This window comes from Musca vetustissima, unplaced genomic scaffold (genome assembly GCF_032173495.1).
Source record: "Musca vetustissima isolate MV318-11 ecotype Yass unplaced genomic scaffold, APGP_CSIRO_Mvet_v1 utg52412, whole genome shotgun sequence".
Taxonomy (NCBI): Eukaryota; Metazoa; Arthropoda; class Insecta; order Diptera; family Muscidae; genus Musca; species Musca vetustissima.
Genome location: NW_026874930.1, coordinates 1 through 70,891, shown reverse-complemented (window position 1 = coordinate 70,891; position 70,891 = coordinate 1). Strand labels below are relative to the sequence as shown.

The 70,891-nt window shown below is 32.6% G+C and overlaps 12 protein-coding genes across 12 annotated transcripts; 6 read left to right on the top strand and 6 right to left on the bottom strand.

The window, feature by feature from the left end:
* The first annotated feature begins 26,960 nt into the window (after positions 1–26,960).
* On the top strand, positions 26,961–29,613 carry LOC133337421 (DNA replication licensing factor Mcm7). Its single transcript, XM_061545646.1, has 5 exons — positions 26,961–26,991; positions 27,057–27,426; positions 27,515–28,016; positions 28,248–29,305; positions 29,366–29,613. The coding sequence occupies exons 1-5, from the start codon at positions 26,961–26,963 to the stop codon at positions 29,565–29,567; spliced, it is 2,163 nt and encodes a 720-aa protein (XP_061401630.1). The 3' UTR covers positions 29,568–29,613.
* A 141-nt stretch (positions 29,614–29,754) lies between these two features.
* LOC133337427 (farnesol dehydrogenase) lies at positions 29,755–30,706 on the bottom strand. Its single transcript, XM_061545651.1, has 4 exons — positions 30,248–30,706; positions 30,060–30,185; positions 29,862–30,002; positions 29,755–29,803 (listed from the first exon to the last, which is right to left on the bottom strand). The coding sequence occupies exons 1-4, from the start codon at positions 30,698–30,700 to the stop codon at positions 29,762–29,764; spliced, it is 762 nt and encodes a 253-aa protein (XP_061401635.1). The 5' UTR covers positions 30,701–30,706; the 3' UTR covers positions 29,755–29,761.
* An 812-nt stretch (positions 30,707–31,518) lies between these two features.
* On the top strand, positions 31,519–33,978 carry LOC133337434 (pentatricopeptide repeat-containing protein 1, mitochondrial). The gene is made up of 5 exons (XM_061545657.1): positions 31,519–31,879; positions 31,936–32,491; positions 32,551–33,297; positions 33,369–33,543; positions 33,616–33,978. Exons 1-5 carry the CDS (start codon positions 31,519–31,521, stop codon positions 33,976–33,978), a joined length of 2,202 nt encoding a protein of 733 aa, XP_061401641.1.
* A 69-nt stretch (positions 33,979–34,047) lies between these two features.
* LOC133337426 (EKC/KEOPS complex subunit TP53RK) lies at positions 34,048–34,737 on the bottom strand. Its single transcript, XM_061545650.1, has one exon. It carries the CDS (start codon positions 34,735–34,737, stop codon positions 34,054–34,056), a length of 684 nt encoding a protein of 227 aa, XP_061401634.1. The 3' UTR covers positions 34,048–34,053.
* A 1,398-nt stretch (positions 34,738–36,135) lies between these two features.
* Positions 36,136–36,783, top strand: LOC133337423 (charged multivesicular body protein 2b-B). Its single transcript, XM_061545648.1, has one exon. It carries the CDS (start codon positions 36,136–36,138, stop codon positions 36,775–36,777), a length of 642 nt encoding a protein of 213 aa, XP_061401632.1. The 3' UTR covers positions 36,778–36,783.
* A 139-nt stretch (positions 36,784–36,922) lies between these two features.
* On the bottom strand, positions 36,923–38,924 carry LOC133337432 (dehydrogenase/reductase SDR family member 4). The gene is made up of 4 exons (XM_061545656.1): positions 38,662–38,924; positions 38,195–38,597; positions 37,190–37,324; positions 36,923–37,124 (listed from the first exon to the last, which is right to left on the bottom strand). Exons 1-4 carry the CDS (start codon positions 38,922–38,924, stop codon positions 36,954–36,956), a joined length of 972 nt encoding a protein of 323 aa, XP_061401640.1. The 3' UTR covers positions 36,923–36,953.
* Positions 38,925–41,494: 2,570 nt separating this feature from the next.
* On the top strand, positions 41,495–43,949 carry LOC133337431 (ganglioside-induced differentiation-associated protein 1-like 1). Its single transcript, XM_061545655.1, has 4 exons — positions 41,495–41,629; positions 42,951–43,143; positions 43,214–43,396; positions 43,459–43,949. Exons 1-4 carry the CDS (start codon positions 41,495–41,497, stop codon positions 43,947–43,949), a joined length of 1,002 nt encoding a protein of 333 aa, XP_061401639.1.
* A 463-nt stretch (positions 43,950–44,412) lies between these two features.
* LOC133337430 (acyl-coenzyme A diphosphatase FITM2) lies at positions 44,413–46,850 on the bottom strand. Its single transcript, XM_061545654.1, has 2 exons — positions 46,342–46,850; positions 44,413–45,095 (listed from the first exon to the last, which is right to left on the bottom strand). Exons 1-2 carry the CDS (start codon positions 46,835–46,837, stop codon positions 44,413–44,415), a joined length of 1,179 nt encoding a protein of 392 aa, XP_061401638.1. The 5' UTR covers positions 46,838–46,850.
* A 1,445-nt stretch (positions 46,851–48,295) lies between these two features.
* Positions 48,296–48,958, top strand: LOC133337424 (transmembrane protein 70 homolog, mitochondrial). Its single transcript, XM_061545649.1, has 2 exons — positions 48,296–48,682; positions 48,746–48,958. Exons 1-2 carry the CDS (start codon positions 48,296–48,298, stop codon positions 48,956–48,958), a joined length of 600 nt encoding a protein of 199 aa, XP_061401633.1.
* Positions 48,959–49,345: 387 nt separating this feature from the next.
* Positions 49,346–50,546, top strand: LOC133337429 (ubiquitin-related modifier 1 homolog). Its single transcript, XM_061545653.1, has 5 exons — positions 49,346–49,380; positions 49,439–49,506; positions 49,560–49,641; positions 50,358–50,406; positions 50,466–50,546. The coding sequence occupies exons 1-5, from the start codon at positions 49,346–49,348 to the stop codon at positions 50,532–50,534; spliced, it is 303 nt and encodes a 100-aa protein (XP_061401637.1). The 3' UTR covers positions 50,535–50,546.
* Positions 50,547–53,953: 3,407 nt separating this feature from the next.
* On the bottom strand, positions 53,954–60,043 carry LOC133337428 (protein still life, isoforms C/SIF type 2). Its single transcript, XM_061545652.1, has 11 exons — positions 59,879–60,043; positions 59,522–59,804; positions 59,179–59,470; positions 58,962–59,117; positions 58,469–58,808; positions 58,038–58,160; positions 57,704–57,973; positions 57,426–57,639; positions 57,246–57,362; positions 56,125–56,508; positions 53,954–54,204 (listed from the first exon to the last, which is right to left on the bottom strand). Exons 1-11 carry the CDS (start codon positions 60,041–60,043, stop codon positions 53,954–53,956), a joined length of 2,595 nt encoding a protein of 864 aa, XP_061401636.1.
* Positions 60,044–66,135: 6,092 nt separating this feature from the next.
* Positions 66,136–68,154, bottom strand: LOC133337422 (DNA ligase 1). Its single transcript, XM_061545647.1, has one exon. It carries the CDS (start codon positions 68,113–68,115, stop codon positions 66,142–66,144), a length of 1,974 nt encoding a protein of 657 aa, XP_061401631.1. The 5' UTR covers positions 68,116–68,154; the 3' UTR covers positions 66,136–66,141.
* Positions 68,155–70,891: the final 2,737 nt, after the last annotated feature.

Sequence of the window (70,891 nt, the reverse complement as noted above, 5' to 3'; positions counted from 1 at the left end):
CCCCGTCCAACTTTAAATACCGAGAAATGGTACGTATTGTAACATATAGCTGAAAATTTTCTTTAAAGTTGTTGCTGGAACATCGATTTTTAGCTGGTTATGTATATACTATGTATGATGATATCTATCTATATATATAAAAATGAATTACTGTTCGTTAGTCTCGCTAAAACTCAAGAATAGCTGAACGGATTTATCTGATCTTAGTCTTGAAATGTTCGTGAAGGTCTAGGGAAGGTTTAAAAAAATAATATTATAAAGCATATTTGAATTTCCACGAATTTAGTATCGAACTATTTTGATTGCATCACGTCGTAGTTGTTATTTTGAGATATTTTGGGCGGATCATTTCTTTAAGCCTTCATTTGTCAATTATTGAAAATTATAAAAATTTATTATTGTTTCAAATAGATTGACATTGCCTTGAAACTTTTTTGGGAGAATACAAAAAATATTTGAGAAATGTATGATTGTACACGCGATCATTGCATGTGCACGTTTTTCATAAAATGCATGTAAATTTGGGTACAATTGCAAGGATAAAATTCAGAAGACATTCGGAATAGAGTTCTGATTCTAAAAGTAAAAAAAATGCCATAGGGAATTTTTTTTCTTAAAGTACCTAAAATGTTGTTATGCAATGGGAAATTTCATTTCAGATGGTACCATAATATCGTGGTCAATGTCTTTGAACTTATAAACACCACACTTCGAATATATCCGATGCCAAAAATGTGTATCACAGAGAAAACTAATATACAATGGTGTTTTTCTGTGCAAAGGTCTATCAGTATGGAAAGAGAAGAACTATCAAACAAACTGAACATGCGACTATAAAATTACAAATACCTTAATATGTCAACTACCGACATATTAAATTAGGACATCTAAAATCATGTAAAAATGTTGTTAAGATCGAACTTTTCATACATTATAATATTTAGGTCCCTTAAATCGGTCAGGACATTTATATGGGGACAATGTTATAATATTACGTTCAAAATTACAGCAACTCAGGTTGGAATGGCGCCTTATTCTATGAGAAAATTCTGTCAAAGTCTTTACAATTCCGAAAATGGGGTGGAACCTGTATGTAGGGGCAAGTAAACTTGGCCCTAAATAGGAAACCATTATATGGAGGCCACCCGGAAATTTGAGCCAATATTGGAAAAAAATTACAGCCACTTTGGTTGAAACATTGGACCAAATTTTCCAAAATACCGAATATTGGGAGCTACCTCAATGAATGGACCAATATAGATAATTTCAATAGGGCGAATATAAAATTACAGCCAAACACCGAATATTAAGGGATAGCGTTATATGGGTGTTATTTGAATACTATCACTAATATAAAATTAGAAGCAATTCTTTTGAATATTAGGGGAGCCGTTATATACCAAATATCTTATGAGTACTAGAAATGTATGCGCAAATTACAAAGTTCTATCATAAATAGTGGAGGGTACAAAAACCTGACTTAATATTGCGCTACCGTTTTATGGAATTCTTATAAATATAGAGTAACTTCGGGTAATGTGGACCACCATTTCCTTTTTTTGACATTGAGAGCGTAACAACGGTAAAAAATAAAAACAAATTGTTTTCACAATATAGTAGATTTGTTGGCTAAATATATTCCAGGTCAAATATTACTTATATTTGTCTATAAAAATGTTATTGCATTATATTTCAAAAAACTCTAAACTGCGAATAATAATAACTTGGCGGGTAATGTGGACCAGTATAGTGGGTAATGAGAAAGAGTAAGTTAAAGGTAGGTTGTGGATTGGTTGTGATAAATTTCAATTCATTGCACTCTTGGGTAAGAATGAATGCAAAAATATATGGGTTCATGTTTTGGAATAGCCCCCATTTAAGGGTACCGCCCTATTTTCGGTATTTTGAAGGTCCTTGCTTCATTATCCAACCGAAGTACCTGAAATTTCGCATATCGAGTTTTCAGAGGATAGAATACCACCTCGCATACTAAATGCGCCCATGTTTTGAACTCGTCCTCATGTAAAGTTCCCAATTTTTATAGTGGTCCACATTACCCGACATTGCATATTTTTATTTAAAAATAATTATCGGCTTCAAAAAAAATAAAAATTAAATATCACCGATTGTGATTACAGCTAAAACGTATATTTTTGTTAAAGAAAACAAGAAAACCACATAACTTCATTATATTCGAGAAAAACAAAGTGTTCGAATATTTTGCAAAAACGTTCGACTATTGTGCTTAAAAATTCTCAAATCACACTTTTACAATCAGAGCTACATTTTTTACTACTAAATTTTCAACATTGCTATTATTTATTAAAAACCAAGTTTGATGATTGCTAATTAGGAAAACATTTATCAAGGCGGCATTGACATATTTCAAGCATTTTCTTAGATATGGGGGGTGGTCCACATTAGACCCCTGGTCCACAATACCCGAAGTTACTCTATTGGGAAAATCTCCACCTTATGGTATAAGAACAAATCTAGAATGTCGAAAATTATACATCAACAATATTGCTGGGCAAGACAACGTTTGCCGGGCCTGCTAGTTCTTAATAAAATTAATTTGTAAAACGTATGTTTAAAATAAATAACAAAATGTTTTTTTTTCAATAATAGTACTTTGCATTTTCATTCCTTACAGACACGATTTTTAGAAATAATATCTTAGTAATATATATAAAAACTTCACAAATATGAACTATCCCAACATTAATTAGCTCACATTGTAAAGAGTTCACTGTATTTTCTTTGATTTGAAATATACACAAATATTACATAAAATATATTGAATGAATCGATAAGTCCCTATATATCAATTGAAAGCTATTGAACCTCAATACCCACTAAAATTTTACACTGTGTAATTTTTGTGGCAAATTGTATACATACTTTTTAATTCTCAGAATACTACCTTTTTCTCACAAAACAAACAAAAATATGTTGAGTTTGATTAAGAGATAGCCATAAGCAACGATGTCACAAAAGTGCCACCCAAGGTTAGATAATCTAATTTTTTGTTATCACTACCAATCCACTTTTGGAGTAGCCCCCATCTGTGTTTTATGCAATCAACAGCCATTTGCCCTCTTCTCAGCGGGTTTCTGTGTACCTGCCTATCAAACAGTGGCATACGATGATTACCGTCGTGTCAAAGATTGTAGATAATTTGACAACTATAATTATAATTAGTTTGGTTATCACTTAAATAGACATATTAATAAATACAACAGACAACAAATATACATGACAAAAACACAACAAAAAGGTCTTTCAAATTTTCGTAACATGTCCATCAATTGTCAGGCAAGTGTTTTTAAGTAAATAATTATAAGAATTAAAATAAGTCAATTATAATATAAGGAGTTATAAGTTTTGTAGTCACAAGTCAGCGAAAAGAAATTGAGGATGTAATTATGTTAGTACTTAAGTAGGTCATATATCGCTCATATGCTGCAGATCGTCCAAATTAAAAAAGAAAAATCTGATCTGAAAAGGAATGTTCTGGTATGATGACAAATGTCCGAACCTTGACACGGTTGAATTTAATTCGTAGATGCAATTTGGCAACAATGGTCGACATAAATACAACTTATCAAGTAAAGACATTTGTTAGCCACATTTCCCAATATGCCTGATGAGCCGCTTAACCAACGGCGAAACGCGTCGCATAGTGGTGGGTATGTAGTATCTCTCTAGATTTCCTTTTCATTGCAACTCCGATCATGTAGCTCATCTCGAAAGAAAAATTAATAATAATAAAAAACATTTACATGAATGATCCTTCGCCCTAAAAAGGCATAAAACAAAACTCAAAAATCGCCATGTTTCGTTTAAATATCTCTTTTATACTCGGTTTTAGAAGCTTTTGAAGTTCCTCTCTTCTTTATAGGGTGTTAGTACATTGGAAATTGTCTTAATTTATCTACATAAAATTACAACAAATGAGCGATATCGGTCCATTTATATTAGACACTGAACCCATTTATTCTACACTATAAAAATTCATAACATTGCAGTTTTCGAAATAAAGCAAATGATCTCTGAGTGGTTTACTTTATAACAATCTATAGCAGGGTGCGGAGAATGATTTAAATACGTTCTTTCTCACGAATGCTCACGGCGAGAATTCGAATGTTTTCAATGATAAATTGACAATGAATGAACAATCTCTTTTTATACTCGGGTTTAAAAGCTGTTGAAGTTCCTCTGTTTCTTATAGGGTGTGATTACCTTGGAAATTGTCTTAATTTATCGTAATAAAAATTACAGCAAATGAGCGATATGGGCCCATTTATATTATACACTGAACCCATTTATTCAACATTATAAAAGTTCATAACATTGCAGTTTTCGAAATACAGCAAATGATCTCTCAGTGGTTTACTTTATAACAATCTATAGCAGGGTGCGCAGAATGAGTAAAATACACTCTTTCTCACGAATGCTCACGGCAAGAATTCGAATGTTTTCAATTTATCGCGAATGATAAAATTACAATGAATGAACAAGCATTACCAATCACTCGAGAATATTCGCTTTGTACGTTATCGAATGCTCGCGAGCGCGCACGCACACACACTTTGAATGAATGTTAGTGTAGCAGAAAGTGTTGAGCATGTGTGGAATAATAAAACACATGCCCAACAACTATTGAGTTCACAAACGTTTGATGGTATTTTTGTTGTTGTTTTGAGCATTTGCGAAAATTCGCGAATGTTTATTTTCATTCATTAGCGAATGTCTGACAGAATTTCAACCACCAAACGAAAAGAACGATCGTTGTTGTGTGCTCTCACTCGTTTGTTATGTGCGTAAAAGAACATTCGTTTAGCGAATGCTCATTTGGTAAAGTATATATCGCGATAAATTCATTCGTAAAATGAGGACGTATTTTGAATCATTCGCGAGTGAATTCTGCACATCGTGATTCATAGCAGATAATATATTTCTGTGATCTCAGAGTCTATGTACTTAAAAATATAACTTTCTTACATCCACATGCTTTAGAATCACATATATGCAACAGTACAAGGGTCGACAATTTGCGAATGTTTATTTTCATTCATGAGCGAATGCCAAAAAGAATTTCAACCCGCAAACGAAAAGAATGATCGATGTTGTGTGCTCTCACTCGTTTGTTATGTGTGTAAGAACATTCGTTTAGCGAATGCTCATCTGGTAAAGAATTTATCGCGATAAATTCATTCGTAAAATGAGGACGTATTTTGAATCATTCGCGAGTGAATTCTGCACATCGTGATCTATAGCAGATAATATATTTCTGTGATCTCAGAGTCTATCTACTTAAAAATATAACTTTCTTACAGCCACATGCTTTAGAATCTCATATAGGTGCAACATTACAAGGGTCGAAAATTCGCGAATGTTTATTTTCATTCATGAGCGAATGTCGGAAAGAATTTCAACCACCAAATGAAAAGAACGATCGTTGTTGTATGCTCTCACTCGTTTGTTATGTACGTAAGAGAACATTCGTTTAGCGAATGCTCATTTGGTAAAGTATATATCGCGATAAATTCATTCGTAAAATGAGGACGTATTTTGAATCATTCGCGAATGAATTTTGCGCATCTTGATCTATAGCAGATAATCTATTTCTGTGATCTCTGAGTCTATCTACTTAAAAATATAACTTTCTTACAGCCACATGCTTCAGAATAACATATATGCAACATTACAAGGGTCGAAAATTCGCGAATGTTTATTTTCATTCATGAGCGAATGTCAAAAAGAATTTCAGCCACCAAACGAAAAGAACGATCGTTGTTGTGTGCTCTCACTCGTTTGTTATGTGCGTAAGAACATTCGTTTAGCGAATGCTCATTTGGTAAAGAATTTATCGCGATACATTCATTCGTAAAATGAGGACGTATTTTGAATCATTCGCGAGTGAATTTTTTTTATAATTACAAAAATCGTAGCGGATAAATTCAATAATACTATTTGCTTATATTTATTGATGTATTTATCTTATCTTATTTAATTTAATACCACCAATGGACAAAGATAGTGGTTCTAGTGAAAGTATTTTATTTTAAGTAGAAATAAAAAATAATTAACTTTCGATTGTTAACCACAGATAACGACACTTCATAATATAGAACAGATACGAGTATATATTAAATTTTATATCATATCTGACAGAGATAAATAATGCAACTAAACAATTCGTAGAACGGATAGGGCTAACTGCTTTTATTTGTCAAGCTCTCTTTAGTTCGAATATCTTCTTTCATTTGCGGTAAAGATATTTCTTAATAAATAGTTTTTGTTTACAAACGAATTACTTTTTATTAAATCAAAAATTTAATAATTCGGAAATAGAGAATGAGAATAGAGCTAATAACATTTGAAATAAAACTAGAGATAGATATTTACCAAGAGGCTTATCTTTGTAAAATTATGATTTTTATAGACTTTTATTACATGTAGTGTAACTTCGGGTAATGTGGACTATGCGTCTAATGCGAAATTACAGGTGCTTCGGTTGGATAATGAAGCAAGGACCTTCAAAATACCGCAAATGGGGCGGTACCCTTAAATTGGGTCTATTCCAAAACATAAACCCATATATTTTTGCATTCATTGTTACCCAAGAGTGTAATAAAGTTTAGAGTTTTTTGAAATATAATGCAATAACATTTTTATAGATAAATCTATATAATGTTTGACCTGGAATATATTTAGCCAAAAAATCTACTATGTTGTGAAAACAATTTGTTTTTATTTTTTACCGTTGTTACGCCCACAATATCGAAAAAAGAAAATTACCCGATGTTACTCTATATCCTACTTTTTATACCCTTCACCACACTGTGGTACAGGGTATTATGTCTTTGTACATATGTTTGTAACAGGCAAAAGGAAACGAGATAGGCAAAAGGAAACGATATGCATACAATCACTTTCTAAAAATATTTATGCATGTCCGTCCGTCCGTCTGTCCATGTTAAATTGCAAACAATGTACAGGTCGCATTTATGATCCGAATTGGATGAAATTTGGCACAGGCCACTTAATTGGCCCAAGGACGAACCCTATTCAAATTGGGAAAAATCGGTTCAGATTTAGATATAGCTCCCGTATATATTTTCGTCCGATTTAAGGTAAATGGTGCACCAAAGTCAATATATATCTTTCGATTTGCACGAAATTTGGCATGGCGTACGGAGTTAAGTCTAGAATGATTTGTGCTAAGTTTCGTGGAAATCGGTTCCGATTTAGATATAGCTCCTATATATTTTTTCTTTAGATTTTATGTAAATTGTGCACTAAAGACCCTATGTTTGTCTAGCTGCCACACAATTTTGTACAATGAAGTTAATATAAATTAATCTCTGGCAAGTCTCGTTGAAATCGGTTCAGATAGATATAGGATCAGATATATATATATATTTGACCAAATGAAAAATTTAGTATATGTTCCAGAATGACATGTTTATGGATCCAATTTTATTTTACTGTTAAAATTCATCTGTTGAATATACCCAAAGTGATGAAGGGTATTATATAGTCGGCACCGTCCGACTTTACTACTTTCCTTACTGGTTTTGTTTGTATTCGAATTGATACTTTCAGCTCTCAGTCGATCGATGCAATTCATAAATGAACAATGTTGACAAATTATTTACGTTTCCAACTTTTAATATCGCCTTCACAAAATGTTCCTCTGGTAATGATGTTTTTATCATCGAAGATATTGCTGATAGACTTATGAAACATGTATGGGAATGCATTGTGATGTTAAGTTTTCTTTCGGTATGATATCAGCGAACATGAACAAATTATTTTGATAGAAGATACTCTTTTATTTACATTGTAAATAGAAACTCGTACAATGATAATTAAGAAAACATGTAAGAGATGTGGCAAAATTTTTGAAACAATGAAGGTCTTGAAGTAAAACAAGCAACGGATCGAATTTTTTACATTTAGGTGAAAATATTGGTTTTATACCCATGTTTGTTTGGACCAAATCCGTTTCAGAACATTTTGAGTCAATTTACACATGTCCGCCTGTCTGTCTGGTGCTCACGATAACTCTCGAAGGGAATTCTCGATTTCACCCAAACGTTGCACATCTAATATTTCTTCCAAACTTGGTTTAAATTCGAAGATCGGGAAAATCGGTCCACCCATTCTGGTACCTCCCCCACTATGCACTTTGTACAATATATTATCTTTAGCAAGCCTGGTACCTTCCCCACAAAGGGTCAACATTTTTAATATTAATGAACCCAATATCGGGCGATTGGAATGTCCGATTTGAACCGAACTTTGCACAACTTTTTATCTTTACCAAGCCTAGATGAAGTTCGAAGATGGAATCTATTGGTCCACTCCTTCTGGTACCTCCTCCTCCTCCTTCCGACTTCAACCAAGCTTTGCACAACCTGTTATCTTTACCAAGTCTAGATCAAGTCCGAAGATAGGACCCATTGGTCAACTCCTTCTGGTACTTCCACACAAATGGTCAACATTTTTCAATATTTATAAATCCATAGGATGAGGGTATATATTTGTGGGCAACACCGACTGACACTTCTTTTACTTGTTGGTTGAAAGATTTGACACACAAAATATCCAACTTCGGCCCGGCCGAACTTAACTAATTAATGATGAAAAACGAGTCCAAAACCCTTCTAATACCGAATATGTGAGGGGTACCGTTATATATCGCATTTGCAATGCCAAAGATCCTAGGAGTACCAGTAATGTCTGTGAACATTTCAGAGCTCTACCTGTTTTCTATAGACAGGCTTGGCTAAATCGACATAGAATATTATTCAAGAATATATACATTGTGGGCTCTCCAGTGATTATTTCGAGGTGTAGCAAGTGAAATGACAAATTTAATATACACTTCACATTATAATGGTATAAAAATGGACAACATTTTTGCCTATATACCTGAATGAATGGGTCGTATTTAAACTTGACCTTAGTTTGGTCATAATAATTAGGATAAATTCGAATATTTGATTCGCTTCAATTTTTAACATTTTGAGCTGTATCACAAGAAGTAGGTTCAAGATTTGAGATTGAGGTTTGTTATTATGTTCGAAGTTTAGATCAAATCGAATCTTTCGTTCACTTCATATCAAATTAAATATTTGTGGAAAAATTTTATCAAACTCAAAACCCAATTGTTACTAAAATGAACAATAAAAATTATTCTTTACAAATTGAAGAATTTCTCTCAGGGTAACACTTTTCTGCACACATATTCAAATAATGTCATGAAAATAAAACTTAAACTATTTACACAGATGCATAAATGTCGTATTAAATGCTGTTACTTTCCACTTGTAGACATGAGACTCGCAAACTTGAACAATTCGTTATAATTAAATGCAGAAACGAATACAGCAAAGTGCAAAATACTAGCAATATCAGATATGTTAATATAAGTGACGACTTTTTATATTCCTCAACATATTTTCTACATACATACACAAAGAGAAAAACCCAACCAAATATTTTATACAAAACATTTTGTATAATTATTTAGATTTCTTATGATTAAAATTTATGATTAAATCACTGCTATAATTTTGCACGTTATACAGTTTAGAATTGTCCAGATTAAAATAAATTATAAAAAAAATTAAATGCAAAGAATGCTTAGAAAAAAAATGCCCACTCAACAATATTATCAAGATTTATTTTGCAAATTATTTAGTAGTGGTTGGATGCTTAGATTATGTTCATATTTCCTGTGAATAAACTTTTTTTGCTTTAAAACCACAAATTACATTGTTTTTCTACTTTCAAATAAACTAAGCTTGATGTCAAAAGAAATTACTACACTCAACACAAATTACATTGTGAAAAACACCTTGAAACCCGAAAACCAATTGGTCCATTTTCATGGTTAATGGTAGTCAGTGAAAATATAGCGTCGAATTGTTTTTGCATTTTAATCGTTGGTTAAATCCAGTACTAAAGTCGGTTTTATTATCTGAAAATCCGGATTATACGGGTATGTTCTGGAACACACGATGAGTTTTTTTACACATCCATGTTATGCTTCTCACGTGAATTGAAATTTTCGAACTTCTGCACAAAAAAAAATAATAAACGTCAACATGGTACTGTGCTGAAATAGTGTTGCCATACAATATAAATTGTATTCGTTTTTAACATTGTTTCTGTCATTTTTTAGTAATTTCGTTAATAGTAACGATAATTACATTATTATTTTTTAATATTTCATTATTCACAACATAAATTATATGTATGAAAGATTCGATAATATCATTATTATACCACTCACCACACTGTCGTACAGAGTATTATGTCTATGTGCATATGTTTGTAACAGGCAAAAGGAATCGAGATAGACCCATGCTTCCTTTTGAGAATATGCATAGAATCACTATCTGAGTCGATTTATGCATGTCCGTCTGTGCGCCCGTCCGTCTGTTGATGTTAAATTTTAAGCAAAGTACAGGTCGCATATTTGATCCGATTTGGATGAAATTTGGCAAAACTCACTTATTTGGCCCAAGGACGATCCCTATTGAAATTGGGAAAAATCGGTTCAGATTTAGATATAGCTAACATATATATTTTCGTCTGGTCTAAGGTAAATTATGGGACTTTGGTATCCCAATATATCTTTCGATTTGCACAAACTTTGGTACAGCCTACTGAATTAGGTCTAGAATGATGTGTGCTAGCTCCCATTTATAGTTTTGGCCGATTTTAGGTAAATTGTGCACCAAGGTCCCTGAAAATCATTGGATTTGCACGAATTTTTGCATAGTGTTTCGAATTAAATGGTGCATCAAAGTCCCTATATATCTTTGAATTAGGTCTAGAATGATGTGTGCTAAGTTTCGGGAAAATCGGTTCAGGTTTATATATATAGCTTCAGCTGTTTGTGTGAAGCGAGAGATTCATTCGGAAAAAATGCAACACAGACCTTAGTATCTGTTTAAAATTGGTTGATTAAAAAATATATGTTTTCATATAGAAAAAAATACACCCGACTCTCACTATGAAAATTTTAGAATTCACTTGAAAAATGTGTAGTGTCTTACAGAACAGCTCGACGTGTGTACGATACACTTCTACAGTTGAAGTGAATGCCAGAACATGCCCTATAAATATTTGGATTTCGATCTATCTCCCACGAATGTTATTTATTTGTTTGACATAATTCCGAAAATTTTTTTTATAATCTATAATTTATCCGAAATTTTGAACCAGGATGGGGTAATAGTGGAAAAGGACTATTTAGAGGTAAAAAATTGATCTTGCGTTTCAAGTTAAAGACGCACAAGGACTCCAGATAGAAATAGGACATGTTTTACAAAAATATTCCTCATTCGATTTAAGAAAAATATTCATTTCTTTCTTCGAAATTTTTATACCCTACACAACTATGTTGTCAGGGTATTATAGCTTTGTGCAGCCCCAAAAGTTTGTAACGCCGTGAAATATTGGTCCTAGACCCACCTTTAAGTACACCTAAGTCTGTTTTTACACGGTAGATTGGTTCCAGAAGAAGCCGTGTAAAAAAGACATTGATCTTATACATAAAGGGAATTCCCCTAAATTAGTGCTATTCATATTTGCTTTGACCAGTAAAAATTGTTTGTACACGCTAAAGGGGAATTCACTTAAATCTTTAAGCTAGTATTCGCAAACTATCGATGGTTTCAGACTTTTTTCTTTCATAAATATTTTTTGTGATATGAACATATTTCGCAAAAATTAAATTTGACAAAAAAATTTAAGTACATAAAATTTCAAATCGTGCTAAATGGAATAAAATCGTCTAAAAAAATTTAAAATATTCAATTTTCAAACCGTGTTATATCAAAACCGTGTACAAAAAGACCGTGTAAAAACAGACTTAGGTGTATACCGATCGTCATATCTCGACTAGCTGAGTTGAGTTGATCTAGACATGTGTGTCCATCCGTCCGTCTGTCCGCCACAGTTATGGACCAATCTTCAATTTTGCATGTAGGATGGGTTCTGGCCAATGAAGACTCCTATTGTTTTTGGTAAAGATAGGTTAATATTTAGGGGATGAAATGGACCAAATACTTAATTTTTATCGATTTTTCTGGTCACTCTAGAGGCCGCAATTATTGTCCGAACATTGCGAAATTTTACATGGAGAAGGGATCGGGCCAAAGATACAGGCCACAGTTATGGACCAATCTTCACGAAATTTTGCATGTAGGATCGGTTCTGGCCAATGAAGACCCCTATTGTTTTGGTAAAGATCGGTTAATATTTAGGGGATGAAATGGACCAAATACTTAATTTTTATCGATTTTTCTGGTCACTCTAGAGGCCGCAATTATTGTCCGAACATTGCGAAATTTTACATGGAGAAGTGAATCGGGGCAAAGATACAGGCCACAGTTATTGACCAATCTTCACGAAATTGTGCATGTAGGATGGGTTCTGGCCAATGAAGACCCCTATTGTTTCTGGTAAAGATCGGTTAATATTTAGGGGATGAAATGGACCAAACACCTAATTTTTGTCGGTTTTTTTGTTCGCTCCAGAGACCGCAATTATTGTCCGAACATTGCGAAATTTTACATGGAGAAGGGGATCGGGCCAAAGAATAAGCATGTCTGCATGGACTCTGACTTTTGTGTGAAAAATTACTAAATTTAAATTCTATGGCTTATATATTTACTCCTGAAGGATATAAACCCGATAAGTTGATAGTATATCCAAGAGGAGTGGTGGACCTTTAAATTGATACCAAATATATTGATGTATCTATTCGGATGTGGGAGTTAAATATTTACAGGTGATGATCATAATAAACTTTTGGGATGAAGTGGACCGAAAACTTAATTTCTTTTTGTGTTTTCTAGTCGAATATAAGCCGAACATCACATCTCAACCCTCGGTGAAGGGAATATGGACAAGTAAGTAGAAGGGCTGTACTGACTGTACTGTACTTAAACAGTTAACCTGGGGCGATTTTTGTCCTTCTATGTTTATAATACACTCACTACCAGGACATGCGTTTCATTTTGTCGCATAGTGTAGTTAAGAATTCAATACGTTTTTTTTTTTGTATATAGAAGATCTTCTATATACCTTCCATATGCCGAATATCATATATATTATATATTTTCTCTGTGTATGAAGGAAGTCTTTCAGATGATATGGAATCACACAAAAACATTCTGCAGATCTTCTAAAGACAGAAGAACATCAAATTGTATTCTATACAGAAAATTACCTCCCATTGTTCTTCTAAAAAAATAGTTTTAAAACTGTTTCAAAAAATCTCGAGAAAGAACACTTACTACATAGGACTTCCTTGGGAATATCTGCTGCTAGAATAATACCTTTATACAAACAGAAAACGTTCTGTAGATTTTCTATAGACAGAAAAATGTCTAATTGTATTATATACACAAAATTACATCCCATTGTTATTTTAAAGAAAAATCCTTCTATAAGTCTTCCAAACTTATTGGCCTTATATATGTTTATAGAAAGAACACGTTCTGTAGGTATTGGTTTAGAAGATCTTCTGTAAGCAGAAAACCTCTCGGACGCCCTCTTTTGACAGAAGACCTTCTGTAGATTTTTTATAGACAAAATAGGCATTCTATAAAGAAAATTACCCATTCTTCTTCTAAAGAAAAAAATCATTCTAAAACTCTTTCAAATATATACCTCTTATAGGACTTTTTGAGAAATAAGATCTTCTGTAAGCAGAAGACCTGTCAGGGACCCTCTATTATCAGAAGACTTTCAGTAGATTATTTGAAGGCATAATAACTTCTATTGGTGTTCTATGCAGAAAATTACCTTCCTTTGTTCATCTATAGAAAAAAAATCTTTATATAAGTCTTCCAAGGCTACATGTCTTATAGGATTTCTATTGAAAGAATACCTTCTATTGGAGTTCAGAAAAACTTAAAAAAACAAAGGACCTTTTTGAAAACCTTCTTCTATAAGTATTCCATAGCTATAGGTCTTACATGGCTTCTTTAGAAAATCCTTATCAGTAGATTTTTTATAACTCTTACATATACCTTCAACTGACCTTTTTTAGAAAGAATACGATTTGGTCTTCTATCGAATGGTTTATCATGTAATCGAAGCTATATTCGTCGTTTGCCCTCTAATTGGCTTTTCATCATTCATCATTCCAGTTCCATGCCGCACAATTAGTAGCCTTTTTTATTTTACGGAAGGATATGTAAAGAATATCCTTTAAACGTAGTTTGTTTTGGTACAGTAATTGTTGGCATGTTTGATGTTCTCTTCTTCTTTCTCCCATTTTTACTCTTCTCTTTTGTTGTTCATATACAAATTTGGCATTTGTTGTTTTCTTGTTAGCCTTTTCATTTGCATATTTTATTGTTTTTTTTTTTTTCAGTGTGGATTTTTACCATAAAAACATTTATAAAAAAGAAGACGAAGAAGAGTACATCTCAGTTATTATTCATTCCATTCCATTGTACGTGTTTGTATTTTTTGTGAGTTGTTGTTGCTTTTGTTTGGTGGGATCATTGTCCTGTTGACCCAAAACATGTTGCTGCTGCCGCCGTAGTCTCTAAAGTCCTAAACGTTTTTCCTCCTGTTCTCCTTGGACTCCATATCTTTCACCCTCTATCTCTCGGTCATTCTCCACTTCGGGATATTCATTGTTTGTCATTTTTAGTGCAACAACGACGACAACAAAAAAGGGAGAACAAAACCAAAAAACAAACTTAACAATGCGTCAAGGAACGTTAAACATTTGTGGCCTAGCCAACCAGCAAGCACATTTTAAAGCATTTCGTTTGGCATGTTCGTTCAAAAGCCTTCAAATGATTCATGTTCGAATAAGTGAAGTTTATTTTTGAACCCCTATTTGGTGTGGTGGTGTTGTGGGCTAAATTTCCTGGGTGTGGAGGGGAGTTATGCGGTTTTGCCATTGTTGTAATGGTTGGTTATTGTTGCAACCACAGTTATTGTTTAGCAAACTTCCTGCAATTTGTTCAATTCTCAAAACAATTCTGCCCACTGGAGAAATGTTTTCTTCGGCACAAGGGATTGTCTGTTTTGTGTATGGCCGCCAGCCAGGGAGAGACCGAGAACATACCTCAGCGAAACACTTTATGTCCATTGTGCCCTGGTTGCAATCTGGATGTTGGATAAGGGTGGTTATCCTGTTCTGTGCTGTGCTTTGCGAGCGATAAACAATTAACATTTGCCACAAAATGTTGAGCAAACATCTTGTTTAAGATTGCAGATAGGAAATTGTAGAAGTGAGAATTTTTATCTGTAATCTGCGTAAAATTAGTTTTAATTGTGGCAACGAAATTTGTATTTGTTATCAATGGCTTTATAAACGAAGAACTTTGGAAATGTCAATGCATCTGTCTGGTTTATTGGCAAGTAATGAAGTAACATTTTATCCAAATATCAAACTTATATGATAATTCGTTCCATTTCGTCTGGCACATATAAGGCGAATTTAGAATCCATGTTTTGTTTCCAAGATTGGACACATTAATATTTATCCTAAACATAGATTTAGCGGTATGCAGGTTTAAAAAAAATTTTAGAGATCTATTAGTAGTTCCATGTTTCGACACAGCCCCCAACGTTTTGGGCGCATATTCCCACAAAAGGAGATATAATTTGAAGTTTTGGTTTATTGGAGGATGAAACATATTTTTAATTTAAGGGGTCCCCCCCATTCTGGGTTTCAAGAAATTTAATATTGTGTCTTGATTTAGTTCGAACATACACTAATTCAAAAAAGTTCCTGTAAAATTTCAAGCGAAAACCTCAATAAATTTTGAAGATATGGCCGGTATATTGTGTCAGCACAAGCGACGGCTGAAGGGCTTCTCAAACTTTAAACACGTTTTTCTCCAAACTGTGTTTTTGCGAATGGGGGCCACGAAATCTCATAAGGTAGAATATCTCCCAACCAAGAATTATCAATATTGCCCCCAAGATTCCGGGTACATCCCCATTATTGGGTTTTTGCAGGGGTTGGGACAATATGAAACTGAAAATGATCATTACACAAGTACAAGTCTTAACATCGCCTTCATATAAGGATAACGTCCCATTGTCAGTATTTTGAAGGGTTTAGTCCCACTTTTTCATTATATTGGCTGGAACTAGGCATTCGGGGAATTTGGTCCATGTTTGAATCTATAATTATTATTAGTTTTTTCTCATCGAAGTGGCTATATTTGAATAAGAACCTCCTTTTATGCAGTACAGGTTGATATTTTACAAAAGCCAGCATAAAAATGTCCTGTTTAATTTTCGGTATATTGAAGTTCCTACCAATGTTTTCCAACCTGAGTTCTTTGTAATTTAGAACATAATATTTTTAGAGCCAGAACGTAGTGGGTTGTTCATGCTATAACATAAAAGTTCGGACAGATTTGAGAAATTTTAAATGTACGCCATGTTTTGGTGAGTATAAAAAATCTGGAGTGGTCGAATATAACGACGTTTTTTATTGTTTTAAAATATTTGTAGAGGTAAATTCGGAAAAAAAGATTTTATAAAAATAGTTTTAGTTGCCTAGTAGAACATGGATTATTTAAAAAAGTCTCATAGAACAAAAATTGTTTGAAATAATTTTTGCAGGGGTATTTCAAATAATTTTGCCTATCAGAGCATTAAAGCAAAAAAGCGTCCGTCGGTGTTTGCCGACAGGTTTTATTATTCACTTTATATAAGTTATAAGTTTTTTCAAAAAGGTTTCGGATTTAATAATAATCATATATATATCGGTTATTCAATTCTCCTCAAATTTAATTTACAAGTTTATAAATCAATGAGCGGTGAGAATATAGATCCACGAAAAACTAACTTTCTGTGGGTCTTTATACGAGCTTGTGCAATATTTCGCGATAATTGAACCATCTGGACCAACTAGAGGCCGACAATTATAACAAATGTTCAGTACAGCCCTTCTAATTACTTGTCCAGATTCCCTTCCCTTTGTGTTGTGATCTTCTTATTCCCATTGGACCCTATAGATCGACTCGAAAAAAAACCAAAAAAAAATAAGATTCCGGTCCACTTCATCACAATATAATTATCTGATCGTCACCGAAAATTGTAGGCGTTATCCTTGACCATAACTGGAACTTCATGGGACATTTTAAAGCGATCAGCGCTATATTTCCGCCCACTAGTGTGCTAAAGGGTTACCAAATAATATCTGAATACATAAGCACCTGTAAATATTTAAGTGTAACTCCCACATCTGAGTGCATACGACCATATAATTGGTATCAATTTAAAGGTTAACCACTGTCCTTGGATATACCAACAACTTTTTGGGTCTATGTCCTTCAAGGGTAAATCAATACGCTATAGAATACAAATTTTGTAATTTTTCACACAAAAGTCAGGGTGCATTTGACCCGCTTAATATTGACCGATCCTTATCAAAACAGGCATGCTTATTCTTTGGCCCGATCCCCTTCTCTATGTAAAAATTCGCGAAGTTTGGGTCATAATTGCGGCCTCTAAAGTGACCAGAAAAATCGATACAAATTAAGTATTTGGTCCATTTCATCCCCTAAACATTAAGCGATCTTTACCAAAAACAATAGGGGTTTTCATTGGCCAGAAACCATCCTACATGCAAAATTTCGTGGAGATTGGTCCATAACTGTGGCCTGTATCGTGTTTGCAAAATATAATGGACGGACGGACACACATACCTAGATCGACTCAGCTAGTCGATATATGACGATCGGTATACTTAAGGGTGGGTCTAGGATTAATATTTCGCGGCGTTACAAACTCGTGGGGCTGCACAAAGCTATAATACATCTTCGCACTCGATCTAGGCTTGGTATAAATAATAGGTTGTTTAAAGTTTGGTTCAATTCAAACATTCTATTCGTATGATATTGGATTTATAGACTTGATAAAGATAATAGATTATACAAAGTTTGGATCAAATCGAATATTCCATTCGCATGATATTAAAAAATTAATTTTTGCAAATGTTTCAACATTTTGTTGGAGAGGTAATCCATCTTTGAACTTTAATTAAGTTTGGAAGAAATATTAAGATGTGCAAAGTTCGGATAAACATGATTATTTCCATCGAGGGTTATTGTGCACACAAGTCGGACTAACGGATGCACATTTGTAAATCGACTCCAAATTGTCTAAAACGGGTTTCTTCCAAAAAAACATCGGATCTAAAGCCAATATTTCGATGAGACATTAGATTGGATTTATTATATATATTTATATTTTTAAGACTTTTGATGCGTTGATATTTAAAAATAGTTTTTGTTTTGAAGACTCTTAATGCGTTTATATTTACATTTACATGGTACTGGATTTAGTAAATCCAGTAGATATAAACTGGCAAATAAATCCTCATATCGGAGGTTAACTTTGCAAATGGTGATGGTGATCCATTTTAAAAATATAAAAAATGTACCAAACAATAATCATGAAAAAAACATCGTGACAAAGAAATACCATACTAAAAATATTTCATTACCAGAGTAAATGGAAATTCTTTTTGGTGTATAACCAATGTGGTAAATGTTTATAAATTCCCCGCCAATATCCATAATAATATTTTAAAAATATCCTGTACCAAATTTCCCCATATGTTGCACATCATTTATAGTTATTCTTATTGTAATTGTAAAAAAATTCTTTGAGCTCTCTCTTCGCTCTGGAAATAGGATAAACATGTTATTATCATATGTTCTTCGTTAAGGGGAAAACACTCACGGATGATATACATATATGTGTATTTGTTGTTTTAATTCACACAAACAACAAGGTCATTGAACAAAACAAATACCCATCGCAAGATCAATTTTCGAAAACACTTTCACAACGAACAGTCATTTGTAACAGTAGCCAATTAGCTAAAGAGAAAATGAAAATGTAACGGGAGAATGAGTTCAGAGTTTCATTCTCATCATTATCATGTGTCTGCGGGTGTGAGTGAGTGTGTGTGTGGTTTGTCAAGATCAAGTGTTTTGTTGTTGCAATTTCATTGCAGCCAATTGAACTTGAACTGCTTGCTGTTCGTTAAATGACGTTCCTTGGTTCGTTCGTTTGATCTGCATATTAATTGCTTGAAATTGAATTGATAAACAAATCTGCTGCAAATTTTTGTGTGGTCTTAATCAAAAATAAGAACAACAACAACAAATTTGACAACATTTAATGCAGTACAATGCCCCAACGTATTGATTGAAAATTTATGATTGGAAATTAATAAAAAAAAAACAATATCACGAAATGTCAATGAACTACTCTGAAATTAATTTTGGGAAGAAATATTGAACCTGCCTTTAAGAACCCAATTTAGGTTTCCAGGAAGAAAATAAGGATTTTAATTTGAGAAATTTTGGATTTTTCTCTATTTCAAAGCTCTGTGTTTAATATTCTGAACTGTATCTCTTATATATACTCTTTACAAATATCAAATAACTTTCTAATATATTTATTAATAAAAGTGTAATGCGGTTGCAACAAATCACTGTGTAAAATAAACACACAAAAAACATCACCTAAAGAATGTCAGAGATAAATGTGGAATTGTATTCTGAACAAAACAAAAAAATAATTTTTAGTCATTCACACACAGCTATTATTATTATTATTAGTTTTAACGTTCAAATTACTGATCGAAATAAATACAAATATATTTATGTATGTCTATTTTTGAAAGTTAGTAACTGTAGTTGTGTAAAACGTTGAGCGTTTTACCTTATTTCTAAACCTGACTTATTGTTAAGCAAAAAAAAATATAACTAAAAAAATTGGTAGAAAAAAATAAATGCCAAGAAGCAAAATCATTTAACAAGAAACAAATATAATAATATAGTATAAAAGTGTAATAAAAAATTAAAAAAAAAAACAACCAAACTAAGTAGACAAGAAAAATGATAGGTAACAGAAAAAAAAATTAAATAAACAATTCGCCACAAAAATGCCAATGAACTTTGGATTTGTACAGAGCGATCGACCCCCTTCGGGTATGAGCGTCTGTCTGATTTATACGTAATACATGCGAATTTTTGTTGTTGTCTTGATGGGAGAATTGAAATTTTTTTTGATTTTAAATATCGTTGTTGTTGTTGTTTGTATTTTATTAATCTGTGTGAAGAGATGATAACTTTTCTCAGAGTTCTTATTCTGTTTTTGATGATGTTAGAAAATTCCACCTTCAATAATTTGAAATGTGATGACACAAAATTGTTAACAGCACACAGTTTGTGTGTGTGTGAAAAATGTGCTATTAAACAGCAATATCGCAAAATGTTGTCTTTTCACTTTGTATTTTTTTCTTCCGCTGAAAAATAAAAAAACCGGTATGAAATTTTATTTTTATTTTTTTTGTTGCCAAAAAATACCCCACCGCAAAGTAAAGCATTGTTGTTGTTTGCCTTAGAGCTTCTAGTTTTTTGTTACGTTTCTTCGTTTCGCATTCAAATAATACTATTGTATGCGACATTTGATTAGACACTACTAAATAAATTTATATATTTATATAAGTATAAACGTGTGAGAATACGTCTGTGTATTATGCAAATAATGTTTTCTATAGAGATATTAGCTGTGTTTTTTTATAATTTACCATGTGAAAATAACATTGGGTTAAGGGGGCAGGTTTTATGTGTCATCCAATTTGTTATATTTCTTTAAAAAAGGAATACTTTTCTTTTTTGTGACTTTCCGGAAAGAGTATATCATCAGATGGTACATATAAGAAAAACACACCAAATAAATTACTGTATTAGCTGCGTGTATCCAAACCACACCATTTGATTGAAATTGTTTATTTCGGCAATCGTTTGCGAATGACAAGTAGTGCAATCTGGTTTTTTACTAAATAAAATAAACTGCACATTGTCTTAATCAGATTGCTGCTACTTGGATATAAATTTGTATTGTCTTGGTTGATGGTGGTACTAAATTTCAATGCCATGAGGAGGCAAGCACATGATACCATGAGACTACATTACACAGAGAGAGAATATTTGACAAAATCAATATGTTGTTTATTTGAAAAATGTCGTCAAGGTCAAGTTTATGAAGATTAGAGAAATGTGTGTGTTAAGATACCCATTCTGTTAGTTTCTTCTGTTGATTGACTAAACTATAAAAAATGGATACATACCTAGTGTAGAAATCCTAAACATTTGAGAAAATAGTGGCTGATAAACATATTCCTCAAAAATTGCTTGTCTGTTTGGAAGCGATATTCATTTGCTTGGGAAACTTATAAATTAATTTTCAAAAGTTTCCCTCTTCTTTATCGAATTTACTTCCTAATGTTAATTAAACAGCAACGACTAAACACTTTTGATAAAAAAAAAACAACAGCAAAAACTGCCAGCAACATCTGCCTACAAATAAAAACAAAACGTTATTCTCTGGAATAAAAAAAATGCAAATTATCAACTCGACAACAGTCTGTGAATACCTATGAATTGCCTTATTTCTGTTTTTCAAGTTCACTAGCACCCAACACTCCATAAATCACATTCGTGTATGAACAAAGAGATTTAAATGCGGACATTGGGCAGATATTGAAATTACAGCGTAATTAATTAACACTGTGTTGTTGTAAATGCAAGCTGTCATTACAAAAGTTGTCGTTTAAAGTGATATTCCTCCACGGCTGTAATCACATAGGAAATGAATGTAATCTTAAAAGAAATCGTCCACTACCCTCATTGTACATGAAATCCTTTAATGATTTCCTTATTCATTAAAATATCAATGAAATAATCGAAATAGGGCGGAACCTTTATATAGGGGTTATGTTGGAACGTGAAACTTGGTTGATTAACATATGATGGCTATAGTACAGTATCAATAAATATTTTAAATAGCATTTTGAGAAAAACGCCCACCCCCTTTTCTAAACTATTACTCCAAACATACTTGCAGTTTCGTAGCGGATACTGCATTCGCTTCATATAAAATCTATAGTTTTTTGCTGTTTTAGTTTAAAAAAATGTTACCATGTGCAGTATAAAACCGGTCCAAAATGAGACGAGTCCAGTAAATTTTGGACTTTTTAAAAACAAGAATCTATTTTATGAGGATAACTTTTAACATACTTAAAATGAGCCGAAATTGTTACACGGAATCTTTGTCATAAGATATCTTCGATGAAATGTTTGCCCTCTTGATGGATCTGAAAAACAAGTGGCAAACTATAAATTCAAGAGAACGTGATACACGCCAATTTTTAAGACTTTGTTGGGTTCCAGGTCAATGAAATAGCTACGTTGGAGATATATGTCAAGAACTATTTCGAAAAGGTGCGGGATCCTTGTTGCAAAATTGATATATCTTTAAGTAATGAATAACGTCAGGATGATAAAGAAGGAAGACTATGGTCCACTGTGTAGATGTTTATTGCTTCAATTGTTTGGTAGTTCTGTGGTCAACACTTTGACCATTTTCTACGATATAGATTTCAATTGCATATAGGGTAAACGCACCTAATTCCGGCATGTACCAATAGTCGGCATCTGTTTTATATAACTTCAAATAACTAAAAAATCCTATAACTAAAAATAAAAAAATACCTTGAATAATCCTTAATAATACTGCAACCTATCTCTGTATAAAATTTAATCGAGCTAAGGCACTACTTTACATAATTATTAATTTAATCTAACAAAAGTAAACAAAACAGATGAACCTAAATACAACATAGTTAAAAAAAAATCTCTCCTTTTTTTAGGATGAGCTCCTCTGCGCTAATATGGCAGTCGTGCAGGCTTAAGTCTAAACTTCAAAAATCCTTGAAGTCACACTACATGGAATTATTAAATGTGTCTGGAACCAATAATGAACCTTTAAACCGAATCAGTTGGAAAATAATGATGCTGTTATCAAAATAGCGTTTTGACATACGTATAACACATGTCAAAACGCATATATTGCTTGCAGGACACTTAACCTTTAATTGTCCGAAATGAAATGGGAAAATCCAGTTTAAATGTTAAAAATACCGCTAATTGGCGACAATGTAATACAGACGTTATTCCAAAACATAAAACGATTTATATCGTTTTCAACTCTAATATAGCATATTTTAAATTATCGACCAAGATTTCGAAGATTTGCGATTGGAATGCCGACAATAATTTGCCTTCCTTGCATATACAGGCTTATGTTTAAGCCCGGTTCGCGTATCATTTGACCCTGATTACAAGAACCTACTTATTTTCTTGCGGAAATTCATATTTCCGGAAATTCATATACCAAGATTTCGAAGAGTTGCGACTGGAATGCCGACAATAATGCCTTCCTTGCATATACAGGCTTATGTTTAAGTCCGGTTCGCGCATCATTTGACCCTGATTACAAGAACCTACTTATTTTCTTGCGGAAATTCAGTAATATGGGTCTCAACGTAACAAATCAAGTGATATGGAGGCTCATATCACTCTTATATTTCAAATATTCAAATTGTAAATAGTAAACCACCAAGACACCACTCAACCATACCCCCACCCACATTAATTATTCCTTTAAAATATTTTTCATTCGCTTCGTATGCAATAACGGAAGTCACATACCTTATTGGGATACGTCGAGAATTTTTGACAGAACGTTATCAATTTACTAACATACAAAACATATGTATGTAGGTATATGAGTCATATTTCAAGTAAACGACGAAAGGAGTTGTTTTGCCGCAATGCCAGTTTGGCGACAAGCCGAAGCCGGTGGTAGCAGCAGCATCAACATTCTACATACTCACAACAACAATGACAACAAACTCAATTGATTTACGACCAAGCTATGCATACACAAAACACAGATAGTGAAAGTGTTTAGGAATGGAGCAAAAATACAAAAGAAAACACAGAACAACACAAGTAGGGACATACTTTTCTGTTTCAGCCAAGAATACGCAACAGACACATTCATGCATGCATCCATTCATTCATCCCCCTGCAAACAAACATTGTCACATGTCAAAATGCTATAAGTGATAAGACTGTGTTCACACATACACACGCCATCAATATTGCAGCTCAAAAAGGATGTGCCAATGTTAATTAAGAATTCATATAGGCATACGGCGGCAAGAGCAACAACAACAAAAAGAGAATTCCGAATGAAAACATGAGCCAAGAATGGCAAAAGGTGTGTTCGTCGTTATAGAGAACGCATGCCATATACACACGCTCACTTATAGTTTATTAGACATCCACCCACTTATGGCATCCATCTATACATCCCCAACATAAGTGTAGTATTTGCAATCAGGACTAGACAAAGGCAAAAGTAATCACACAATTAACAACAACAACAAACACAAGAAAAATATCTCATATAACTAAACTTACCTTGAACACATAAAAAATATTTGTGAATCCAGCAAATGATAAGGAGACAAAATTGAAGCGAGAATGGCAGAAAGTGTTGAAAAGGATAATAATCACATGTTCTATTTATTTCCCACCCATCCGAGCATCGTCGTTGGCGACGTTGTGGGATGCTACTGCTGCTGCGACTGATGGCCGAGTATCCCACAAATAGCTATGGCACTTTATGGCATACAAAAAATAAGAAAATTTCAAGGATTTTTTCTCTTTTACTTGTATCTTCGTTTAACTATATCTCACTTGTCATTTCATCATTCTCTTTTTGTTTCTTATTTATTTTATGTTATTTTTTTCCTTCTGGAATAATTTTTTCTTTTTAAGTTATTAATTCTTCTTATTGCACATACAAACGGTCGCTCCACCAACGAATGTGGTGGCTTTTCTTTCAAGGTTTGACACCAAAAAAATCACCCAACACAAAATAAGCACAATGAATTATCGTCGTCGTCGAAGTTGTTGTTGCTGTTGTATTGTCACGGAAGATGGATACAAGCCCAAACCGACACCCGCATCAATCGAGATTTGTCTGAGCCGAGGATGCGATGCTATTTTATTTCTTTCATATCTCATTCGCACATATCTTGTATGTATTTTTTATTTCTTGTTTGTCGTTTTTTACTGTGTCAATGCACACAAAAAATCGAAAATTGTTTGCACTATCCACCCCAATAGGATTTTATCTTTTATATTTTCCGATATAATATTTTTTCGATTTAGTTGAATTTTTATTTTTGCAAAATTTTTTGTTTGGGCGTATTTGATTTATATACATATGTATATAATTTTTTTAAACAAATCGGTCAATATTTAATTCGCGCATTAGTCCAAACAATTAGAGCGCGTTCAACCGACTTGTCGACTTCGACTACTCACGCATTTGCAAACTGTCAGAATAGGGATGCAGAGGTCGATCTTTGTCTAGTTGCCAAACGATAAGAGACTAATCGGTCGTTTGTCTCGTTTGAAAGGGTTGCCAATATTACAATATTCGTAATATCGTGTTCACATTGAATAGTTTGATTCATATGAAATATTGTTCGATTTTTCTTCATAAATTTCAAAAGTTTTTGTGACCGGAAAAATACAATTTCATAAAAAAATAAAATACTCAACAAAAAATCATTATCGAAAAACTTTTTGGATAACTTTCATGGCATAATTATACAAAGTAGTCTCAGGCAGTCATATGTTTCCAATTTTTTCATAAATTTTCCATTGACAACATTCAGTTTTCAAAATTTAAATTAAAAAATCATCCTTCGCAAATCATGTGTTCAGTGGCAAAAATTGCTAAATCATTTGTATTTGTATATATTTTAAAGTTCCCTGCCTCAAAAACTTATAAATATATAAGTTGTAACAACCATGCTTAAATCTTGAGAGCAATGTAATCATACAAGGACAGCTCGAGGTGAATAACAAAAAAAAAAAAAAAAACAACTATGAACGAGTGGCTTCTTCTGCCAAAAAAAAAAACAATCACAACAAATGTTTGTGTTTATTTGACATTTTTTCAACAAAAAAACTAAAAACGCGAAAAATGAATGAAAGGTTATGGTTTCTTCCCAAAATCCAGTACGGAATACCATCAAATGTTTGTTTCATCCATAACAAAGTAATTACTTCCAGACGAACTTGTTAGAAACATAATTTTCATTTCAATTGAATTTGAATATATTCAAGTTTATTTTGAATGTATTTGACATAGTATTCAAAACAATACACACACATACACAAAATATGTATTTTGGGACAAAAATCGATTTTTTTAATAGTGATTGAAGAGTTTGCCATACACTAGTCAATCTCACATGTACACAAAGGGGTTCATCGGCATGACGGCATGATTTATAGTGTATGGGGCCATTAACATTTTATGGAATTTATTTTTCATTTAATTTGAAATCGATATATAAATTCCATATTAAAAAGGGTTCCCATTATTAATTTCTCAAATGAGACTACCTTGTATAGTTATGCCATTTGTTCAGCTTTATGGCCCCCACACACTATACTGCCGTACAGCTACTGCCGATGAACCCCTGTGTACATGTGTGATTGAAGATGTTTTACAGCGTATATGGTAAGTATATATTATATTTCATCATGTTTTGAAAAAAATACACTTTAAATAGATGATGGTTTAAAGATTGTCACATAAATACGTGAGAAGCTAAACACACTAAAAAACATTCATTTGTTTTTCTTGAACAATATTTTTATAAATATAATTTTAAATAAACTAACATATAAACTATATATAATTATATGATCACTCCACATCTCCATAAATACAACCCTGTTTATTTATGAAAATATGGCAACTCCGTTGATTGTTTTGGTTTTTGCGCGCCAATAACGCGTCGTTTCGGTGGTAAACAGCGTTGCAGCCAAGGCAGCTGCACAATTTTTTGCCTTTTCCAGTTTTTGGTGTGAAATAAAAATTATTTAAACGCTAGCAGCGCAGCAGTAAACAACAGCTACAATTTAAACAAACCTTCATTACAGTGTTCAATTATAATTCGGTTTTAAGTGTTAACTATTAAATAAAGCAATATAATGGCCAGACGTGACTATGCCCAAGACAAAGGTAAATTGTGGTGACCGAGAAATTTTTGGCAAATGTTTTTAATATCTTTTGTTTACTGATTTTAGAGGCCATCAAGGCTTTCCTCGGTGAATTTTGCAAACAGGATGACGAGGGCAAAAAGGATTTCGTGTATGCCCAACAATTGGTGAAAATAGCACATCGCGAACAAGTTTTGTTGACCATAGACTTGGATCATCTGGCGGAATTTAATGAAGGTTTGGCTGAGGCTGTTGTAAGCAATAGCAGACGCTATGCTAACCTTTTCAGTGATGTTGTTGCGGAAATGTTGCCCAACTTTAAGGAGCGTGAAATACATGCAAAAGATGCTTTGGATGTATACATAGAACATCGTTTGTTAATGGAATCGCGTACACGCAATCAAATGGAACAACATGATCAACGGAATCATTTCCCGCCAGAGTTAATGAAGAGATTGTGAGTTCTTTAAAAAAATTTTCGTAATTCATATTTTCTTGTACTAAATCTAATTATCTTTCTTTTACTAAATCTTTTAATATTGCAGTGAAGTTGGTTTCAAGCCTCAATCCAATGTAAAGGCCCATTCGATTCGTGAAATTAAAGCTGAACATATTGGTAAATTGGTTACAGTGCGTGGTATAGTTACGCGTTGTACAGAAGTTAAACCGATGATGGTTGTTGCCACATATACTTGCGATCGCTGTGGTTCGGAAACATATCAACCCGTCAATTCATTGTCGTTTACGCCTATAAGCGATTGTCCTTCGGATGATTGTCGTGTAAACAAAGCCGGTGGTCGGCTTTATTTACAAACGCGTGGTTCGAAATTTGTAAAATTCCAGGAAATTAAGATCCAGGAACACAGCGATCAAGTTCCCGTCGGTCATATTCCACGAACAATGACTATTATGTGCCGCGGAGAGGTTACTCGTATGGCACAGCCAGGTGATCACGTTTTAATATCTGGTACTTTCTTGCCGTTAATGCGTACCGGTTTCCAGCAAGTTATACAGGGACTTTTATCGGAGACCTTTTTGCAGGCTTATGTAAGTACATATTGGTATTTAATAAATGGTTGAAAAAAGACTCCAAGGTCATACACAGACATTTTTCAAAATGACGTTGTGATAAAAGAGGAAGGAATGAAGTATATTTCATGTTTGTTCTACATTTGTTACAAATGCTTCCATGAAAATTAAATACGACCATCGAATTCATCCTCATAAAATCAAATCAATTATATAATTAAATAATAAAAACCCTATTATTTTTTTCAGCGCATCGTTTGCATCAACAAAAACGACGAAATATCTGACAAAGATTCCGAATTGACTCCTGAAGAGTTGAACGAATTGGCCCAGGATGATTTCTATGAGCGGCTGGCTACAAGTTTGGCGCCAGAAATCTATGGTCATTTGGACGTCAAGAAAGCCTTATTGCTTCTTTTGGTTGGCGGTGTCGACAAACGACCAGACGGAATGAAAATCAGAGGCAACATTAATATTTGCCTAATGGGTGATCCTGGTGTAGCCAAGTCACAGTTGTTGGGCTACATAAGTCGTTTAGCTATTCGATCCCAATACACCACTGGCAGAGGTTCATCTGGTGTTGGTTTGACTGCAGCTGTTATGAAAGATCCCTTAACCGGTGAAATGACTTTGGAAGGTGGTGCACTGGTCTTGGCTGATCAAGGTGTTTGTTGCATTGATGAATTTGATAAAATGGCTGAAGCTGATCGTACTGCAATTCACGAAGTCATGGAACAACAGACCATATCAATTGCTAAAGCTGGTATTATGACAACACTTAATGCTAGAGTCTCAATTTTAGCAGCAGCCAATCCTGCATTTGGTCGTTACAATCCCCGTCGTACAGTTGAACAAAATATCCAACTGCCAGCAGCTTTACTGTCACGTTTTGATCTATTATGGCTTATACAGGATAAACCAGATCGTGATAATGATTTACGTTTGGCTAAGCATATCACTTATGTGCACAGTCATTCGAAACAACCGCCCACTCGTGTAAAGGCATTGGACATGAATCTTATGCGTCGTTATATCAATTTGTGCAAACGCAAAAACCCCACCATTCCGGATGAGTTGACAGATTACATTGTAGGAGCCTATGTTGAGCTCAGACGCGAAGCTCGCACTCAGAAAGATATGACTTTCACATCGGCTCGTAATCTTTTGGGTATATTACGTTTATCGACAGCATTGGCACGTTTGCGTTTATCCGATAAGGTAGAAAAAGACGATGTTGCTGAGGCATTACGTTTGTTGGAAATGTCGAAAGATTCACTCAATCAAATACATGAACACCAAAAGGGACAGTAAGTTATAAAAACATTTTATGCATAAGAAAGATTATAATTGATGTTTTTATTTTTTAGCGTTCCCAACACCTCCGATAAAATCTTTGCTGTTGTTCGTGAGTTGGCTGGCAGTAACAATACCGTTAAAATTGCTGATGTTATGGATCGTTGCACAACCAAAGGTTTTAAACCCGATCAAGTGGACAAATGCATTGAAGATTACGAAGAACTTAATGTTTGGCAGGTCAATATGGCTCGTACGAAAATCACGTTTATGTAAATGCCAAATTGTCTATTTGGAGTGTGGTTCTACTCACTCGAATATTTGTTCTTAAAAATGTATCTAGATTTAAGTGATTGTTTTGAAGCGTATATTTTCTTTTAATAAAATCAAACGATTTGATAACCATAAGTCAATTATAATTATTTTTATTCAGTAGTCTTTGATTATTACAAGATTATTCAGGTTTGTAATTAGAATTTTTCTCCCATGGGTTTGATGGTAATGTTATGGACCTAAAGTAAAAAGGTGATTCTATACAAATATTCATTTTAAACAACTCGATATAAATACCTGCACATTTGGAGGGGTTTCCAATGCCCATAACACAGCATCAGCAACTTCTTCTGACTTTAACATTGGCATAAACTGTTTAACCACTGTTTGAATTTCAGTTGGCAGAATATCTGTGTTAACTATACCAGGGCTAATGGTCTATGAATGGAAAGATAATGGGTACATTTTTTAAATGAATGTGTATTGTATACTTACAGTTATCCGTACTTGGGTTTTACGCCTTTGAAATTCCTGGCGATAAATTTCATTCATTGCTCTGAGAGCAAATTTAGTAGCGGGATAAACATTTAATGACGGCAAATCGGGTCCCAAATTCGGAACCTAAATGTTTTTAGCATTTACAAACTATAGAAATTGAATTTGGAATATGTGTACCAAATTACCTGCATTCCAGCAACACTATTAACAATTATAATGTGTCCATTGCCTTGCTTTTGAGTTCTCATGGAATGAAAGGCTTCTCGTGTACAAAACACCGTTCCCAATAAATTAGTATCAATGGTATCACGTATTTGTTCGGTATTATTGCGATCGGATAAAAGTGCAGTTGCTATAATTCCAGCATTGTTAACAAGAACATCACATCCGCCCAATTCATTTTGTATCCATTCAAAAGTTCGGCTTACGTCTTCCTCCTTGGTTACATCACAATGACGAGCGTGTAGATTTTTCTGAATTGTGGTAGGAAGTTCATTTTTAAGTTTTTCTATACGTTCCTGTCGTCGAGCTAATCCAACAACAATCATACCCGCTGAAGCCAATGCTTTACAGCAGGCTGCGCCAATTCCAGCACTAGCACCGCTAACAACTGCTACCTTGTTGCACCAACGTTCCATATCAAAATACTGGCAAATGAATAATGAGTATAGCTAGTGAAGCTATCGAAGAAACCATAGAAATGTTTAGACAAGAGAAAAAGGTGGATAAATGTAGGGCAAATGAGTACACCTTACAATTGGTATCGTTAGAATTATGAATAGAGAGGCAATACATTTATATGTATGTCAACATATAGTGGTGACATCACAGCATGTCCATTGGAAAATAAACACGTAAAGCATAGAAGTTTTATTGGGGACTCACAGAAATTAGAATCTAGAACTGCACAAGTGGAGCGGTCACTCGGGTTTTACACACGTTCCAACATTTCGTTAACATCTTTTTTCTTGACATCCTACATTGTGTTTTCCTCGAGAGTGACTTAACCGTTGCTCTGTTAATCTGGTTCCGTATGTTTTATCATCTTCTTGATGTTGTTCGAGAGTGAGTTAATCGATGCTCAATATTGAATTTCATATGGGAAGGAAAGTACGACTTCGGAGATACAAAATCGGAGCTAGTGTTCTTTCATAATTGTATGTTTAATTTTTTGGTAAAAAAACTATACCCCATTGGACATGTCGCAAAATTATTGGTTTGCCCTCGTATCTCTTTTAATTTTAAAATAAAAATTCTGTTTTTTTCAATAGCCCAGTGTGATATAAAGTGATACCTACCAAATACGACACTGTAGTTGTTTACAAATACCAATCATATGTTCGAGTCAAAATGTGTTGCTAGAAATACATCGTAATTCCACAGATTTTCCGGCATTGATTGAAATTAAAATTAGTAAAGTGAATTATCAATTAAAACCAACAAAACTCAGCAGAATATGTTTTGCAGAATATTGGCATACACTGCTGCTAGAAATTTGTATAAGTTTCCCGGACAAATTTTCGTGACGCAACAACATGCGGTAGCCGCTAGGGTAAATGCATCCTCCTATGGTGTACGACTTTTGCACGTTAAGGTCTACGATAAAGATTTGGAGGTACAAAGAGAAGCAAATCGTAGAAGACAACATTTAGAGGAACCTAATGAAAAGTTCGAAACTTTCGCAGAGAATGCTACACAATCAGAATTAAAATTTGCAAAATCTCACCAAAGTTCATCCACGATAGATGACAAAGAAATTGCCATTGATCCAGATGTATTTGGAAATGCACCAAAGGAGCCATTGCCAGAAGATGAAGGTATGTTGCCACTGCGTACAAGGAGACAGTTGTTTGAATGTTTATTTTCTTTTTAGGTGACAAAGCCGAGGAGGAGTATATTAGCCGACCAACAAGACGATCTAAGAAGCTGCGAACCAAAGAATATGCCGCTATGATAAAGGAACATTTAAAAAATCATCGCGTCAAGGATGCCTTGGAAGTTCTAGAGGTTCGAATGCTTAAAGAGGACCGTGTAAAGCCTGAAAATTATATTTATAATTTACTTATAAGTGGTTGTGCCAAGGCAGGTTACACCAGAAAAGCCTTTCAACTTTATACCAAAATGCGTCAACGTGGTTTGAAAGTAAAAGAGAGTACCTATACGTCTCTCTTTAATGCCTGTGCTAATGCTCCTTCCCGCCTCGATGGGCTGACAACAGCAAACCGGTTACGGGAGAAGCTTTTGGAAAAGGGGTACGAACCAAATGTCAAGAATTATAATGCCATGTTGAAGGCATTTGGTCGATGGGGAGATATAGAAACGGTATACCTATTGGCTGATGAAATGGTGGACAAAAAACTGGAGATGAATGGCGAAACATACAATTTCCTGTTGCAAGCATGTGCCAGTGATACAAAAATGGGATTTCGGTAAGATTCATCTACCAATTTCTATATATGTACCTCTAATTTACTTTATATATGTTTAGGCACTGTCTTCTGACATGGCACAAAATGTTACGAAAAGGTATCCAACCGGATTATTATTCATTTAATGCTGTATTGCGTTGCGCACGAGACTGTGGATTTGGTGAATTGGATTCCATGGAAGAGGCATTGAAGGGAATTTTGGAAGGAAGCCAACAACCTATTAAAATATCTTCTTCTACGACACATGCACCCCAATTAGAAAGTGGTGATTGTTCTCAAAATAATGCCAAATCAACTCCAAATGATTTGGTTAATGAAAACATTGCTCCCAGAACATTACAAATTCAAACAGAAGCTACATCTTTGGAATTACCAAATTTGTTAGCTCCACAACCACATTTGGGCAGTATGGTTTCGTTGGCCGAAGTGCAAAAACCGCACGAAAGATTTCTCCTTTTGGGTGGTCTACAAGGTTTTCTCGAACTGATGAAGTCGTATCATATAACACCGGATATTGAAACATTCACCACCATGTTGGAAGTAATACCGCCCACAAATACCGCAGAAAAACAATTGCTGACCTATATACGAAAAATTGGCCTTAAGGCAGATATTGATTTCTTTAATATATTGATTAAGAAGAGGGCAATGCGTTTCGATTACGAAGGTGGAAAAGAGGTATTATCAATGATTCGTACTGCTGGACTATATCCTGATATTGTTACCTATGGAGTGTTGGCATTGGGTTGTACCACAGTCGAAAGTTCAAGGGAATTGTTACAGAAAATGCAACAAAACAATATTAGGTTTGTATTGATTAATCAATGAAGAATGATATATGTATATATTTTTAACACATGTTATTTACACAATTCAGAATGAATATGCAAATTTTGGGTGCTATGCTACGCCAAGGCTGTGCCAAAAAAGATTTTTCTTATATTTGTGAAATTATACAAATAAGTTTGGATGAGAACATAAAGCCGAACGATATATTCCTTAGACATTTACATAAATTCCATTTGGATTGTGCACGGGCCATTGATGCAAGAGTAAGTTTTTAATCAATTTTTTTATGTAATGTTATACTTAAACGATATATATGTATTTTTTTCTTTTAATAGCACCCTACCACAAAAACCCAACTCTATAAAAAAAGCCACAAGAAATTCTGTGATAAATATCGTCTTTACCTTGAAGAACATAGTTTGGCCAATCTAAAACTAGACGATCAAATAAAGAAAATAAGAGAACGCCCTTATGAACACTATAAAGAAACTCCTGTCGATGGTATGGAGCCTTTGAAGAATGAAAAATTGGCTAGCAAACAAAAATTGCGTAAATATATAAAGAAAATAAAAATACAACACCTTAAAGGCGACGAAGATGATACCCCACAACTAGAAAGTGTGCAAGAGGATTCCACGCAAAAATCTATTGATAAGCCCAAAGTAACGAATGTAAATAACCCCTTCAGAGTAACATAGATTAATAACAAAGACGTTATTTATTGTTAAACAAAGTAATACGATTTCTTTTTTTACTATATATAAAAATAAATCTTAGCCAATCATTGTCCGCTTACGACCTCTGGCACGAACTTCTTCAAATTTGGCAACAACAGACTGTTCATCTTTTCCACATTCTTTTCGGTAGGCCTGAAGTATCTGTTCAAATAGATAGGGCTGTTCGCTGTGTGTACTAAGCAGTGCCCTTTCCAGTACATACAAATCGACACCTTTGTCCTCTGTACCTTGATTATAATGGCTAAGGCCAAAATCTATGAACACAATATCATATGAATCAAAGTTGTCCGAACCATCCTTAGGATTGATGAGAATATTTGAGGTTGTCAAATCACCATGAATAATATTATTGGCGTGCATTTTACCAATAATGCTACCAATCGATGAACACAAAGTTTTTAAGATTTCCTCAACATTGACATCCTTTTTCACGACATTATGTATATATTGCTTAGCTGTGATTGCTTTGTCAAAGTACTCCATGTACAGTTTACGTTCTCCCAAATCCATATGAAGGATTCGAGGTGCTAGAATTCCCGCTGTTTGGCATCTTGTTGCCGCCTTGGTTTCAGCTTTCATGCGTTGCCTGGTGATCTGGGTATCAAGTTCATGATGACGATACTTCTTAACGAAACGTTCCTTTATAAGACATCGTTCTCCTTTGAATTCACCCAAGTATAGACGTCCTTCGGCTCCTTGTTTAAGAATTTCGGCTGGCATTTCGAATCCTTTTGTATTGTGTTGAGAAAACTGGTATGAACGTGATTTAAAAACAGCTGATTGTAACTTCAATACAAACTGGAAGCAATATTAGGTCTGTTCGAGCACCTTTTGAGCAAATAAATAATAACTACTTTCCAGAACCTGCAATGAGTGGTTTATGTTAATATTTTGCTAGATACCGAAAATTAGAAACAAATATAATTTGTATTTTCTACTATTTAAGGGATGGTAAATGAATACCAATGTTTGTTAGGGTTTGTAACTTTGCACATATATAAAAAAATAAAAAATTAATAAAGAAGAAAAATAATTTACAGAAAGTTTTTGTTATTGTTTTTTTGTCATTAAAGAAAAGCCCTAATTTTTGGCTGGCTTTTCGGGCATGATAACTTCTCATTGGAACATCGGAATCCGAAAATTTCAACGATGTTAGAAAGAGTACATATCTGGCTCTCGTATGATTATTGATTTCGCTCAAATATTACAAAAGGGCGAACGTTTGAAAAAGGTTTTTTGGAAAATCTCCTATTTCTGACCAAAAACTATGTTAAAAAATAAGGAAGATATTCTCCGATTGGATTTATCCTAGTTCATACGATAGCTATACTCTCACAGAGAAACGTGTCAAAATTTAAGTTATAGTGTCCGCCATTCGTAAAAACACTGTTTCGAGAAAAACGCGTTTATTGTTTGAGAAGCACCTCAGCCGTCGCTTGATGCTGACGCAATAAATCGGCTATATCTCGAAAAGTTGTTGAGATTTTCACTTGACATTTTATAGGGGCGTTCTTGAATTAGTGTTGGTTGGATTCAAATTAAAAAAAAAGAAAATTAAATTTTTTGAAACTGAGAATGGGCTGGGATTAAATAGTAACCAATGGGTTCTTTTGTTGAAAATAGAAACAAAACGTAAAATTTTCAATATAAATGTGAAATGTTTTAAAACATTTTATAATTTTTTTAATTTTGTTCCACGGTTTTTTAGTTCGCAAAGAGATATGGATTCGACGTATTTGGGTAATATGCTCGTAACATTTTGCCATAGTGGAGAAGTTGAATATTTTTGATAGTGTTTTTGCTAATTGAATAATTACCTTCTATGTTCCCGTAAGTAAGTAAATAAATGTTACATTTACGAATATTGTACTGTACAGTATTTAATTTATTTTACGTGTATACCTATACAATACACGACAAATTACCATTATAATATTACCTAATTGATGTACCTTATTAAATCTTCCTTTGTCGAATAGACAGAAATAGACTTATATATCTCTACACTGGATATCAGCTGATCATTGTATTTGTTTATCTGTTCTTCAATAGTGAATCATCAGGCTAAAGGCTGTCATTTGAACAAACAGTCGTAAAACATAAAGAACAATAGGAAAAATGTCGGATTTATTTAATAATCTTTTTGGTAAAAAACCCACACTAAAGGAACAACAACGAGAAAATGATCGAAACCTGAGAAAGGCTACGCGAGACATTGAGCGGGAACGGCGTAAATTGGAAGAAGAAGAAAAGAAACTTGAACAGGAAATTAAGAAGAATGCAGCACAGGGAAACAAGGATGCTTGCCGGATTTTGGCAAAACAATTGGTCGAAATTCGGAAACAAAAAGCACGAACATATGCTGCCAACAGTAAAATCACATCCATTGGCTATCAGAACAAGAATATGGGTACCAATGTGGCACTGAGCGAAGCCATGAGTACAACCGCTCAGACAATGTCCAATATGAATAAAATAATGAAACCTGAGGCCATTGCGGCCAATGTGAGAAACTTCCAGCAGGCCAATATGAAAATGGAAATGACCGATGAAATGATAAACGACACACTGGATGATATGCTCAACGAATCGGGAGATGAGGAAGAGTCCAATGCCATTGTTAATCAAGTTCTGGATGAAATTGGAATTGAAATATCTGGCAAAATGTCCAATATACCATCGACGGGATCTGCAGAATTGGAAGATCAACGTACTGATAAAGACATTGCTGCACAATTGGCTAAATTACGATCAACATAGACGCCCAGTTATTTCCACTTTTTGTTATATCTATTAATTGTATTTACGAATTAATGTATTATGTTTCTATTTTATTGCTTTAAGATATTGTTTTATTATTATAATTATTCCAAACAAATATATTAACAGACAAATTAGTTTTCCATTTTATATACAAAAAAGATTGCAACATTTTCTTACAAACGAGCAGACATACCGCCAGTGGCCAAAATAGTTTCGCCTGTAATGTAACTGGCATCATCCGACACCAAAAATGAAACAACACCAGCCATTTCTTCGGGCATACCCAAACGTCCCATGGGAATTCTCGACAATGCTTCTGCGTTAGCTGATTCGTCTTCATAAAGCTAAAGTGAGATATTCGATAATTATAAATGGGTAAATATTCGGTAATTATAATGGGTAAACTTACGGCTTTGGAGAATTTAGTCTTTATAATACCGGGAGCTAAACAGTTAACCCGAATACCTTCTGGGGCTAAATCTTTAGCAGCTGCTTTAGTCAAACCAATCAATGCCGTCTTGCTGACTGAGTATGCACCCAAGAGCTAGAAATGAAAATAAAAAATATTGATTTCCATTTGATATTTTGGGTTCTGAAATTGCTTAATTTATATACAAATGTAAATTTGTTAACAATTTTGGTTCCAATTTGATGTAAAGATCATGAAGAAAACGTTTTATATCATTGTTAGCGGTTATTTTCGAAACGATTGTCATAATTCAAACCGAAAGCGGAATATTTTTGTAAAATATATCCTCCTTCTATTATGAATCCTTGAGTGTATTTTTCGTCCTTTTTTTAACTGTGAAAAATAAATTTGTGATCCGCCAAAAATGTCGCTTATTAGAATTTTTGCATAATCAAATACAATAAATCGAGATTCGTATGATTTAATTGTCCATTTGCACTTTTACCCGACCCTTGCTCAGGAAACACTAACTCTAACTCATAACGGATTTTCAGATAAAAAAAAAATGATTTTTGTACCGGTTTTAATAAATGTCGATGCTCCGCCAATTTTGTGTATTTGTATTTATCCGCATTTTCCAACCGATGTGGCTCTAATTTGGCATTCCGAGTTTTTGGTGTTCGATATGTTCAGGGCCCTAGTTAAAATTTCATCCTGAGTTTCAAACGAAAGTTACAGTATATGTACAATATTTACGATTAAAACCGTTCAAGCAGCCAGTATTACTCATGATTTCGAAACTGTATATTCGGTACTGTATCTATTAAAATTTCGTTACTAAAAACAAAAAATAAATTTGATAATACTGTTGGCATTGAAAGAAACATCGATTGACCAGTGATTTTCAAAGTAACCTCATATTTTTGTATGGGTATTTAATTATAAATGATTATCAAAACCCCCATTGTCAGATAAGAAATAAATAATATTGATCTTTATACTTACGGCAAAAGCGTCGTATCCGGCAACGGACGAAACAAATACAATGCTGGAATTCTTTTCTTTACGCAAAAATGGCAATGCTTCTTTGGCCAATAGAAATGAAGATTTTACGTTGACATCGAAAATTTTATCCCAGACTTTTTCGTCACACTCCAAAACACCGCCGACAGCTGGATTTGTGGCAGCATTCGATACCAAGATATTAATTTTACCATATTTCTTTATGGTTTCTTCGAACAATTGTTTGCGATCTTGTGTCTCGGAGACGTGACACTTCAAGCCCAAGACATGTAAGTTTTCTTGGCGCAACTCTTCCACGGCCTTGTCCACATTTTGCTGTTTACGGCTGCTAATGACCACATCGGCACCATCTTGAGCTAAACGTTTGGCAATAGCAAATCCAATGCTAGAATTAGAATTATATTCTTTATTAACTTTCAAAAAATACATTTACGATGTAACTTTCTTACCCATCAGTTGAGGCAGTTACAATAGCAACTTTTCCCTGTAAGCGTTTCATGTTTTCACCTGTTACAGTGCTAGTCGACAAATAACGATTATTATTAGTGTTGAGACAAACGTTTGTCGTTATAGTTAGTTGTTGATTAGCAGCAGATTTGTTGTAGATACCCAACGTTGTGGGAACTTTGAACCCTCTGTTGTGATCCAACGATGACGTTGTGCTTTTGTTATATACAAGGGTTTTTGGCAACTGTTTGATAACTCGAAACATATTAATATTCAGTTATGTGTTATATGATAAAGTTAAAAACTAATAAATGCAAATATATGTTTCTGGAGTTTAAATACAAGTTTTTGTTCTTTGTTTAAATGGGAGGCTAAATGTGGGCAAAACAGCTGATACAAATAGCCGGTAAGTATTCATGTGTGGTTGATAGCATATCATTTATATAGATGGGGTCGAGCTATTTTAATAATTTTTATATCAGTCCATAGTCTGCCCCGATAATTCGATTTAATTTTTGTTTTTAAGCCAAAATATTTGGCGACAATTTAAGATTTATTTATATTTATTCACCCTTATTACGTGTCGAAGATTGGACACTGTTGTATTTATATGACAAATCAGTATTATGAAAATAGCCAAGTTTGTCGTTCAAAATTCTTTTGATAGCATAAAAAAATATAAAAATATTTTTAATATAGCATTTTAACAATATTTACTGATTAACTGCTACATTTTTATTTATTTTATTGCACTTCTCAATATTCATAAGATTGGAACATTTATATTGGGATAAGTCAAAAAAATAACCTATATATCAGACATGCTATATATATAACGTTTTGCAAAGAGTTTTTTGGAGTTGAATGTATAAAATCAAAACACACACTACATACAATTTTTGTAATTATATTTGTTTACAAAATTTTCAAAATTTCTGGCCACTGATCCTCATCAGTTTTTGCTTCTTTACAAAAAAACCTTTCATACCCAAATGTCTCTTGTAAAAAAAACGGGAGTACTTACGTTACCAGCGATACCACCTCAATGAGAAGTTTCCTTGCCTTACCGCTCGGCGGACAGTTCCCCACTAATAAATAGTTATTTTGTTTTATAAAAACAACAAACTGGGATCCAGCCTGACTATTTTGCAAAAACAAGATACAACACTACTGATTTTTTAAAGAAACATGAATTATCGCGTTTAATTATCGTGTTGAAATTACCTCATTGATAAAATTTTGGCTGAATAAATGTACTTAGCTCGATGCAATTTTACACAGAGACAGGTTTAAATATTATTCAAGGTATTTTTCATATTTGATTATAGGATTTTTTTAGTTATTTAAAGTTATACAATATACAACAGATGCCGACTATTGGCTGTTGTATATACAACATATGCCGACTATTGGCTGTTGTATATACAACAGATGCCGACTATTGGTACATGCCGACATTAGGAACACTTACCCTACTAATCTTTGAATACTCAACGCAATATCCAATGAGATGTTGGATTTATTGCTACACTGCAGTACATAGTATTGTGTATTTATCGATTTGATTGTAACGAGCAAAAGGTAACAAGACTGGTCTATAATTACTATGGAATAGAATATAGATTCAAAACACTGTTAGTAAATGTCGGTCGATATCTTTTTGTAATATGTGTCACACATATTTATTATTGACCTTTAGCCTTTTTATAGAAAATATTTATATAATATAATATTTATAAATAAATAAAATGAGTGTTTTTATACTGGAAAAGTTACATATTCAACTTAAAATGTTTAGAATTCTTAGTTCTTGTCGAAAATATAGTCATGAAAAACTAGGTAACATCTAAATCAGGATCAATAATTTATATATTAAAATATCCATTTCGTTTAAAAATTATAGTTATTATCTTCGTCATCATTTATTTCTCTTATCTAGTCAGTTATTTATCTCATTATGTTGCTCAATTCAGGCTCTCTAAAAATTTGAAATGAAAACGTTTTTTCTTTACATGCAATATTTGTTTTTTATTTCATAGAACAATAATTAAACCTCGGAAGGGTATAAAATTATTCTACCCAGCCGAAAATAACACTATTTTTAATTCATTACTAGTTTTCCTTTTTTATTGTAGGTGCGAATTACTAGAGCAATCATAACAACCTGTAGTGGTAAGATTTGCATGAGCATCACAGTCATCGTTTCAATATGATTGCTGCTGTTGTTGTTGTGTAAATTAATAGCAGATGATACGAAGATAATTTTTCCGAAAACTAAAGTTTTAAATTTTCATTATCGTGTTTTCTCCAAATGTATATTGCAAATCACAGCGCCAGTAAACTTGAGATCGTCATAGTGTTTGCACGATTCGTTGTGTTAATATCTAAAATATCTAGCTACCTTAAAGTACACACATACTATCTATCATCATCCCGACATTGGGTCTGCCGTATTGTCGTATTTGGTAGCAAGCATTCGTGTCGGTAGTCAAATGCTAGTTAAAGGTCTTAAAAATATCTACGCATAGCATGTGATGGGAAAAATTTGTTAATAAACTGCATACACAGCGACTGTGTACCGATACCCCACTCACACACATACTCAGCTATAGACATACTTATTTAATAAATAAATAATAAATAAGTTCTTTTAATACCATTTATCTTGAGTGACAAACTAAAAAAAAAGTGAGAAAATTTACGCTTAACAAATTAGTACGAAGAGAAAAACTCGACTAGACAGTGCAGTGTAATTACCGTTATACATTTGAAAAAAAAAACATAAAAAATATTACAACAACCACCTTGCTTGTAAGGTGGTAAAGTCGATTCAAAATGAGTGTAAATCCTAACGATCCCAATAACAACAATGGCAATAAAATCAAATCACTAAAGGATTTTAAAGCACCCCAATTCAAGGATGACGAATTGGTCGTCTATGTTCATCCCTATAACTTTCATTCCCAAAAAGTATGTTTAAACGATAACTAATGCAGTTGAAATATATTTAACGCAATGTTTGCATTTTGTCGTACAGTTAATTTAATTAAATTAAATAGACTATTTTGTATGTGTCTTATCATGTGATCTCAATGGTTAAAAACAAAGTTTGTTTTCGGCGAGATCAAATTTACGTTTATGCGTTTGTGTGGGTTAAGTAGTTGTATATTAGGGTGTATAGAATTGAAAATAATGGTAAAATATTTTATTAAGGTAAAAAATGTGTGTAATCATTAAAATATGTTTATATTGTGAGATTTTGCTATGCCTTTATCTAAAATAGTAACATGTGTAATTAGCGCAGCAAAAAAAAAAAAAAAATTAGGGGATTCTCAATTTCAAACTTCGACTATCAATTAGTTATAACTTTGCATATATGTATTTAAAGACTAAAAGAAGATGAAAATAAATTGATAAAAAATCTGTTGTTGTTTTTTGTAATTAAAGAAATGCACTCTTTTCGACGGCGGGCATGATTGCCGATCACCGGAACACCCGAATCTCAAAATTCCAAAGCTGTTAGAAATACTGGTACTGGTATGTACTAGGATTATTGACTTCGCTCAAAAATTAGCAAAATAGCGGAACTAGGAATATAAACCCTTTTTCGGACTCTTACTCTATACAATATAACACCCGGCTGACACTTGAATCCAACCAGAACATTTTCATTTATAAATAAACAAGTAAAAAAGTGTCAGTAGGAGTTGCCCACAGATATATATCCTCAGCCAATGGTTTGCGGAGGTTTTATTATTCGCTTTATATGAGGTATATGTTTTTCCGATTTAATGTTAATCTAATCAGTTATTCAATTCGCCTTAAATTAAATTTACAATACATAAAATATTGAACGTTTGATCTAGGCTTGGTAAAGATATTAGTTGGTACAAAGTTTTATTTCAAATCTAACATTCTATTCGCCTGATATTGGATTTATAAATATGAAATATTTTCACCATTTGTGGAGAATGTACCGAAAAGAATGGGCGGATTGGTGGCATCTTCAGCCATGATATAGACTTGTTATAGATAATAGGTTGTGCAAAGTCTGGTTCAAATCGGGCATTCCATTCGCCTGATATTGGATTATAAGTCTTCGGACTTTAATTACGTTTGGAAGAAATATTACGATGTGCAAAGTTTGGATGGATGATTTTAGACCAGATTTTAATAAAACTAATTTGTATGCATTCAATTAATCATTCAATGATCGACAAAATACAAATCATCTTTCAGATATATCAGAAACAATATACTACATTATGTTCTTATTTTCCAACCATTTCAGGTTCTCTTATTGCTGTACGAGAAAAATATTGACTTTACACCCTATGTAGTGGATTTGCTGAATGGCGAACAATATTCCGAATGGTTCCTAAATTTAAATCCCAAAGCCGATGTGCCTGTATTACAGGATGGTTCCGTTGTCGTACCAGATTCGGTGCATATTATCAATTATGTTGAAAATAAATTCCATGGAGGTAGTACTCGACAATATCAATATATAATTATCATTCTTACAATTTATAAAGATTATTTTCATCATTACAGGCGATTATAAGACACTGAAACCTAAACGCGGCAATCCATTGGAGGATGAAAAAATTCAATTGTATGATCAAATATTGAATCGTTTACCAGTTGGAGCCTTAAGTTTGGGATCATTTATACATGATGATTTGAAATTGGTACCCAAGCCACCATTTATTGGACCAATTCGCAAGACATGTTTAAGTAATTATATACAATTTGTCTATGTACTTGTTATGTTAAATTTTTAATGTTTTTCTTTCTAGAAAATAACGAGAAGGTACATCAATTACTTAAAGAATCCATAGATCGGGCAGAGGACCACAAAATGGCCTTGCTGCGTAAATTGGATTTACAAGAACGTAGAAAACGTCTCGTCTATTCACGTTTAGAATATCAAAAGATTCTGGATGCCATTCAAAATGTATTGCGTTTCGTTGAAGATGACATGAATGCCAATAGCCACAGAGAATGGTTGGTGTCCAATGATTTCTGTATGATTGATGTATGCTTTGGTTTGCTATTGTTGCGCCTATATCAATTGGGCTTTGAAAACTATTACTGGTCCTACGGTAAACTGCCACGCGTTGAAAGTTATTTTTTGCGCTTTAAGAAACGCCCGTCGTACGATAAACTAATGCCCAGCAATTTTGAAATACTCAAGGACATTTGGCAAATGACTCCATCGAATTATATAATTGGCGCTGGAGCTGGTGTTTTGGGTATGGCTGTTTTTGCTGCATTTGCTCACAAATAAAAAAAGCAACAATTACAAATACAAACGTACACATTCACACGCAAACAAAATAAAACACACAAAAAAGTATTAATAAAAACTGAAACACATTTAAACGTGATTTAATTATTAACCATGTAATGAAACCAGTCTACACAAAAACTTTAAAGAAAGTAGGAAATAATGGTAAGGGTACAAAATGAAAAATAGAAATAATAAAAATAACTTACAAAAATATAATAACAATTATAATCATTACTACACATTCAAATATATATTGCACTAGTTTTGTTGTTGTCCTTATTGATATGTCATATCCCACAGCAGCCACATGGTACATATGTCATGATAATTAATATGTTTGAAATTTTTGTATCGTAGGAGTCATAAAAAATAGACAAACTTTAAACTTTATTACATTTATAAATGTTAGATATCAAAAACCATCAAATCATCTATCTAGCACCAGTTATTTTACATACAATTATATTGTATCATTATTTAAATTCGAAGAAATTTGAGAATTGTAATTTCCAGTTTTCGCACTTGTATACAAAGGCATTCCCATAAATTTTGGAATTTGATTTGGACTAGTTGTGTTGCCACCATTTCCACCTCTTGAACCGCTACTTGTGGTGGCTTTCGTTATACTGTTCGTGCGCTTAAAAACAAATGCATCTTTATTATCACGTTGATAAAAGAAATCGCCACTACCGGCTGGGTCGGGCAATACGGCCGATGAACGATACCAGAAACGATATGTAAAATACCATGTAAATATGGCAATAATACCGCTAATAAATTTCTCGATCATACGATGATAGTACAACATAGTGCCCACCAACATAACATCCCATAACAGCTGCAGAGCAGACATACCAATGAAAAGTATGCGAATCACTGGTGTCAAACGTTCATAAAGGAATTTTAAGTTTTTCATTTGTTCTTCACTCAGATTACGTAATGGATTTGTACTGGATGGTTCGGATATTGAACGATCATGTAGTTCATTGCGTAAATGTTCCTTAATCGATTCCCATTTTACTATGGGGCGAGCCTCTTCGATCAGCACCAGGCTGGAGTGTATTAATATGAACGCATGGCCAGATATATCAAAACCGCTCCACAAGTGACCAGCTTTCAGGCAGCTGGATTTTGTTTGGAAATCTAATAAAAAGAAACAAGTTATTTAATTGTGAAAGAAAATTTGTATTAATCTATATAATAATTGATCTGTTCCCGTACTGCAAGAATGTACTAGATTTTACTATCATAAAGGAAAAAAGTGTTATCGTAGTAAAAAATAGTAGATTCTTTTAGTACGGGAGCAGACCAAATAGTAAATAAAATATCCAATATCATTTTACATTATCGATTTTAATAGTAAAGAAAGTATTATAACTTATGATATTTAGCTAATTCTGAATTCAATTCTAAAAAATACTAAAACATACAAATTATTTAAAAGCTATTTCGGTTATAAAAGCCATGACTACGGAAGTCCTGATTTCGATGGACATTTTAAAAATAACGAGAATAGGGGTTCAATTTAGTTCTTAAAATTTTTTAAGCTCTCTAATCATAAGGGCAAAACTTATTCTAGAAACAGAAATTGTAGCATGGGCGGGCACAATTAGGTACACAATTAGACTTGAATGAATTTGGTTCCCAATGACACAACAACAACAATACTGATAGCACGGAGGAAATTTAATTTTATTTAAACTTTATCGATATAGAATTTTAAAATGATTTCTATCCTTATTCCATGAAACATATATATATATATATATATATATATTAGTTTTTGAAAACCATGTGAAAGATATTTTCCGATGTATATAATCCATTGAAGGACAAGCCTGTAGCTTCTTTTGCAATATTAAAATATATGAAATATGAATACAACAATTATTACAAAGGGAAGTATAATCTAATCAATTGTGATTACAATAAAAATTAATAAATTAAGTAAACGTAATATTTTTATAAAAATGATATTTGATTTGCAGATAAAATATATTAAATTCTTTATTATCTTAACCTTAGTAAATATGTTGACCAATGTACGTACATTCTATAAGAATTCATAACTTTTAATTTGAACAAAAATTTACATTCAAGGAGAACAGTTCATTTTAAAACCATTGTCGATCATTTGAAACGCAAGGGATAAGGGTCGTCTTTAATTATCATTTTCTTATCTAAATATATTTATTCTACCAATTTATGATTTATCACAAATGACTGAGATCAAGTTTACTTAAGGAGGGATATGATATATATATATATATATATATATAACACTTAATATTTAAATAAATCCCATTTATTCCCTTAAACATAAACTAAAATCTAATGAAACATTATTCACCAGTGCTAAGATAATTAGTTACTTTTTGTCAATACTCACTTCGTACAGTACATCTTCCATATGATGTTTCTATAATATTAAACAACTTTGTCCAGAAGAACCAAAAGAATGTGGCAATAACGATACGGGGGGCATGATGACGCAATAATTTCTTCATATCACCACAGCATAGAGTATACGATGTCATAAACAAGAATGGCACAGTAAACAACAGAGTCCAACCCCAACCGATTTTCACAAAGTAAACATTAAACAAATTATCCGATCGAGCAAAATACGTTTTAGGAAATGGTATAAAATCGCCAATCAATGAAACAATAAACAAACTGCCCAAATATAGGGCCACCTTTAAGTTGGTATCGAAGAATATGGTCTTTTTGCAGACATGCATGATCATCATAACGAATATTTCACGTATGCTGGTTGGGGCGGCTGTGGGTCGTGTTCCTTTCGCTTCCGACCGTAGAACATCTGGACCACCCGGCCGGAAATTCATATTCGGCTGGGGACGTATTGGTCTACGTTTTGTTGCCATTCTCCGTCTTTTCAAGCACTTTTTCTTCGACTGCCTGTTGTTGGCAGCAAGACAATTTTGAGAAATAAATTTGGCCAAAACTATTTACTTATGGTTGAGAAAAAGTGAAAGTGACATTTGTTGATGGCGAAGATGATCGTTTTGTGTCAAAGTTCACACAAAATACTGAAACTAGTGTTATTTTTTAGAATCGGCAAAAATTGAATTAATTCGTTGAATATTTGTTTGCATTTGTCATTCACAGTCGGTAGTTATTAAATATTCGTTTTTTCTTTTACACAATCGGTCTTTATTTCAATTCGATTTGATTTTCAATATTTATTATGAAAAAATTCCAAAATAGCTTAGGGCCTGTTGTAAAAATAAATATCATTTCACCTGCATATTTTATTTTGGGATATTCTGCTGTCATTTGAAGGGAAATTTCATAACATGTGATAAGGGTTGCCAGAGTTTCTCTTAAAAATCCAATAATTTCCAATGTCGTACGACAGATTAGTTGATCAGGTATTCAGTTTGTTAGTAAAATTGGAATACAAAATTAGATATTCTAACAAAATTAGAATACCACAATAATCCTACACCAACAACTTTAATGTAGAATGAATGAGGTAATCCTCAGTATCGTGTGTTCCTAGGTAGTTTTTCTTTTAACAAGCTTCCAATTTTCTGATTTCCAATTGGTGGTCATGGGAAAAAACTGGATTGGGAAATTTCAGTATAAAAATGTAAACCAAAAAAACTTTCTAACAACAAATTTGTATGTGGTTTTTGTTGTAGTAACTGAAATACCAATGTATTTGCTACTTCTGACTCCCCTGTATCCAAATTGTACGGCTCAAAAGAATAATTGCTTGGGTTTTATCGTCAGGAAACATCATCGTGAGTTGCCACATAACTCGAGCGAATATGGCCTTATTGACTAAGGACAGTTCAAGTATTACGTAAGAAATGAAGATAATAGGAAGTGGGGGGGGGAAGGATCATCGCTTCTAATACATCTGATTATGTAATACTTGAACGGCCCCAGGTCATGCGATTTGACAATTAAAAACCAACATTCGTCAAATTTCGGCTGTGATACCGGCCAATATGTGACAAATGGTAATTAATATGAAACGTGTGCCTTATGTACCACCCTGTAGTTTCGATAAAAATGTAGTCTCGTTAGTAACGTAGCTAATTTGTTTTTTTTTTTGGACCAACAGCTGTTTTGACCCGTCTACTTGCATGATTATTTAATAAATATTTGTAGTGTCAAGATTTAGTTGGAAATTTCATCAGGGTTTTTGAAACAAAACAATAAGCGAGAAAATGTTGGCATTACGTACTACCTTACGCTGTAATGCTGCAGCATCAAAATTAGTTCGGAATACTACAACATCCATCAAATTCCTTCAATTCAACACATCCAAATCATTGACAAATTGTGGCGTTCGGAATATAGCCACTCTTCATATGCCATCCCAACCAGCTTTGTTGAATGGTCAATTAATTCAAAGGAGACAGTATGCCACAAATACGAACAAGGATGATACGAACACAGAATCCCTACAACGTGTCTACTATGGTTCATTGGCACCCAGAATGAAAGCTGTAAAGTTTTTCTCTTTGACCACTAGTTTTGCCGGTCTTGCTGCCCAGCCAATATTAATGGAACAGGGTATGAAGTTAGGTGGCACGGGAATGGCTGTTTTCTTGTGTGGCTTTGCCGGATTCTTTACATTTGTAACACCCTTTCTGTTGCACTTCGTTACCAAGAAATATGTTACAGAGATCCATTATAATCCTCAGACGGATGAATACATAGCCACAACAATATCAATTATTTTGCAAAAAATTAAGGTAAACTAATGTCTTCAGTACGGGAATAGGGATTAATACATGATAACCTTTGTTTTCTTTTAGACCAAATTTAGGCCCAGTGATGTTAAAGTTCCCGAGGTACCTGGAATGTTTACCTCGTTCGTGGTGGACGGTAAACCTCTATTTGTGGACCCAGCCTTATTTGATGATCCAGAGCATTATGTTCGTATTATGGGCTATGATAAACCCATTGATTTTAAGCTAGAAACTACAAATATATCAAATGAAAGCGACAGTAATAAATTAAAGAAATAAATTGACACATATATATGTAAATCGTTTTGTTTGGTTATTTCTGAGAGCAGGCAGTACTTTCCAAATTGTTTGCTTATGTTTTTAGCAGCATGTGTTATAAACAGCTGTTTTACATGTGATTGTTAAAATGGTAGCCAGATGAGATAGAGTTTTCATAATTGTTGGAATTTAATTGATTTTCATCATAGAATAGTAATAATTTATACAAAGTTTCTCTCGTTTTTAGCAATTATCATAACACAATTTATTTTTCTTTAAAAGTTAATCAATAAATATTTGTTTAAAAGTGCCATTTTACCGGCATATACATGTGGCAACACTATTGCCACAATATCATTTGTAAATAAAAACAAAACATTTAGCACATTTTATTTATTTTTATTCATCATGACTGACGGTCTGAAGATAATCCTCGAATTCAGGTATTGTAAATCTTCGTTATTGTAAAGAATGTCTTATTGTTTTATTACTTTTCAACAGTGCTGGAGCTGAGCTGCTTTTCGATAATATCAAAAAACGTGAAATCACTCTGCCCTCAACAGAAAAATGTAAGACATCATTTTTAAAGCGTGGAATGCCATGAGTAATGTTTTTATTCCAGGGACTATACGTAGTTTATTGAAATGGATGAAAGAAAATATTTTGCGTGAAAGACCAGAATTATTTATTCAAGGGGATACTGTGTAAGTATATGTCAACATATTCAGCAAAGTAGGAAAATAAAAGGTATGTGGGAACTGTGTTCAGAATCATTGTTCAGGTACAAGTCTAAAATCCAAACATATATGTATATGTATATTACAACTATTTCTTGGATGGGATACATCGTTTTAAGTTTTGGTGTATTCTCCATATAAGGACGTGTGCTAAAAATATTTGCATACATTTTCAAAATAAGTCCCGCCGTGTTTTCGATATTTTAAAGGATTTTATCAAATCCAAACAATGTGGTTGTAATTTGGAATTCCGGATTTCGAAATATGGTAAAAAATTTTTGCAAAAATATATTTATTTAGCCCCATATAAAATCCAGCCTAATTTTCGACATTTTAATTTTTTTTCATTGAGGTTGCCCAAAATGTCTAACAACATTTTGGGTACTCGAAGGATGAAACGTCTCATAATTTGAAATTCCGTGCTATTGAAGAGTGAAAACCATATCTTCAGAAATATTTAATTAAGCAGACGCGTAAAACATCTGACCGTCTGCCCATTATAAATTGTAATCAATGTCCATGTCGGATTATTTATTTGTTTGTCAATGTATTTTACAAATTTATAAAATACTACTAATATAAAGGGAAAGATTAAGTTTACATACATGTTTTTCTTTTAAATATGTCGAGTTGTTGACCGACTATTTAACATTGTAAAATTATGAATATTTTTTATATTTCAGACGACCAGGAATTTTGGTATTAATAAACGATACCGATTGGGAATTACTGGTAAATAACTTAATTTTATTACTAAAAATTTCCTAATTTTCCTTTTACTATTTTACTAGGGTGAATTGGACTATGAATTGCAGCAAAAAGATAATGTTTTATTCATTTCTACATTACATGGAGGATAATCGGACTAAACAACGATATTTTGTATAATAATATTATAATAACAATTTTATATACAGTTTATGTTACTTCTGTAAATTTCCTACGTTTTAATAAATGTCTCACATAAGCCTAAAATAAATTAAAAACAAGGAAAAAGTCTACGGAAAAAGGTATATGCTTATATCAAATAATTTACCATCTTTGGACAGATACGAGAAGAGGTTACCTCATAGACCCCATCTTCGGATAAGATATGCAAACAATGAATTAGCATATGACGATGTTTAAAGTTTCGATGAAATTGGATATTCCGTTCGCTGCATATGAGATTAACATGTTTTAAAAAATTTGGCCCTTTATTATGGAGATCCAGCAAGGGGTGGACCGATGAATCCGACCGTCTTATATTACAGAAGCATGATAAAAATATAATATTTGCAGCAAAATGTTGACCATTTTGTGTGAGAGGTAACAGAAGGAGTGAACCAATGGGACCCATCTTCGAATTAGATTTATATTTGATAGAAATATAATGATGTGCGTAAAATCCGACATTCCATTAGATTAAAAACTGGATTTTTTGTTGACCCCATCGTGGGGGAGTTTTTAGATAGAATGGAAATAATTGTCCCCTCGTCGAACTTGATTAAGTTTTAGTAAAAATACGACGATGTTTGTAGAATTTGCGTCAAATCTGATATTCCATTCGCATAATATTTGATTAATAAAATTTGGTATTTTTGTCCCTTTTGTGGGGGAGGTACTATAAGGAATGCGCCAATAAGTCCCATCCTCCATCTTGGTAAAATTATTAGGTTGTGTAAAGTTTGGTTCAAATTGAATAATTCGTTCGCATGATATTACAAAATGAATTTTCAGCAAAAATTTGAACATTTTCTGTGAGAGCTACAAAAAGGAGTTGACGCATATTCCCCATCTTCTAACTTGATTTAACTTTGAAATATATATTACGATGTGCAAAGTTTAGATGAAAGCAATTACTCCCTTCGAGATTATCGTGCGCACCAGCCGGCCAGACAGAAATTTTTAAATGGACTACAAATTGTCTGAAACGGATTTGGCTCAAAGAAATATGAGGTTTAAAATCAATATTTTGATAAGGCACATATTTGCGTAGCAAAGTTTATATACCCTCATTAGCCATACCTCATTCTAGACTCAATCCAATACGGATATGCAAATTTCTTAAAAATCGAAAAATGGGGTCTACGTTTTTTACATTACAAAATTAAAAATAATAATAATTGATATTAAAAAAATCTTTGAACGTTTGGTTAAAGCTAACACAAAAAATGATTTAATATATTTATCGAACATACATAAGTTACATGAAAATTACTTGACTCCGACAAGTAGACTCCGATAGACACAGGGCCGCCAAAATCGACAAATACATTCTTTTTATTGTAAATTAAAATAGGATCAAAGATGAAAATTTTCAACAAATTTAATCCAAATCTATTATACTTGGGTTACATATAACCAGTCGTCTTTACCAAGGCCTATATAAGGTCAGCCAGGAAGCGAATTCATAGAGAAAACTTATGTTTAACGTCAATTTTTTTGCCTAGGCGAAAACTATTTGTCTTTAAATAAAAAAAAAACACAACAAAAATGTTCTTTAAAATCTTGAAATAGTCCAAATGTGCTTCACAAAGACGATATAAATTAAAATTAAATTGAATGTTGACATAATATTAATACATATTTTCGTTTTTACCTCTAACATAATTTTGTATGTATGTGTAGGTATCAAGTGTTCATGTGTCATGTAGACTACCTCACACATCTTATATTTAAGGAAAACCTTTGATATGTCTTCGTATATGTAGCACGCTTTCAAAAATAAAAAGATCTACTTAACGTTCGTGTAACAATTTTTTCTAACTCGTATGCAAAAAATTAATTTTATAGGAAATTACTAAGCAATTTTTTTTTGAAAAGTAAAAATACACCTCCAATATATGTTTGTTAAACATTTATTTTATTTGAGTCACCCAGTATATTCGTCGCAATATCAAATATATTGATCATCTGGCAATATTTAATAATATAGTTTGAAAATCATAGATAATTTTAGATCTCATTGCTTTCAATATGAGCGTTCATAATTCTCATATGCATTTTTGTCGTAATACGAAGTATATATACTTTGCGAAAGTCCAAATTGTGACATGGCGTTTGTATGAAGAAACATTTTTAACCCTTAATTTCTCGTGTGGGCCTTTGCCTTTGGTAAAGGGACGTAATTCTGATATAACGCCCAAAATTCATTTATTATGTTATTTTTAACTACATTTTGGATTCACTTTATTGTTCAATGAGAAAGCTGGAATAATAAAAATAAATTGATATTGAAACTATGGTATTCATTTCACTATCCCTCAAATTTATAACCCCAATACATAAAAAATACATATTTATTATGTATTATTAACTTTATTTGCAAATTTATTTATTATGTAGAAATTTCTTTTGTATATAAAACATTCGTTTAAAATTATAACTATATTTCGAATCGGATATATCGTATTTTGTTTGATTTTTCGAATATATAACTAGGGATCTATTGATGTAATTTACAAAAGTGTGAATTGAAATAAACAAAATCTTGTGATAAGAAATATATTAAGTAATAAATAACAAAAGTACACACACATGCATATTTAGAATATTTATAAACAATTATGAGAAATTAATAAATACATGATTTTATTGTTCATTGCTCTAACATTAAAATTAACAATTATCGTGTGTTATGACAATAAAATATATTGAAATGCTCAAGACAACAGAAAAAATATATATGTATATGAAACATATTCAAAATTTTAAACAAAAAATACGCTTATTTTATTTTAAAGCTATACTATAAATATTAGAGAAGTTTTAAATTGTTTCTTCGTATGAAAATTTACACGGTGCTATAAAATTGCTTATATTGAAAGTGTATGCTGTTTATTTAGATGACAAAAAGGCACTTGTATGGTCATATAAAATGGAGTTTCACATCAATAAAAAATACTCTAAACATGTGAGGTTATAGATTAAAAAAAAACTCTTTCTTCACTTTTTGTTCTGTGAAAATTTGAAATGAAATTTTTTTTACATTTTTAGTTTACATTTTCAGTGGACAAGAATTGAGTTGCTTTATTGTATTTGTAATCATTTATTCAAAACCAAATAAGTGTTTACGTATTTTTTAAAATATTATTTAAGTGAATGAATATTTTATTATTTTTAATATGAGTCAGTACTTTTGCAATTTATCAAGGACATGGTTGTGTTTTGAGTTTTTTTTTGTGTTAATTTGTGTTATTTTGTTTTTAGCACCGTGTTATTAATATAATTATAAACATATATTTTATGAATAGGTAATGAATATGGCTTAAATAAATATCTAAAGTTGTGACAGCTTTTAAGATACTTCATCATTGAAATCGCCATTTTTGGAATCCTTTGAGTATTGTTGCTGCTGATGTTGCTGATCGAGCTTCTTATTCATTGTAAATGTATGACATTTAAGGAGAAACTTATTACCAGCATTATTGTTGTTGTTGTTAACCGGTGAAACGACTAAGCCATCTGTTGGATTGGATGTCCATGTTGTTATTAAATCATTATTATCCTGATCTGGTGTCATGCATATATCAGACATAATACCACTTTCTGTAGCATATACAACGACACATAAAGGTAGATTAGAAATGTTAGTTTATATTTTGGTATCAATTTTTAAAAGAAGTTATATACACAAGATATTCAATGCCAAATTGAAAGAATGTAAATTTTCAAAGAAAAATTAATTTTTAGTATGAATTTTAATAAATTTCAATTTTATATACAATGTTTCAATTAAAAGAAAAAAATGTTTTAAAATATATTTTATTTACAGTTTACTTTTAATTTAACATTTTTTGTAGATAAATATTTAAAAATATATGTTAGTATCGAAGAACATAATTTAAATCAAATAAAATGAAACCCATAAAAGGGTTTCGAGAGGGCATTCTTTTTCAGAGGACTAACTATGTTGTACTTTAATATTGTGATGCACAGTTAATAGAAATCAATCTCTAATAAAATCAGTTGAAACGCCCTTCAGTGTGTAAAAAATCGGGCCTGACTAAAATGGCTTATTAAATTAAATCCCCTGGGGTATTATAAATCAATATCAGGAATCCGATGGATGAAAGAAAAGTTCACCCGTTTGTATTAAAAATGTGAAGTTCTTCTCTTGGATTACATATAGGCACAAAAAGTAGGTGAACCGGTAATTATCAAAATAAGCAAGTGAAAGAAGCGTTAAGTGGACCTATACCGACAGTTCTACAAACCGATTTATGTAAACAGTTATGTACACCAAATACTAATTTCAACGATTTTTAATCGGTATTTTTCATAAAATCTAAAAACCCCAAAACGTGAACCGATATTGATTATGCATGGTAGAGTGAAACATGTGTAGAAAATCCTCAAACTACTGCAAAGTTATATGAGGCTATGCCTAAAGGGGACCAAATTTGATTACATAGCTAGGAATTAGTGAATCTTTGGGGCTATCATAATATGAGGGGCTATGCCTAATTAATGACCGAAATAGTTTTGTATCTCAATATTTTTCTACAGAAGGTATCATTATATGGGGAGATGCCTAAATGCTGACCGATATGTTTCATCATTGTCAGGTTCGAGTTTTTTTTTATCACGATATCCTTAGAAGGCGGAATGATTACAGCAGATTGCTAAATCGTTATAGAACTCAATACTTTGTAGGGTAAAAACTGACAATTTCGAGTAACGAATATAACCCATACTATGATAGAATACGCGTATATTAGGACACATGGAACAAATCAAATAACTAAATAACCCTAAAAGGGGGTGAACATTAATAATTTTTGGTAAGTAGACTTGTTACCACATAAGACTACAAAATATCAAATTACTGCGAATTCGGTTGAAAAACGCGATCAAGAACCTCAAAATACAGAAAATTAGGGGTACCCTTATATGAGGGCTACCAGAAAATTTTACATATATTTATAATTTTTAGTGGAGAGGTTTGCTAACCAATAACAAATCAAAGTACTTAATTGCAGCCAATACGGTCGAAGAATACGATCACAACCCTCAAAATACTGAAAATTGGGTTTACCGTTATATGGGGGCTTCTTATACATTTTTGAAAGTGTCATATATACAGTAAAAATCTTGTAAAATATTTCTGAATAGTATAATACATTCTAGAAAACGCCACAAAAAGGAGCTTATATAATTATCTCGATCCCTTTTTGCTCCTCTGTATGTTGTAAACAATTGAACATAATATCCTGGATCATATCAGTATGAATGAGCCAGGAAATAATGATTATAATATTGAGCTATGTCTACGTTGTTACTCGAACTAAACAAAAAACTATACAAAAAATAATAAATACAAACAAAAAAAAAACATGCAAAACTAAAAAATGCAACATAACATTACATACACACAAATTAAAACATTTTACATATTTACAATAAAAAATTAAAACATTCACTGTGTGCAATATTAAAAACAATAATAATTTAAATCAAAATCAATACCCATAGATAGTTGGCTGACAATGGTCGTGGAACGTTTATGATTATTTCGATTTCGGTTACCATGGCTATGGCAAACACTGTGTGTCATTTGGCTGTTTTGGTGTTGGTGGTGATGATGATAATTATGTTGTTGGTTTGAGGATTTATTATTCTCATTGTGATCCAAGGTCTGCGATTCATTTATTAATTCCAGACCAATTCCGGGCTGATAATGATGTGAGGTATTGTGGACTGAAGAGTTCGACGAAGTCGTTGATGATTTACTTAAAGATGAACTGCTCGTACCACTCGATAGAGAACTTTCTGATATTAGCGATGTAGGTCGTCGTGATGTTTTCGTTTGATCTGTACTAAGGCCGACAAATGAGTGACGTAATTTTGGAGCTAGAATAATACATAATAAAAAAAATAATCAATTAAGTAAAAAAGTAACAATGGTCTTAAGATCAACAAATATATTTTTTTAATAATTTAACGTAATAAACTTCATAATATTGACAAATCCACTACTATTTAAGATTTAAATAAATTTATTAAAAAGAATAGAAAAAGAACTACTATATATTATATTTTGAAATAAATCTGTTTTAGAATTATTTATATTGTAAAGTACAAAAAATGCTGACATTAATAGTTAATGATAGAATTTCAGTCAGCAATTAACTACAATGAATAGAAATTAATCTATTTTCTTTGTAGTTAACTGCAATTTTCACTTGTTTTTGCTTTGTAAGTTAAAAAACATTACTTGAATGTCTTTTTATTTATTTGGAAGGATTATTGTATTAATAAGCAATATTTATTTGGACTTTGGAATTGATTTTTTTTAGATGAGTATCAGTTGCGAGATACGAAGCTATAGCCTTTCATGCCTTAGCCCTTGGCGGACAATGCCATATTTTTCCCACTAATGTATGGTTATTTATATAAAACCAACTATTTGAGATTACGCCTGACTATTCTGCAGTAACTAAATACAAATGGTATTAATTTTAGTATTAAAATCCCCACCAAAATAATTTAATGATAATCCCATTACACATATTTTTACAGTATATTCTATTTTTTATAATTTTGTTGGAAACAATAAAATAAAATGTGTCTTGACAACTGCAACTTACTTTTACCCAATTGACTAATGGTTATGGATCTATCATTTATTTGATTATTACTGGGTCGTATGTCCAGACAAGGTTTACTACCAATACCCATTGAAGACATTTCCGCAAGGCGAATTTCTGTAATTTAATATATAAACAAATGATTAACAGTTTTAATTAAGTAAATCCATTTTATAATACCTCGATTTCTTTTCGCTTGGCTCCACAATAATTTAGAAATCTCCTCAGTCCATGCATTCTTTATATCCTCTGACATACACTGCAGTGTCCATGTGTCTTCGGGTTTACGTTTTCTAAACCAAATTTCAAATTTGGTTGGTGAATCACCGACATGGGCCGTTAAACCAATATCCGAAGTCTTAATACTATTCTTGTAAATATAAATATCAAGATTCTGCAAATCGGAAAAGTGTTTTATTTAAAATATTACACATTTGTGTTCCATTTGTTTCACTCACCTTATGGTCGGGAAATCTTCGTGATTTACTAAATAATACCAATTCTTCGAATAGAAATATATGTCTTAGTGTTTTCTTACCGGCACGTCCTTGCCATACTAGAAATTCATTTTGTCTCAACAAACGACCCTGTTCTTTGAGATTGACATCACAGTCCCGTAATGAGTCCATGGCAAGTAAATCGTTTCCATGTCTTAATTGAAATTTAACCATTTCTTCGGCTTTTTGTAGCTCTTCAACATCGGCAGCTATTTCCTGAAGGGCAGGTCCCTAGAGAATATACCAAATTATAATTATAAAGAACATTTTATAGAATTTAATTAAAATTACATACCTCTACATTGCTACAGGCCTTAACCAATTGTTGTAGCAGTAGAGCATACTTTCCCATACGTTGAACAGGTTTTAATAGGTACGAGGCCAAATCCATTTTATCATTCAATTCTAATTGTTTTGTCTGAAAGATATAAATATGAAAGATATAATAAGATATTGGGTGTATAATATTTGTTATTATATTCTACTCAATTTATTACAACATATAGATAATGCATAAATATTTATAGATGTCTGTAAAGATGTATTTTATAATTTCGTTAATAATTTTATTATTATAATTTATTATTATAATTTAATTTTATTTAATATATTGTTGTAATTCTATATAAATTTTTAAGATTTATTTTTAAAATACTTCATATATTTATTAGCATACACTTTAAGAAATGCATAAAATATTTATCAAAACTCTCATTCATTACATACCTTAAAGAATGTCGTTCCGTATTCACTCATAAGCGCATCACTTTTTGGTTTATTTTTATTATATAAGGCATACAGATAGAATTTCGATTCCATTTGCAAAAAGGCAGCACCAACTTTAAGTGGATTATTTTCATAACGTTCCAATTCGGCAAGAAAATGATTATTATGAAATTCGAATATTTTCTCAATATTTCCAAAGATAACATTACGTTGACCGCGTAACGATTGTGGAATATCATCACGCAGCAATTCATCGATATAATTCTCAATGACATAGTATAGTGAACGTACATAGTCACGTTCCGTGCCAATCATTTCGCGCATGATCAAGAGGAGCGTTCTGAAAAAAGAAGAGATTATTATAAAAAATATTAATGGATTAATTTAAAAAATAATAATTTTAATTTTAATTGAAAAGGTCCACCCTAGAAATTTAAAAAAAATGTCCCCTTAAGAATGAATGTCTTTGCCATGGCCTTACATCAATACTTACTTTTGTATTTTGGGATCTAAGCAACTCAATTCTTCTAATTTTGGCAATTCAAAGGTGGAAGCAAAACATTGCAAATGTTTATTTGCCTCCAGTGGTGAGTGTATATTCATATAGCATTTAGATGGCTGCTCGAAGCATTCATCATCGAGTTCATCACTGTAAAACATTAATAATAATTTTTCATAAAATCTCAATTGCTTATGAAATATTCACTTACTGCTTTTTATACAAATTTTCATTCTCTTCATTTAGGCTTTGGCATGAACATATTCGTGTTAATTTCGGATTCCCCTCACAACGTTGACATTCACCAACACCAGAGTCGGCAATTTTTGAACGTCCCTCTTCCTCGTCATTATCGATTAGATCATCTTCCATGTAGTCTAAATTGCGACTGTCACGCCAACATTGACAGGCATTGGGGCTCTCATAGGAACCGGTACCATAACTACTTGATCTGTGGCACAATAAACGTGATTTCGTCTGATCCGGTGTGCTGCTTAACATTTGTGGCGATTTAGCACTTGTTGCTCTATCCAGATTATTGTTATGACTTAAATTTAGAGTTTCCGGTTTACGTTTACCCTTATCACGATATTTCTCTAGCAGACCCTTAACACCATATTTTTCGACCAGACGTTCCATTTCCTGTTGCGCGTTTTCATCTTGTATATTTTGATTTAGCAACTGATGCAAACGTGTAAATCCTTCTATTCGTTCACGTGCTGTTTCTAATTTTTCGGCAAAACAGTCTAAGGCTTGTCTTAGATGTAAGGCACTTTCTTGCAATGGATCCATATTGGCGGCAGCAACATGTAAATCACGTCCTTTAGCAAGATTTTTCTGAGAAAAATTGATAATATATTTTTAATTATAATAGAAATATAAATATGTATGTGTAAGGTCATCACACTTACCATTGATATAAAATAGTATTTTTCAAATTCTTGTTCACGTTCTTTCATGGGTGTATCCCAATCCAATTCCATGTTAATAAAACGTTGTAAACATTCACTGCCATCATTGGTTATCCATGATGTAACCTGAAAACAATACAAAATGATGGTTATTTTCAAAATCATATAATAAAAAAATGGTTCGATGTCTATGGTTAAAAATAACGATACAAATATATATTAAATATGTTCCTTTCCATCTGGAGTTAACATATAAATGATTAGCCTTCTTAAGTAAAATGTTGCAGAAAGTTTCCGCATGTCATTATCAGTATCTGGTAACTTTTTTTGCAGATTTATTCTCTTGTGTGTTAAGGATATATAAAAAACTGAATATACAATATCAATGTATATTACAATGTTGTAAAAAGACAACATACAGTAACAATATATATTTTTGAGTTCCTACATCTAGATCAGATCCGTATAGACTAATTTAAAACACATGTATCACAGCTATTAATCTACGTAGGTGGTAACATTAAAAATTATATGTATAGAAAATATTTATAATTTTTTCTCCAATTATGAATGAAAATACCTCAAGAACGATTTCTCAAAATTTGATCCAAATATCTTCCTTATTTAAAATTTTACAGCAATTTTTTCAATAAAAGGTACACATTTAAATACGTTTAAAGTAAATACGCCATTCTTATTGTCTAAAGAATGCCAAAAGGAATACATTTGGAAGTTTCAGGGTTAATAAAATCGTTTCCCATTTGAAGTACCTATTTTCATGGTCTTATTCCGTGTGTTAAATGTAATATTGATAATCCATCTTTATGATTATAAGGGACTTTTTTTCTAATTAGAATTTTTTGCAGACCTACAATGGTCTTGGGAGCATATTTTTTTTTAAATCAAAATATAAAAAAATAATCCTTATACTATTTGTATGAGTAATACTTTGTTTATATTTAGAGAGATATCAACGTAAAATGTCGATTAGATAAGATTAAAATGCAAGAAAATATATCAAATAGAAATTAATTACACTTTTTCTAGATTTGAAATGAATATGTTTGGTAGTCTAGTTTGATAATTTCTGGTGTTAACATACGAACATATGTCGAATAAATATGAAATGTGTTGGCAATTTATAATTTGCGTTTTATAAATAAGAACACAAAATCTATAATATATCGAAATGGTTGAAGATTTGGTAAAGGAAAAAAATATATTGATATATTATTCGATATTTGTAGTATAATTAAAAAAGATAAAGATAAAAGAATATAATTAAAAAAATAAATAAAGAAAAAAAGACTCAAGTGACTCCTAATTTACGAGTTTTATAAAAATGCGTCTTTTATGTTATATAATGGTGAAATCATTTATAACGAGGCAGTTTAACAACATGTCACTTATGACAACGACAAAATTTTTATAAGTAACGAAAAAGTTCCAACATAGTTTATATCGACTCATTTCGCCGGTCTCCTGGTGAGCAATGGAGAACTCGAGTTTCTCGACTACGTAGTTTCGTCTGAGATCTGAATAATTTATTTTACATGGCTTAATTATTAGGGGATCTGAAGAACTACACCTACCACATTCTGTCTCTCTTAGTTATTGTCATGCAGTGATTAACTTTAACATTACAGTACCGCCGTTCACTTTAAAGTTTCCTGTAAAGTGTAGTGTAAGCCAAGAGTTATGCCCAAAGCCATGCTACAATTATACAAAGTACATAACTGCAAAACTACAACAAAGACAATTCAACAACAACCACATAGAAATTTGTTAAACGGCATTTACATTAGAACTTTTTGCAGGGTTAACCCACTTTATCAGGATTTATTTGACAAATAGACAATGGAATTGACAATTGAAACGCACTGGGTTAACTAAATCCGGTACAGTGTAAACGTAGTATTATTGTATGTAATACTAGTTTCAGTTTGATATTTCGGAATTTTTCATTGTCAAGGGATTTGCTGCTTCACATTTTCCCATTAGGAAATCGAAGTAAATTGTAAACCTAAGGGCGACGAACTTCTGTTGCGATTTATTTGATTTGATAATGTAATGATAATGTATTATTGTTAACGCGCGATTAATACTCTTTTTAATTAATATAATTGGAATACTCATGTCAATTCATGGTTGAAACCCCAGTTCAGAAAACAATTAAACGCTGATACTATTCCACCGTCTGCAGATTTGGGAGTATAACAATGGAATTGACAATTGAAACGCACTGGGTTAACTAAATCCGGTACAGTGTAAACGTAGTATTATTGTATGTAATACTAGTTTCAGTTTGATATTTCGGAATTTTTCATTGTCAAGGGATTTGCTGCTTCACATTTTCCCATTAGGAAATCGAAGTAAATTGTAAACCTAAGGGCGACGAACTTCTGTTGCGATTTATTTGATTTGATAATGTAATGATAATGTATTATTGTTAACGCGCGATTAATACTCTTTTTAATTAATATAATTGGAATACTCATCTCAATTCGTGGTTGAAACCCCAGTTCAGAAAACAATTAAACGCTGATACTATTCCACCGTCTGCAGATTTGGGAGTATATCAAAAAATAAAAGTAAAACATTACACAAAATTGTGTTGTATTTAATTTTGGTTCCCTATATATTTGGTCTGTTCCCGTACTGCAAGAATCTACTACTTTCTACTACGATAACGAATTTTCCTTTATGCTGTCGAAGAAAAAAGTAAAATCGAGTAGATTCTTGCAGTACGGGAACAGACCAATAGTAAAGCTCGAATTGTATTATCGTATTTTTTATTTCACATATAATGTGTACAAAAATTTCCTTCTGGGTCGTTTTACATAAATCACGATACAATCAAATTTGCTGAGTATTGCAGTTTTCTTGTATAAGAAAATTCATAATTGTTATCGTTTCAACCAACTAATGCGCTGAGGAAACCTCGAGCAATGCCCTTTTAGACCTTTTAAGACCTTATTATACACTACAAACCTTTTACGGATTTACCTCCTATTAGAAAGCTGATAAAATATCAGCTGATGAAAAATATTTTCCCCGTAATAATTTGCAAATATAGCGTAACACAACTGTACATTTTTCTCTTTCAATTCGCTCTCTTTTACTGGATATTTGCGCAAACAACCAACATCAAGTAACAATTTGTATAAATAATTGTGTAAACGAACATACCCAATGTATTTTTATTACTTCTATAAAAAAATTTATAAATAAATAAAATGAATTGTTATTAATGGCTATGCATTCGTTTATTTCTTCTAGAAAAAAGCAATAAAGAAATGTCTTTGTCCTAAGGAAAAGCCCCTGGATCCAACTTATGTCCGCCTTGTGATATTAAAGACTCGCGAATTCAAAAATGGCTATCGTATTATGGATATTGCCCAACATCAGGAATTGACATCAAATCGATTTTCAATGTGGAAATTTTGTATTTTAATGCATAAAATTTTGCATGAAGGACATAAACAAGTACTACACGATTCATTCCAATATTTACAACAATTTGAAATATGGGCAATCTTTTGGTCGGCCCAAAAGACCCATCACTTGGCACAGTGTATTACGCAATATTGCCGGGTGTTACAAAGGAAACTTACATTTCATCAAACCTATCGACATATTAAAGGAGATTTTCAATATGACTATGAAACTGATATGGATTTGAATACTACGTAAGTAAAAAAGAAAACAATTTGTATTTCTATAATTTTACTTCTGTTTCTTTCTCTTCCAAATAGCTTTCAACTTTGTTTAGATATGTGTGATTATTTGGAGGAATTGCTACATTTAAAAAATTTCATATTTATGAATCTGAAGACAGATAAAATATTTTCAAATTCCAAAAAGGGTTTATGCCGCGTGACAGCTCTGGTCACCATTATGGCCGAATGCAATTTGCTGTATCAACACACTGTAGACGTTTTGCGTTTGCTACACTCTCAATTATCCGCAGATGTTATTTCCGGTTTATGTGTACGCTTTAATAATGTGATATTTATTGAATTGCAGAGATTTTATGAACAAGTGCGATTACTCCAAATGCCGCCAAACTATTTCGATATACCAGTATTGCCCGCGGCGTCGCCCTTACTAACAGATCAATACAATAGAACATCAACAATTACCACCATCCATCGGAATAGCTATGAACCAAGTGCACCATTAATAGATGATCTTCATGATTATTAGTAATTGTGTAAATAATAATTTAGATATTTTTTATTTAGTTTATAAGTCTGTAAATATATTTATTAACAGATATACTGAATTTGCGCTAAACCAAATGTGATTGTTTAAAATAGTTGGTACTTTTTTGTTATTTTAATATTATTTTGTTAATTTTACTTCATGGGGAACCAATTTTATAGGGAAATTGCATTAACATTTTTATAATTGTATATAAGATATTTTTTTTTAATTCTTTATTGTATATTACAACATTCTTAGTTAGTATATTGTAATGTAAAATTGTTTGGCTTTATTAGCTTATGCGTTACTATGTATGAAATAAATGAAATGAAATGAATAATAGATATAACACATATTGAAAACTCAACAATTGTTTATTAAAATAAAAAAAATAGGATGCATGACACACTTTTACATTAAGTAATATTAAGTAATTTTCTTAAAACAGTTTTCCACAGCTTTAAAAATTAATCTACAAAAACTCTATCTAGGTCAACACTTAAATTAAAATTTTAATTTATATTAATGAAACATTAAAATAACCAACATAACCATAATCTAATTCCATCAATAGAAAGTGCAAGTTTCATACGACATTATTGCATCTTGAATGAAATAGCAAGCAAACAAAACGAAGAAATCACTTGTATTGATTTGAAATTCTTAAAATAGTCAAGTGAAGAAATAATGGAAAAAACATGAATAGTTAAACAAATAACAATTTTAATTATCAATAGAAAATTTATTAGTCTTTATAAGCGCCAAAGTCAAAAACAATTATAAATACTGGCCACTGGTAGTCCAACATTGACCATTGGATGCATTGCCAATTACATGGTACAACCAACAACCATCATACCTAAGCAATTATCTGGTATCTTCTTATTAGGGGAACATCTGCTGAAACAATAACAACAATAGGCTGACAATGATGACACGATTTTACGTTTCTTTAATTGTGTACAGACAATCGGTGACAAAGTATTATTAACCTGTATGCCATACAGGTTAATAATACTTGGTCACCAAACATATCGAAAGAGTTTGAAAGATTGTATCGATGAAGCACGCGACATTTAACAAAAACGAACAATTGCTATCTTAAAAGGAAACAAACTGTAAGCAATAAAGAAAAGCCAGATGTTGGACTCATGTCTGTAACATACATATCGTCAGCTAAAATGCAAAAAGGCGTAACTAACAAAAAATTGAAAATTGGCTTTTTGAATGAATACTGTGAATGTCAATAAACTACATGTGTTGACAAAGTTTTACACGTCTGCGGTCAAAAAAGGAACTTCTATTAACAAAAAACAAAAAGGCGTAACTTACAAAAAATTCAAAATTTTACTTAATTGTTATGACTGCCATTAAACTAAATAACTAAATTTGTTGAACAAATTATTGTCTATTATTCATATGCAATATCACCCTGATACTTTTCTTTTTTGATGTTTAATATAAAACAGTTTTTTGCTTCTCCTAACAATTATGCTTTTGTTATTATTTATATACGATATGAGATTAATATAGTTAAAACATTATTTATATACCTTATCACGGCCTATAAAAGGATAAACATTTTAAATATTTGTTATTTTTTCATTAGTCCATTGTGTTATTGTTGATTGAAGAATTTCTGAAGATGGTAAAATACTCTTTGTAAATCTGCATAGAATTTAGGTTTGAAAATAAAAATTGATATTTTGATCATACCTTATGAAACAAAATTACTTGGATACCGGTGGAGCTTTATATAATCGGTCATGACTGATTAGTAATTCAATTGGAAATAAACTATGGGCAAATGGATTTAATTGATCTAGCCATATGCGACTGTTTATTTATAAAACACATACACTGTATACCACTGGGATGACAAACATGGTTTGATATTGTAAGGGAATTAAAGGAAAGTTGGTTTTACAAATACTATAAATGCAATACAAACTAATAAAAATTGTTTTCTTAAATTAGTATTATTTATTGTTTTCTCATACAACATGTAATATATGTATAAATTTTGTTTAATACAATCAAATAAAATTTTAAAAAATTCAATAGAAATCATCATCCATTGCTGTTTGACGACTTTGTTGATTTTTAATTTGATCCTGAGAATTGTACATATATGCCACTTCACGACCAGTTGTGGCCATTTCGGGGGTTTTGTCATCTCGTATTCTTATGAAACGTGGAAATCTCAGCGATATACCTTTTTCCGGATCTGCAATACCAATAGCTGCCTTGTGTATAGGACTTATAGAAAGATCAGCACACTTGACCTCCCATACTTGAACGGGTTCAAACCAATCATCAGGTTCCAGAGAACTGTCACAAGCAATGTACGATTTCTTCGTTGGTACAACATGATTTTTAAAGAAATCGGCATGTGTCTGTAGACTTTCATCGGAAAAGCCAGTTCCGATTTTACATATACTTTGATATTCTTCATTTTCATCATCATAACAGGCGAGAAGGAAACCGCCGTAACTGCCAGTACGTTTACCTTTACCACGATAACCACCAATAACAACTAAATCCAATGAGTCTCCACAACCAGCCAGATAATCTTTTTTCAGTTTTAACCAATTTCGTGAGCGTCTAGCAATCTCATATGTGGCATCTTTCTGTAGGGTCTTAACCATCAAACCTTCACAGTTTCCTTTAATCGATTCTTCGAGGAATGCCTGAACTTCATCCACATCACTGGTGTCCATGGCATGAGCGAAATGCCACATACCTTCTGTTTCATTGAAATTCTCCTTCATTAGCTTTCGACGATCCGCAAAGGGTTTGGTAACCAACGGTTCGCCATTTAGGTATAATAAATCGAATGCGTAGACACAGACCTGTACCTTAATTTCTTGGACATCGACGTTTTTGCGTTTTCTTGTCGTTAGCACCTGGAAGGGCAGGATCATTTTTTGCTCCACATCCCAGGCAACAATTTCACTGTCAATGATGTAGGATTTGACACATTCTTTGGAAAACTCTCCTATTCTACAAATAATATCGGGATATTTGGTTGTATTGTTTTCCTGATTACGTGAAAAGATTGAAATTACACCATTTTCGTCACAATGTATCTGTGCTCTCTCGCCGTCATATTTAAATTCACAAGTAATTGTGAGGCCATCAAAACGTTCGAGTACTTCTGAAACACCTTTTGTTGGTTGGGCCAACATAGGCTTGATCGGCACACCCGGCAACATGGGACAACGTTCCTCTATCTCATTGATGCCATATTCCAATAGAGTTGGTATGATTTTATCATAATTTGGGCATTGGCAATAGGTGGTCTTTAGTATTAGAGTTACCTCTTCGATTTCAGTTTTCAACTTTTCTTCACCTATTTTCTTCAGATTGTCCATATGCTTACTCTTGACAATACCGGTTGCCACTGCATTTATTAAACTTTGTTCAGCAATGCCAATACGCAGTTTACCAATCAGAGATCTGATAAAGAATCTGGCCTCCGATCCACGACATGCAATAAATATGTCTTTAATGGGTGTTACCTTATTTTTGCCCGGAGCATTTGCAATATCTTTGAGTTTTTTGAACACACCTGATATGGTTAGCGGAGCTGGCTTGAACATCATTCGTTGGGCCATACGGGATTGTTCAGCTACTATGCCCAAATCCCCAGTTATATGCGTTTGAGATTTAATAAAATCCATTTTACGTCCAGTTGTATCACAAATGATTTTCATCAGCGTTGTTTCGGCAACACCAAGTTCCAAACCCTCATAGGCTGGTGCCAATTGATTAATGGACAAATAAATGCTTGGCAATAAATCATCTGGATTGGTGACTATAACCGAACTAAAGAAATTTCCCAATATTTCAACCATTTTCAAACGCCCTCGAGTTTCTTCAATCAACTGGAACGTGCGTGTTAATGCGAGATATGGAATTTTTTGGCCCTTTTTCCAAGCGGCATCTTTGAGTGGATGATAATTCGCCTTGTCGGGATTATAATCCGTGGTAATGCTATCCACTTTTGTGTCATTCAATTGTAGGCACATTGTTTTCTGTGCAGGCTTCTCGGGACTTTTGTCTTCCTTCTCTTCTTTTACTGGTTCCTTTTTGACCACCACAGAGGTGGTCGATTCTGTCTTCACTTTATTGCTAATTGATTTTTCATTTTCCTTACTTCCAGGGCTTGTTTCAGTCTTGATCTCTGTTTTAATTGATTTTGCTGCATTGCCTGTAGCTGATTCCTGATCAGATTTCCTCTTCACCGGTGTGTTACTTGTTTTGTCTTTAATCTCCTTTTCCTTGGCAGCATTTTCCGACTTGGTTACTTTTGTTTTCTTTACTTCCGCATTGGCTGATGAGTCCTTTGGCTTAAAAAATGATGTTATATTTCGCTGAGACATTTTTCCACGGACAACACCACCAAGATTGTTCAACAATCTATAACTTTTGTTTATATTATTCTCGGCAAGAAGAAAAAACCGCCAACTTTCAGTCAGCAATGACAATTGATGTTTATTTATTTCTCTGCTGCTGCTGCTGCGACATGAGGCAATCAGTGTTGTAAAATTTGGTACTTTAGTAGTAGTAGTGGTTGTCCGTATTGCAGTTTTTGTTTGGTATGATTTTGTTTTGAAAATAACTTTGCCAAAGAAACGAATCATTGGTATAACCTATTCTATTCACATTCCTCTTGATATGATTTCCTTAACAATTATGTTTGCTTTTGCTTTGCAATTTTACAGCTGTTGAACACAAATAAAACGTGGAATGCAAAAATAGCGAAGCAGGCAATTTTCAGGGTTACCGTATCCCTTTGATTATGTATGTGAAGAGGGTACAGTACTGTTGACATATTGTGAGTCACATTCGAGAGTATAAGATATGTACGTTTGTTTTAATATGTACATACGGTTTTTTTTAATAAATACATGAATACCATGTGTTTTGTTTGGTCTGTGTTAAGCACATTTCTTTGAATTAGACTTGTTCGATGTTGTCTTTGTATTGGCAACATTACATTTTTTAGATCCAAACACAGGTTGACTCATAAATTATAAAAATACGACGTGATGACTCAATAAAAACTATTTATAAACATGGCATTTTTATTGAATTATTATTTATCTTTTATCAGTGAACGAATTGTTAGTAATACTAAGAGCTTTGAATCTTTAAATACCATTTATAAAAGCATATACGTTTATTTTGTGCTAGAAATCTGCATAAAGTAGGTTAAAGTTCTAAGGTACATGCATTTTATCAGCTAATTACATAGAATTTTAAAAAATATTTAAAACTTTTTAAACATTGTTGACTATTATGTAAAATTTTTGACTATCACTACTATTCTACTACTACTTTTCAAGGACAATCAAAAACTATCAGGGTTAAGAAGTATTTCTTCAAAGTATATTAGTCTATGCTTGGATTTTTACGGAATATTTTTTAAGAATCACCTAGGTTATATAGGTGATTTTTTAAGATTTTGTCGAGAGCTATTTATATTTCAAGGACTATACTATAAAACTATAAGAGCTATGTTCTTGGATTAAAAAAAAAAAATATATGTAATCATAGACAGTAAAAGCTATATGCGTGGATTTTCAAAAAATATTTCTTCTGGGTCTATAAAAGCTATAAAAGTGGACTTTTAAAGATTACAGGTTTTAAAAAATAATTCATCTGAGATTATAAAAGTTAAGTATGAACTGTTACAGAATATTTCTTCAGTGACTACAAGAGATATAAGCGGGGATTTTTTGAGAATATTTCCTCAGGGACTACATGTGAAATGAACATGAGGCTTGAAGGAATATGTTTAAGGGATTATAAACGATACAGAGTTGGATCATTGCTACAGGCGTGGATTTTTAGTTAATAATTTTTTTAGGGACTAAAGGGAAATTTAAAGAACATTTTTAAGAGGCTAAGCGCTACAGAAGTGGATTTTTAAAGAATAGTTTTACGCGACAATAAGCGATTTATGCGTAAATGTTTAAAGAATATTTTTAGAGGGACTACTAACGCTACAGGCGTGGATTTTTAAAGAATATTTTTAGAGGGACTACTAACGCTACAGGCGTGGATTTTTAAAGAATATTTTTAGAGGGACTACTAACGCTACAGGCGTGGATTTTTAAAGAATATTTTTAGAGGGACTACTAACGCTACAGGCGTGGATTTTTAAAGAATATTTTTAGAGGGACTACTAACGCTACAGGCGTGGATTTTTAAAGAATATTTTTAGAGGGACTACTAACGCTACAGGCGTGGATTTTTAAAGAATATTTTTAGAGGGACTACTAACGCTACAGGCGTGGATTTTTAAAGAATATTTTTAGAGGGACTACTAACGCTACAGGCGTGGATTTTTAAAGAATATTTTTAGAGGGACTACTAACGCTACAGGCGTGGATTTTTAAAGAATATTTTTAGAGGGACTACTAACGCTACAGGCGTGGATTTTTAAAGAATATTTTTAGAGGGACTACTAACGCTACAGGCGTGGATTTTTAAAGAATATTTTTAGAGGGACTACTAACGCTACAGGAGTGGATTTTTAAAGAATATTTTTAGAAGGACTACTAACGCTACAGGCGTGGATTTTTAAAGAATATTTTTAGAAGGACTACTAACGCTACAGGCGTGGATTTTTAAAGAATATTTTTAGAGGGACTACTAACGCTACAGGCGTGGATTTTTAAAGAATATTTTTAGAGGGACTACTAACGCTACAGGCGTGGATTTTTAAAGAATATTTTTAGAGGGACTACTAACGCTACAGGCGTGGATTTTTAAAGAATATTTTTAGAGGGACTACTA

Coding starts and splice junctions, on each gene's coding strand:
- LOC133337426 (XM_061545650.1), bottom strand. CDS start 34,737: ATGCCAGCCGAAATTCTTAAACAAGGAGCCGAAGGACGTCTATACTTG.
- LOC133337421 (XM_061545646.1), top strand. CDS start 26,961: ATGGCCAGACGTGACTATGCCCAAGACAAAG. Junction 28,017..28,247: donor AGACCTTTTTGCAGGCTTAT/GTAAGTACATAT, acceptor TATTTTTTTCAG/CGCATCGTTTGCATCAACAA. Junction 29,306..29,365: donor CATGAACACCAAAAGGGACA/GTAAGTTATAAA, acceptor TTTATTTTTTAG/CGTTCCCAACACCTCCGATA.
- LOC133337430 (XM_061545654.1), bottom strand. CDS start 46,837: ATGGCAACAAAACGTAGACCAATACGTCCCCAGCCGAATATGAATTTC. Junction 45,096..46,341: donor TGGAAGATGTACTGTACGAA/GTGAGTATTGAC, acceptor TCTTTTTATTAG/ATTTCCAAACAAAATCCAGC.
- LOC133337422 (XM_061545647.1), bottom strand. CDS start 68,115: ATGTGCCTACAATTGAATGACACAAAAGTGGATAGCATTACCACGGAT.
- LOC133337434 (XM_061545657.1), top strand. CDS start 31,519: ATGTTTTGCAGAATATTGGCATACACTGCTGCTAGAAATTTGTATAAG. Junction 32,492..32,550: donor GATACAAAAATGGGATTTCG/GTAAGATTCATC, acceptor ATATATGTTTAG/GCACTGTCTTCTGACATGGC. Junction 33,298..33,368: donor ATGCAACAAAACAATATTAG/GTTTGTATTGAT, acceptor TACACAATTCAG/AATGAATATGCAAATTTTGG.
- LOC133337423 (XM_061545648.1), top strand. CDS start 36,136: ATGTCGGATTTATTTAATAATCTTTTTGGTAAAAAACCCACACTAAAG.
- LOC133337429 (XM_061545653.1), top strand. CDS start 49,346: ATGACTGACGGTCTGAAGATAATCCTCGAATTCAG. Junction 49,381..49,438: donor AAGATAATCCTCGAATTCAG/GTATTGTAAATC, acceptor ACTTTTCAACAG/TGCTGGAGCTGAGCTGCTTT. Junction 50,407..50,465: donor ATACCGATTGGGAATTACTG/GTAAATAACTTA, acceptor CTATTTTACTAG/GGTGAATTGGACTATGAATT.
- LOC133337427 (XM_061545651.1), bottom strand. CDS start 30,700: ATGGAACGTTGGTGCAACAAGGTAGCAGTTGTTAGCGGTGCTAGTGCT. Junction 30,186..30,247: donor ATAGTGTTGCTGGAATGCAG/GTAATTTGGTAC, acceptor AAAAACATTTAG/GTTCCGAATTTGGGACCCGA. Junction 29,804..29,861: donor AAACCCCTCCAAATGTGCAG/GTATTTATATCG, acceptor TTTTTACTTTAG/GTCCATAACATTACCATCAA.
- LOC133337428 (XM_061545652.1), bottom strand. CDS start 60,043: ATGATTTTGAAAATAACCATCATTTTGTATTGTTTTCAGGTTACATCA. Junction 56,509..57,245: donor CATTAGTCAATTGGGTAAAA/GTAAGTTGCAGT, acceptor GTATTATTCTAG/CTCCAAAATTACGTCACTCA. Junction 54,205..56,124: donor TGTCAGCCAACTATCTATGG/GTATTGATTTTG, acceptor TATATGCTACAG/AAAGTGGTATTATGTCTGAT.
- LOC133337432 (XM_061545656.1), bottom strand. CDS start 38,924: ATGTTTCGAGTTATCAAACAGTTGCCAAAAACCCTTGTATATAACAAA. Junction 38,598..38,661: donor GTAACTGCCTCAACTGATGG/GTAAGAAAGTTA, acceptor TTCTAATTCTAG/CATTGGATTTGCTATTGCCA. Junction 37,325..38,194: donor CCGGATACGACGCTTTTGCC/GTAAGTATAAAG, acceptor TTTCATTTCTAG/CTCTTGGGTGCATACTCAGT.
- LOC133337424 (XM_061545649.1), top strand. CDS start 48,296: ATGCCATCCCAACCAGCTTTGTTGAATGGTCAATTAATTCAAAGGAGA. Junction 48,683..48,745: donor TTATTTTGCAAAAAATTAAG/GTAAACTAATGT, acceptor GTTTTCTTTTAG/ACCAAATTTAGGCCCAGTGA.
- LOC133337431 (XM_061545655.1), top strand. CDS start 41,495: ATGAGTGTAAATCCTAACGATCCCAATAACAACAATGGCAATAAAATC. Junction 41,630..42,950: donor ATAACTTTCATTCCCAAAAA/GTATGTTTAAAC, acceptor CAACCATTTCAG/GTTCTCTTATTGCTGTACGA. Junction 43,397..43,458: donor AATTCGCAAGACATGTTTAA/GTAATTATATAC, acceptor TTTTCTTTCTAG/AAAATAACGAGAAGGTACAT.